The sequence below is a fragment of the Notamacropus eugenii genome, chromosome 4, assembly GCF_028372415.1.
Source record: "Notamacropus eugenii isolate mMacEug1 chromosome 4, mMacEug1.pri_v2, whole genome shotgun sequence".
In the NCBI taxonomy this organism is placed as follows: domain Eukaryota; kingdom Metazoa; phylum Chordata; class Mammalia; order Diprotodontia; family Macropodidae; genus Notamacropus; species Notamacropus eugenii.
In genome coordinates this window covers 318,218,127-318,290,215 of record NC_092875.1, presented here as the reverse complement: position 1 = coordinate 318,290,215, position 72,089 = coordinate 318,218,127, and the positions used below count along the sequence as shown (strand labels likewise).

At 38.3% G+C, this 72,089-nt stretch overlaps 1 long non-coding RNA gene across 2 annotated transcripts; it reads right to left on the bottom strand.

Moving 5' to 3' along the window:
* Positions 1-25,518: 25,518 nt before the first annotated feature.
* LOC140501439 (uncharacterized) lies at positions 25,519-50,927 on the bottom strand. 2 transcript variants are annotated; one of them, XR_011966180.1, is made up of 2 exons: positions 50,300-50,927; positions 25,519-25,572 (listed from the first exon to the last, which is right to left on the bottom strand). It is a non-coding gene; the product is annotated as an uncharacterized lncRNA (long non-coding RNA). The 2 variants fall into 2 exon arrangements; XR_011966179.1 differs by lacking the exon at positions 25,519-25,572 and adding an exon at positions 46,402-47,678.
* Positions 50,928-72,089: the final 21,162 nt, after the last annotated feature.

Here is a 72,089-nt window from a genome sequence, read left to right as displayed (position 1 = left end):
AGGAATTCTAATTTCCTCCTCTGTTAAGTATGCTTCATATATTTGGAGGGGACTTTCTTGTCCCATACCCATCCAAATCTTTCAGAGCTAAGTATGCTTAGTTCCTTCAACTGCTCCTCAAATTCCATAAACTAAGGGCCCTTAGTTTAACAATCCTGTTGGTCTTCCTCTGGATTCTATACCTCACCAATGTCTTTGAACTGCGGTACTTGGTGTTGAACATGACTTCTGGGTCTTCTAACCAGGTCACTTTGTTTTGCTAAAAGAAATAACGCTAATGCATGGGGGGGTGACAAGAGGAAAAACAATAAAGATGATATGATGAGTCAGGTCTTCCAAGCTTACTTTCCTTCTGTGTTGCCATTATTTATGGCATCTTAAAGAATTAGAAAGATGCTAACTTTGGAATGCAACAGGAGAAGGTGCATTGGTATAACTACCAAATGGTTGGGCAACCTCTGGGGTGCAGCTCTAGCTTCACTAGGGTACTTGATATGGAGAACCTGGGTGTGTTTCTCCCACTCCTAAGAGATCTGACTGCTCCTTGATTTATGAGGGCATCTTGTGAGAGTCTGCCATTACCAGGAGAAGAAAGCAACTTATTTGTCTTTCAAATATGAATGCAGAATAATTATAATTTATCCCACACAAATTTTTTTGAGGAGAATCTTTTGGTTTTGATTCCTGTGGAGTTGAAAGTCTTTTTTATAATTATTTTTCAGTTTACAATTTTTTTTTTCTCCTTTTCACCTCCATATCCATAGCCCCAATTAGGCAGGGAAAAATGAAGATAGCTTTGTAATAGATGCATAGTCAAGCAAAACCAATTTAATGTCTTGTTCTGTCCCCTGAGTACGTAACTTCAGTCTGAAGGGAGGGTAGCTTGAAATTTTGGGGGTTTTTGGTAATTTTCCAGTCACAGTGTTCTCGACTCTAGAGTTGTAAAAACAACTTAGTTAAGGAATATTGCTCAAAAAACCTCACTGAGTTGCCCCCAAGGTTACATTAATATCTGTACTTGCAGGTAAGGCTTATATGAAACCATAAAGAGGTTAAGAATTTGATCATTGGAGCTACTATTTTCTAATCCCTTCTGTTTTATAGATGAGTTCATCCCATTAGTTAGTTAATTGTATATTTCCTCCATTCTAATCTTATACTTCTCATTCACTTTTGTTCCCTTTAAGACTTTTTCTTTAGTATTCCTCTCAATCTGCCTTCCCTCTAACTTCCCTCCTTTCCCAACTCCTCTTTTTCCCTTTAGTTTCTCTGAGTGAAATGTATGTCTGTATCCAATTGTATGTGTATTTGTATATGTAGTCTTCTTTCTTTTTACCAGTCCAGAGTAGAGGTCTGAGTATTGCCCACTTCCCCTTTCCTGCTAGCTCATATAGACTTCTACTTTTTCTCTTCCATCATGTAAGTTTTCTCTATTTTTTCCCCCTTGGTATTTACCCCTCCTTCTCTTTTATAACAAAAACACTTCTGTGTTGTGAATCTATTTGGCTCCCTGTATGACTCTTGATAGATAGGTTTAACAGGGATCATATATCCTCTCCCCATATTAGAATATAGGCAATCTATCTTTAAGATTGCTTACTCATGTTTACCTTTTGTATGTTTCTTTAGCTTCATGGGGTTATGTTTCAAGATTTCTATTTAGTTCTAGTCTTTTCATCAAGCATATGAATACTTTGAAACCCTCAATTTCATTAGAGGTCAATTCATGGTATTCCAAACTCTCAGTTCAATCATAGTTGGGGGCTGTTTTTTTGTGAACCTGATTGGCTCCTGAGTACTAATTTTATTTTTCTGTTTGCAGCATTTTTCTTTGACCTAGAAGTCCGGGGTTTTGATAATGATTTTTGGACTTTCATTTTGCAATTTTTTAGGAAGAAAATTGTGGATTCTTTGTATTTCTACTTTATCTTCCAATTTTAAAAGATTTGGACAATTGTCTATTCCTAAAACATGATGTCTAGGCCCCTCAACCCCTTTTTTATCTGATCATGAGTTTTAGGTAGAACAATGATTGTTTTTTCCTTTTCTATTTTCTTTCCATGTCATTTGGTTTTGATTTGATACCTTAACTTTTAAGTCTTTAAAAAAAAAAAAAATTAAGTTAATTCATTTGCTTTCTATAATCACCTCCATAAGTCTAAAATTTTCTCCCCCTCCTTTCCCACTCCATCCCTGAGGCAGCATGCAAACTTATGTGGGTTCTACACATACATTCTTAACTACATTTTCATAATAGTCATGTTGCATAGAAGAATTAAAGTGAATGGGAGAAACCATGAGAAAAATCAAAACAGAACATAATACAAGGGAAAATAGTCCGCTTCATTCTACATTTCGATTCCATAATTCTTTCTCTGAATGTGGGTAGTATTTTTGTCTCAACAGTCCATTGGGAATGTTTTAGGTCTTTATGTTACTGTGAAGGGCTTAAGTCTTATCAGAAAGAGTCCTCACACACTGTGACTGTTACTGTGTACAATGTTCTCCTGGTTCTGCTCATTTCACTCAGAGTGAGTTCATATAAATCTTTCCAGTCCCTCTCTGAAGCCTTCCTGTTCATTTCTTATATCATGATAGTGTTCTATTATGTTCATATACCACACCTTGTTCAGCCATTCCCCAACTGACAGGAATCCCCTTGATTTCCAATTCTTGGGCACCACAAAGAGCTGCTATAAATATTTTTGTACATGTGGGACCTTTTGTTTCCCCCATTTTTATGATGTCTTTGGAAATATAGTCCTAGAATTGATATTGCTGGGTCAAAGGGTGTAGTGTTTATTTTTGTAGCCCTTTGGCCATAGTTCCAAATTGCTCTCCAGAATGATTGAATCAGCACAAAGCTCCACCAGCAATGAATTAATGTTCCAACTCTGCCACATCTTTTCTAACATTTATCATCTTCTGTTTTGTCATTGGCCATTCTCAAAGGTGGGATGTGGTACTTCAGATTTATTTTGATTTGCATTTCTTTAATAGTGATTTAGAGCATTTTTTATATGATGATAGCTTTAATTTCTTCCTCTAAAAACTGCCTGTTCATAACCTTTGACCATTTTTCAATTGGGAAATGACTTGTATTTCTGTAAATTTGATTCAGTTCTCTACGTATTTTGGAAATGAGGCCTTTATCAAAGGCAGTAGTTGAAGTTCTTTTCCAGTTTTCTGCTTCCCTCCTAACCTTGGTTGCATTGGGTTTGTTTATGCAAAAAGTTTTCAATTTAATTTAATCAAAATTATCCATATTGTAATTCATAATATTCTCTATCTCTTGTTTGGTCATAAATTCCTCCATTCTTCATAAATCTGAGAAATATACTATTTCTTGCACCCCTAATTTGTTTATAGTATCGGCCTTTATACCTAGATTGTGTATCCATTTGGACTTTAGTCCACGCCCAGTTTCCACCAAACTGTTATCCAGTTTTCCCCAGCAGTTTTTGGCACACAATGAGATCTTATCTCAGAAGCTGGGGTCCTTTGGTTTATCGAACAGCAAACTGCTATATTCATTGACTACTGTGTCTTGGGTACTTAGCCTATTAACTGATCTATCCCCTCTATTTCTTTAGCCAGTACCAAGTGGTTTTGATGATTGTTGCTTTATAATACAATTTGAGATCTGGTAGGGGTAGCTCACCTTCCCTAGCATTCCTTTTCATTAATTCCCTTAATATTCTGGACAATTTTTTTCTTCTGGATGAGTTTTGATATTTTTTTCTAGCTCTAGAAAATAATTTTCTGGTACTTTGGTATGGCAATGAATAAATTTAGATTGAATTGCCATTTTTATTATATTAGCTTGTTCTATCCATGAGCAACTGATGTTTTTCCACTTAATTAGATATGTTTTAATTTGTGTGAAAAGTGTTTTGCAATTGTGTTCATATAGTCTCTGGATTTGTTTTTGCAGGTAGACTCCCAGATATTTTATACTGTCTACGATAGCTTTAAATGGGATTTCTCTATCTCTTGCTGTTGGGCTTTGTTAGTAATATACAGAAATGTACATGATTTATGTGGGTTTATTCTGTAACCTGTCACTTTGGCAAAGTTATTATTTCAAGCAGTTTTTTTACTTGATTTTTTAGGATTCTCTAAGTATATTGTCATCATCTGCAAAGAGTGATAACCTAGTTTTATTCTTTGCCTATTTTAATTCCTTCAATTTCTTTTCTCTTATTGCTAAAGCTTAAGATTTCTAGTACCATATTGAATAATAGTGGTGATGATGGTCCTCCTTATTTCACCCCTGATCTTACTGAAAATGTATCTAGCTTGTCCCCATTGCATATAATGCTTGCTGCCGGTTTTGGGCAGATGCTACTTACTATTTTAAGGAAGGCTTCATTTATTCCTATGGTCTCCAGTGTTTTCAATAGTAATGGGTGTTGTATTTTGTCAAAAGTCTTTTCTGTGTCTACTAAGATAATCATATAGTTACTGTTAGTTTTATTGTTGATGTGATCAATAATGATGATAGTTTTCATAATATTGAACCAGCCCTGCATTCCTGGTATGAATGCTACCTGATAATAATGCCCCAGTGGACATCCTTGTTTCTCAGTCACTGAGTGTTACTCATGTGCCATGTTCCTGGCCAGATCCTGTACCCCATTTTCTATGTACCTCTCTCACCCTAAGCCAACCTGAGCTAGAAAACAATATGCATTGTGATTTTTTTTTTTCTTGGATTTCCTCATCTGGACTCGGTTTGGTGTTCTTTCTAGATCTTTGTAGATGAGGTGTTAGAAGAGTCAGGCTATATATACTGTGCTGTGTGATGCTACTTTGCCATTTGTTACCAACATAGACAGCCAAAGATGTGAAACCTACACACAGCCTACAACTCTGAGTAGAGGAGAAATACAAATACAGGAGTCTTTCAGTGCCTTTCCCAAGAGCCTACATTTTGGCACAGATATTATGGGTGTACCTCTACCCATGAGAATAAGACATCTGAGACTTCTGAGAAGAGTTCTAGTTTTCCTCATTTCTCAGAGGCTCATCTTGGTTGGAGTCTTTTTTCCAGGAACAATCTTTTTTTTTTTTTTTTTTTTTTTTTATTGTAACAGAAATAATAAAAGTCACTGTGTAAATAAATAGTGAAAAATTAATCGTCATGCTGCCTATAGTTTACTTTTTCTAAATGAACATTGGGGTAACTATCTTCTGTGCTTCTTCTGAAGGACTGAGGAAAGTTGATGTTGCCTTTTATTGACACTGACACAAACCAGCTCTTTTCTTCTTATGCCATAATAGAGGCTTCCAAAAACTAGCCTCCTCTATTTTTGGGGGATTTTCACCATCTTTGTCTTCCCCAAATAGGTCTCTCTTTGTCTAAAGTTCCTGAATGTGTCCCCATTGTTTGAATCCTGTTTTTTAAATACCAATTCAGACCCTCATGAGTCTTGCCTCTACCAGCAACTGAAGAGAGGCTTTTTCCTGGAGTCTCAGCCTCCATTTCTGAGGACAGGGCTGGTTACAGAATTCTGGAGTGAAGCTGGTAGAATCTAGAATGAAGATATGATTTCAAGGAGCCAACGTAATTTTCAAGGGCTTAGGAGGTGTAGGGGAGGGGGCTGTATGTGTTAGGCTTGTTCTACTGGGGACACCTGGCTATCCCTTAGCATAGGCCACTTGAACCAGCCCCATGGTATTACACAGATCACCATGTTTCTGTGATGCCTTATAGAGATGAAAATGGTCTGTGGTTAGACCTCCATTTAGTTTCCTCATAATACTTCCCTCATAACTCCTTTTTGCACCCCTAAAGAAGGTATGTTAACCACTTGGGTGTTTTCATTTTAACTGCTAACCTGGAAGAAGACACGAGCAACTTTTCTAACCTCTTAGGTAATGAATTCATTTTTAGATGAATATGAACAAAAGGGTGAAAAATTCTCTTAACCCCAACCACTGGGTTTCATTAGATTATGATAAATTTTCAAGACCTTTGATCATGTAGTTGCTACAAAGATTTTGTACACTGGCAGTTGGGGGTTTAGTATAGAAACTCAGTTTTGTCTTCCTGTTCTATCTCTTTAAGCCACCAACAGTGTCTGCTGATGGCCTAATAAATTGCCTTATAATTTTTTACACTCTTGAGGAAGTCTAGTATGTGTTGTGTTTTATGCCCACCTGGATAGATACATAGGTAGAATCTTTAAAATGTTTGCATTGTGATCTCCAGAAAGCAGAATGTTCCAGATGATTATGATTTTAAGAAATTGCAGTGGATGGACACAGTAATGATTCTGCTGTAATTATATTGTGGCATCAAAATTTTATAGATGGCTTGACTGACCTTTTCCATCTGCCATTAGTCTACAGTAGGTGGTGAGTAGTCATGTCATTCCCAATTTTCCCCCACTAAAATCCAACCAAAACCTTGCCAGTGATCCAAAACTAGTTTCATGTGAAGGCCATAAAGGTCGACGACCTTTTTGTGCTTGTTTATTAATACACACATGACTAGGGAGAAAGTAACTTAGGATATGGAGACCATGGACCATACTTCATAGCAGGTCTACAGCTCTAGGGATCTGGGTTTTGTTTCCTAAGAACAAGTAAAATGTTTAAGAATTTAAGGAATTAGTCATGTTGAGAGCCAGCAAAAAGTAGGTCTTGATGCTTACTCCGGATCTATTTGAGCAATCAATTTGAAGTTGTGAATAGTAATATTCTTGGTACTCTACCAGGCATTGTGTAATTGAGTGTCAGTAGGGAATTATCCATTCTTTACTCCAGGATCACTTTCACAGAATTTTGCAGTTGGAAAGGATTCAAACAGCCCTCTATTCCATACCATATACAAAAGAAAATCCCACACTGTAACGTCTGTCATGTCTCCCTTTGAATAAAATCCTCCAGTAAGGATAAATTGTACTTCTGAGCAGCTCTGGTATGATGTTTGGAAAACTGTCTTAAAATGGTCTCTTGGAAGTTTACATGATAGGCTTCTTTAGTCTGTGTAGGTTCCCTTCATCGTGATCTTTCAAATATTGGAAGATGTCTATTATGTTCTTTTTGAGTCTTCTCTTCTACCGATTATAAACAGTCCATCTACTCATGTGATATGAAGTCAAGGCAAGGAAATAAGGGATCATCTTCTTTTGCACACTCTCTAGTTTATCAGTGTTGCTCCTAGACCCAAGCATGATACTCTAGATGAGGTCTGACAAAAGTAAAGTATTGTGGAACTATTGCTTCCATATTCTTGTAAGCTATGATTTTCAAATTCCTCCCCTGAAGATGCATTATTTGCTATAAGTGTAGCAAGGTTATACAAGTAGATGGAGTTGGATTTGGAATCAAGAAGACCTGAGTTCATGTCATGAATCATTTACTAGCTGTAAATGTTCAGATCATTTAGCCTCTTCTTCAGTTTCCCCATCTTAAAAATGAAGATATTAGTACCTACTTCACAGGGTTTTTTGTGAAGATCAAATGAGATGTATAGCAAGTGTTTGCAAATCTTAAAGACCTATATAAAGGCTAGGCAGTTGATAGTAATACTAGCTGTTATATCACATTATTGATTCATATCTATAGATAAAAGTATAGATATGAGAGAGAAAATGAGAGAATGGAAAATGCAGCCTATTCCAAGTGCCACATCTTCAGATCCTATACTGGCAAAGCTAGTTTGTTTTCTTTTTTTTTCCTACCCAAGGTCAAAACCTGAAATCTATCCCATCTTAATCTATTTTAAAAAAAATTTATAACCTGTGAAGATCTCCTGAATCTTGATTTTGTCCATTGTGATAGATAGAGATAGTAACACTCAGATGACCAGACCAAATACTCATTTTCCTAGTTGTTTGGGATATGGAATGTGACTATACATTCAGATTGAAAACAGCAAGATTCCGTATACTTCCAGTGTAGTGATATCTTTTGTTGACAATTTGTTCTGATCATAGACATTTTCTGTAAAAGGAAAAAAAGCAGTGAAATGATTATAACAGCCTCAGATTGTTCCTTGGGGCCTATGTCGGAGGGTACAGAATGACCCAACATACATATAGCAGAATAAAGCAGTCTTAGTTCTGTTTAATTTCAGGTGAGAGTCACTGTTTGGCAACAACCAGGCGTTGATAATTCTACCTCATGGACAGACTCAGCAATAGTCAGGTGAGAATCATTCCTATTCAAAAGGACCACAATGGGGAAAACTGAGTCAGGAGGATCCCACATTAGGATAACACCCAAGGATGTCCTGTCATTTTTTCCCCCAGGTGTAATGCTCCACCTGTGATAGATTAGGATCACATTCCCTCTGAAATGGCACATTGCTGGCTTGTGATCCATCAGTCCCAAGAGATTTTTACCTCAAATTGCAAGTTTTGCTAATCACAACTTAGGGCTTGCTATGGTTATTTTTACTCTCATGAAGTTGTAATAAGCAATAAAAGTTTGCCAAGATTTACACACATAAGACATTTCACTTAACGTCTTTCGCTTGTATTTGGCTTAGAGGCCGAGAGCTACCTGAGTCTTCTTACCCTTTTTCACTGGTCTTCGGTGGCCATTCGGATAAACGTATTGAGAGAAGAGACTTTCCAGAGTTGAACAAGGGTTAGGCTTTATTCAGGGTCTTAGTTACATATCCATATGCAGGGTGAGTTCTTTCCCAGGAGAAAGGAATCCTCCTCCTCCTTCCAAGGGGCAAAAATCATACAGCAAGAGGATGGGAGTGGAAGAGGGGAGGGGACCCTCTTCCCTCTAAGGGCCCCGGAGCAAGAAGAACACCTTCAGGCTTTCCTGTCCCTACTTAAGCTCTCCTGCTGCATAGTTTGCCCGTGAATACCGTGTGTGCTCTCAGCCCCTAGCTAATTAACAACAGGTGTGCTCAGACCACGGACCAATCTCAAGGATGGGATACTCTCCCCAGCAAGTTTCCCACTGAGAAGAGGTAGAAATACACAAGATATCTCGTGTTTCACACCTCAATCCCCAGCTGTTCCCTGGGGAACCTCATGAGAACGCTGAGGTTTAGAAGTCCTCACTTTTACCTGCCCGAGACTGTCCACGTGAAAACTGAGCTTACACACCCAACACACTTGTTTTTCTTTAAATTTATTTTTGGTGTAAGAACAACCATTAGAAATCATTTCTGTGTTATACGTAAGCTTGCAATCCTCAGCAAGCCAAGTTCATTGTTTTGAAATTCCATAATCCAAGCAAACTCTTTCCCTAGAGCTATTGACCTTGCCCACACAGATGGTTTCAAGTAGGCAGAGGACGCCAGAGAAGGGCAGGCCCCTGACTGCCCATCTTATCTATATTTTTCCTCTTAACTGATATAAACCACATGCCCTCTGGGTTTCCAGTTTTTCAGTCTTAATTTAGTTTGTTTTGCCCTGGCTGAATTTCACCCATATCCTTCTATGGCTACCCGCTTGCCAGGATGCTTTAGAGATCCTCATATAGCATCATGCATTCTGCACCAGTATTCACCAGAATGAATATGGAACATTATTTTTAGGAACCTGGTATATGGTAACTGACACATGAGACCTCTAGTCACCCACTATAGCACTACATTGGGGGCAACCCAGGCTGCCTTCCTAAGAGAAGGGAATTGGGGGTGGGGGGTGGGGGGGTCGTGAGTAATCCTCCCCATCTATCTTTAGGGCTGGAGTAGATTTTGCTCTTTGAGACTTCCCCCATCCCCCAAGGTAGATTCTTCTGAATTGACAGAACCAATGTGGAATAAGGCTTTTGCCTCCTTCCCTCCTTTTCAACTGCCAGTTTTAGGTTTTAACATTATAAAAACCCCATGTAACTTAGTAAACAACTTTAGAACTTTCATAAGTGATAGCCAAATTGCTGTAGATGTCATCATTCACATATCACTGATTAAAAGTTAACAATCATCTACCAGTTTTTACAATCCAAAGCTAAAGTTGACCTTGACCAGAGTGCCTGAATTCATCAAGGGTTAACTGGGTTCTCTTGTCTTCTTACATACTATGTTTTGTAGCATCCAGAGTTTAACAAAAAGCAGACTGAGGGAATTCTCCAAGTGAGAATCTCCTTTATTAGCAGTGGCATGTGGCCTGGTAACAAAAGGGGTCATGTTTAGCCTGCATTTGTGCTGAAGAGCTAGAGGAGGAGGATGACCACATCTTTTCTCCCTAGGTGTGGTCTAGATCCTATAAAGATATGTAGCTTAAGAAAAGAAACCAATTAATTATGAACATCTGAACCTGTAGCAGAAGCTGTATCTTCCATCTAAATTGTATATATTATGCTCCGGTCTCCTTTTTTTTTCCTCCTGACACTTCCAAGCTTAAGTATCTTTAATAACTTCAATCTCATTAGGGTATGAACCTTAGTCCCTTTCTGAATATTTGAATTGTTTCTTTCTGCTTGCTTTGCAGTATATTCTCCTTGACTTGATAATTCTGAAATTTGGCAACAATATTCTTTGGTGTTTTCAATTTTGGGTCTCTTTTAGGAGGTGATTGGTGGACTCTTTCTATGACTACTTTTGTCTGTTGAATCAAGGACCTCAGGGCAGTATTCCTGGATGATTTGTTGGAAGATACAGTAGAGGCTCGTTTTTTCATCATGGCTTTCCAGTAGAAAAATCATTTTTAGATTTCTCTCCTGAATGGATTTTCCAGATCAGTTCTATTTCCAATTAAAATTTATATTTTCTTCTATTTTTTTTCATTCTTTAGATTTTGTTTAACTGATTCTTGGTGCCTCATAATAGTTATTAGTTTCTACTTGCCCAATTCTAATTTTTAGCAAATTATTTTCTTCAGTTAGCTCTTGTACCTCTTTTTTTTTAAAGAGTTATTTTCTCCAATTAGGTTTTATATCTCATTATCCACTTGTCCAATTTTACTTTTTAAGGAGCTAATTGTATTTTTAAAACCCTTTTTCAATTTTTCTTCTACCTGTTTAATTTGGCTTTTAAAATCCTTCTTGAGCTCTTCCAAGAATGCTCTTTGGGCTTGAAACCCAAACCCAGTTCATGTTCCCTTTTGAAGTTTCAGATGTGGGTGCAGTGTCAATGCCGTCCTCTCCTGAATTAATATTTTGTTTTTCCCTGTCCCAGTAATAAGATTCTATGGTCTTTTGCTTTTCTAATTTGCTTCTTGCTCAAGGTGATTGCCTTTTGCCTGGCTTTTATAGTGAATCTCTGCTTCTGAGATACAGGGGGCTCAATCTCATGTTTATTGTGCTGAAAGCCAGGGTCCTGGTTTACTGACTCTGTGTTCAGTGACCTCTGGTTGTTTGTTTGTTTGTTTGTTTGTTTGTTTTGAACTAGCAGTTATATAACTCTACAGCTTATCTGGTACTGAACTTGCTGCTGTGTGGCAGGGTTGAGGACAGGTGAAGCCAGTTTCCCCAGGGCAACATTGAAGCTCATGGCATATAAAGTGTGGGGAAGGGGTGGTCTGGCCACAGGAGGTCTCCTCCTCCCCTATGGGTGCAAAAACCCTGTCTGTACTGGTATCTGCCCAATTCCCTTGGTTGTGCTAAGGCATGTCTGGGGTTCTCATATTCGTGCTTACCAGGTACATACCCTGTCCTCTCCCCTCCTCAGGCTCAGGATCTCGTGCTGGTCCTCTCAGGTGTGTTTTGCTGGGATGCTTCTGGTCATGCACTGGTTCCCTTTAGCCACAGAAAGAGGGACCAGTGGTGTCCCCAGCCTTGTAAGCTAAAGACTGTTTACTCCTTTTGCTGTCTCCACTATTCCAGGACTTTTCCTGGGGCAATATTCTCTCCAATTTTCAAAGTTAATAAGGGAAGTTAAGAACACTTACAGTTTACTCCACCATCTTGACTCCTGAAAGTTCAAGTAGGTGAGTCTGAAACATTTAGTCTGTGGACTGATAGCCTCAGAAGTAGCTGCTGCTGCTGTGATGGGCCCTGTGCTTCTCTCTCACCCAGTTCTGCTGGACTGGTGTCCTATGCTGAGCATTTTGGGGATCCAAACTGTTGCTGGTGATGCAGCCTGCCCCAGCCGTTCTAGCTCCACGATGGCCATGTCTGTGCTAGTTCCTCACATGTTCTGTGCCTCCCCCAGCCCAGTGTAACAAATTCTTCTCATCGGTCACTCGGGCTGTCCTGGGCTGAATATCTGGCACACTATGACTCCCAGTGGATTTAGCCACTGGAAAATTTGTTCAGATTCACTTCTTTTAGAGGTATCTGAGGGAATTGTGGACGAGTAGAGATGAGTCCCTGCTTTCACTCTGCCCCCAAGAAAAGATATTCTTAAAGAGAAGAAGAAAGACCAGTGAATTGCTGGAGGCTAGGCAATGGAGAAGTTTTATCTCAAGCACTGAAAGTTTGTATCTTTCAAGGAGGGAAACTTTAAGAAAACTTATGAATATAATGTATAGGTGAGAGCATTCTGCATATGTGCACAGTTCACTCAATGTCATAGAATTCATACTGGAATGAAACTTCATGAATGTCTTGACAGAGGAAGGATTTCTTCCAGAACAAATATCTCTCCCAGTATCAATGTTCAAACTGGAAAGAAACCTGTGTGGCTGAGGAGTTGATATCACATGCAAAAGAACTTCATTTTTCTCCAATAATTCATTTAGGAGAAAAGCTTCACAAGAAGACATGAACACAAGAAGCAATTCGTTGCAAGCTGTGATCCTTGATGGCAATTTCAAACTCAAGAAAAACCTGGATTAAGTTCTTAATCTTTCTCCCCCCCTCCATTTCTCATAGAATCCTTTTGCCTATGAACATTCTCAGAATATTGCATAACATTAAAATTAAAGCCCATAATACACAGGATTACAAAGGGTACCAATTATATAGAAATATAATTATCAAAATATTGCAAAAAATAAAGTTCATGAGTCCCAGGTTAAGAATACTTGCTATATTTGAAGCATACCTTTGTCCACTTTGTTTGAGGCAGCTGTGGAAACACGTGCTTGTTGTGACCTCAGACACCTACTTCCCAGAATCTTAGATGAGTTACAGAAGAATTAAAATTGATGAGTCTAGAGAAAATGTTACCTATCCAATGCCACACAGTATTCTTTACATTTTGTCTTTGTAATGCCTTGTTCCAGTACAAATTCTATTAGTTCTCCTATAGGACTAAAGGGCCTGCCTGTACCCATTGTTTGACTGAGATTTACTTCTGAAGGTTATGCTTACATGAAACTGAGGGTAATATATTCAAGCAGAAGTGTTACTGGCTTTGGAGCCAAAGCATCTGAATTAAAATCCTGCCTCTGTCATTTAGCATGTGACCCAGGTAAGTCACTTTGGTTTGATTCACTTAGATTTCCTTTGGTCTCAGTTTCCCTCTCTGTAAAATTCAGTACTATAGTCTGAGTTTGCATAATCTCATTTTGAGTTTTCCTGTCCACATGTAAGGCTCAGGGATGGGAACCCTAGTTGACAGTCTTGAGAAGAAAGTGCACAAATTCCTGAAGGGAAAGATACTTTGTGTTATCATGTTAGGTTCAAACCCTGAAAGTTTTAACTTCTTGAGATGCACTACATTTACATAGAAACCATGTGAATGTAAAGGGATGCATAATGAGACCTTTTGGAAGATGACTATCTCTAATTGCTCAGTTTTAGGCGAGCTTTGCAGCTAGGAAAAGTGAGGCTATGATGACAGTTGGCTTGTGATAGTTGAAGGCCTTGTCTTGGAAGACATCTCACAGAATCCCAGGAATTGATGCCTCTTTCCTGGTCCTGAGTTTTAAACATATTCACCTAAGACCAGTAGAGCATCCTTAATTGTGAAAATGATGTCTTGAATATGCTCTTCTGTCTAAGAGTCTAACACTGAAAGCTTTCCTTTAATGCTTATGGGGGGCAGGGAAACGAAATTCCAGATAGTCTTTACCAAGTCTCTCCCTTCAGTAGTGTGGGAAGTAAGAAAGTACTGTTGTCCACATTCTTAGGTGATAGGGGTCGTGATGTAGCATGGACAGGTTAGGGGTCAGAAATCAATGCGCAGGCCCAAGGAGCTGTATGAGAAAGGACCTATCAGAGAGGAGAACATGAAGTCACATGGCCAGGGGACGGTATCTAGGGAAATCCAAAGTTCAGAATTCTATAAGGGCCCTCTCTCATCCTGACCTGTTGGTAGTCCTTCCAGTGGCCATGCTGGAAGCTACCTGTTCCTTCAGGGGAAGGAACATAGGCCTTCCCTACTCTGAACTCCATTTTAAATCAGTTTTTCTTGATACCTTTTTGTGTGTCAAGTTCGTCTCTAACAAACCTGGCGCCCAACATGGGGCTTCCCCGAATGAGGGGCATTTGACTTGCTACCATGGAGGGAGTGAGAGTAAATTTACGGAATGAGGCCTCCTGTAAAAAGGTGTTTTGTTTTGTTTTGTTTTGTTTTTAACAATCCTTGTAAGTTATATCTCCTTCAGTCCAAGCCCGTGACCTTGGACCACAGGCAGGAGTTCAGAGGAAGGAAGGAAGAGAGGAAACTTTGCTGGTGGACCATGTATGTCAGTATATGCTGGGCAAAGATCAGGTCATCCCAGGAGCTTCCACTCTGGATCAGTCTTTTACTGAGGAAGGGGAGTTCAGAGTGGCAAACACTTTGTTGGTCCCTTTTTCCTGTCCAGAAGTTTTTTATTGGCACTAAGCAAGCGGAGAAAACTTGGACAGAATCCCAGGAATTTGAGCCACGGCAGGAAGGAGAGCCCCTGGGGATATTGGGAGGATTTCATCGGCTCCCAGGTCAAAAGAACTATGGTGGTTGCTTAGGGCCCAGCAACCGACCTGGACCTCTAGGTGTTTGTGCCAGAAGCAGGGAGGAATTTAATCCTTAGAATTGGCTTGGAGTCAGAGGAAATTGAGATGAATAGTGAAATTTTGACCGCTCTAATCTGAAATTAATTTATTTCCTAAAGAGAAAGAGGGTCTGTATTGCTCTATTCCGTGTTTGTCTGTGCGTCTGGATGTGTTTTGTTAAATTGCAAATGCAGCCAGTCAGAGTGGCTGTGGCTATGGCTGTGATCTCCCTCTCTCCCTGATTACGGTGGCCTCAGGAATGAGTGGGCTAAAGAGAGGGAAAAAAAGTGCTTTACTGTTTGGTTTGATAATAGTGTTAATAGAAAGTTTGAAAACTTTGAAGAAGTTGCTTAAAAATTCTTTCTTCCTGCATTCTAGAACCCTGGCCAGGTTGTGAATGTGAAAAGAAAGATTTTGGCTCTTTGCAGAGTATTCAACTTAAAAAAAAAAAAATGTGGCTCTATTGGTTAAATTGTTAGGCTCTTAACATCTAAGTTTCTTTTTAATGAATAAAAAGCTGGAAGAGGTGGTGAGTATTTGGTTCCTTTGAAATATAAAAGGAGGGGAGGGATATGGGTGGGATGTACTTGAACCTTGTACTACCTATTCCCCCATCCCAGTTCAGAAAATATTTAGCATGATTGGGAAACCAGTAGACAAAGTTATGAAAGGTTATTGCATTTAAAAATTTTAAAGTTGTTTACTGTCACTTGTAATTATTACTATTAGTTATTAAGCTCTCAAGCCTCATACTTGGAAGTCACACTTTTTCAGTATTAAATTATTTAGGCCTTTTTGCTTGGGCAAGGAGGGAGGCTCTTTAATTTGATTAAAAACTCTTTTTTTTTTTTTTTTTTTTTTTTTTTTTAAATCTAAGAAAATCTTTCCTTCTCAGATATGGGAATGGCAGGCCATTCTTTACCCTTACCTAAAGGAGGATCTCTTTTGTAATGGAAATTAGCAGAGTAAGATACTGGCAGTCTGGAGTTAAAAGTTGAGTTTTCATTTAATGAGATCTCAAAGCTAAAATCTGTACTTTAGGTTTGAATTGGGTGTAAAATCGCAAATTCACTTCAGAATTTCAGTGATTTCTTTTTAGAAGCATCAACTCTGTACACGTGCTTTAGACCACGTGCACAAAGGGAAGGTTACCCTCCCCCATATAACTTAAAGGCTGAGATGAGACTGGGAGATCTGATCTGCTGGGCCTGGGGCGGGGGGAGGGGAGCCAGAGGATGGCATTTCTGCCCTTTTAAGGAAGTGTAGAGTAAAAGGGGAAAAAGGCTATTCAGCACTGAAAATGTCCAGCCACGTGGTCCTTTTAGGGGAGTTTTCTTTTACTTAAGGAAAGAAAAAAAAAGAATACAAAGCAGCATCTGAGAATGTTCTTCCTATCAGGATTAAGCAGAAAAGATATTGTTATTTGGCATTTATGATCGTAAAGGGCTTGACACAAGGATGGACATATTGTTGGGGTTCAGGGGTGCTGGGGACCCCGAAATACCGACATGCCAGGTTCTGCTCGAGTGAATTTAATTCAAGACTTCTTTAAACCCAAGAAAAACAAAATTTATTAAAGATTAGCCAGCTTGGTCTGACTTAAGGGGCCTAAGCATTTGTAATGCTTGTATGGTCATCTGAAACCCTTTGCAACCCTCGAGTAGCAGCTACCATGATGGGCACTGCCTCTACCTATAATTTGGAGTTCTTGGGTTGGAAGAGAATAAGATTTCTTTAGTACCCACATGACTGCCCTCATGGGCCTTATAGGAAAGTGAGTTTACTAAAACAGGAAATCCCAGGTGAGAAAATTTATCCTGCCTAATACAAGCTGTCACCTTCTTTGTGACTTAATCTTAGTTGCTTAGAGCACTAAGACCCTTTGGTCTTCTCAGAGTTGCAGAACCAGTATCTATATCTGTGTATTTAGAAGTGGGATTTCCTGGCCTTGAGACGTGCTTCCTATTTATTATGCCCAATTTTTTCTTACATTCTTGTGGAAAGAGTTTCTACATAATCTTGATTATTCTAAATAACCTAAAGAGTATATGAATGATATGACATAAACTTAACACATGGTCATATGTCTTAAATATGATTTGATGTCAAAAACTGTGTACAGGCTATCTGCTAGCACAGAAGGGCAGGATGTCTGACCTCAGGTGAGCATCACAGCATGAAAATGGTAGTTAGACAGATGGAAATCATTGCCCTTCCCTAAACAGTGTTCAAGCTCTCTGAGACCAGCCTACTGGGATACCAAGTTTGATCATTTGAAAAGACAGATATATGAACTATCATTTAGGTTACCCATAGAATTTACTACTGAGGAAAGGTGGGTACCATATACTTTCCTCAGATTCTTCCTAGTAATATCTTGGCTCAAAGAATGGTGATTGAATGGGTAAGGAGAATAACAGGAGATATTTCAAAATTTATTAAAAGTTCACCATATTAGGTTGACTCTTAAGGAGACTCTTCATTTGTGATGCTTGTATTGACAAGCAGGTTAGACAGAATCTGAGCTGGATTGAATCTAAGTACCTTCATGGAGGCGGATGGAACTTATATACAGAAAGTCCTTGGGAAAGATCTAGAGGTGGTCTGATAGTCTGGGAGGAAGTTCTAAGGGGAAGATCTTGATAAGACTGGGGTACATTAGATGTAATCAAGGGTGGGAAACAGCTGGAGGCAATTCAGAGGTATCAGACAATACAGAGTTTGAGTGGGAAGCAAGTGGGATAATCAAGAGGTAATAAGACAGTGGGAAGAACAGGCTAGGCCAAAAGCAAGAGCTTTGAGTGGGAAGATTCAAGGGGAGTTCGAGGAAGTTCCCAGAGTCTGAAACCCATCACTTTGACCACTTGTCAACTGAAGAACGGCTCTTGACTGAAAGTGCTCCTCTCCATCCAGCTTTTAACCACAACTCAGAAATGGACATAGCCAGTGAAGATGCAAAATAGTGTCTATTCTTGTGTCTAGGGTACCAAGGGCTTCACAAAGTCAATCAATATTATTTTAACTCTTCAGACACTGTTTCTATCCACATCATTTCCCCATTCAATCACTCACTATGTTGGAGAATTCTTGTGGGGAAAAGGGGTGTGAAGGTCATTGTCTTCAGTATCTGCTTCCTGCTGGATAGGGGTGGAGTCCACTTCAGGGGCCAGGATAGGTTGGGGGGGGGGGGGGGGGTGATCAGCATGGAGTGCAGAATGCAGTGCCATCTGAGTCCAGGGTGGAGAGAGAGAAGGTAAGTCACTCGGTGACATAAAGGGCAGGGGTTGGTATCCTAAAAGTTGCTCTTATCCCAGCGGCTAGGAGAAGATCATTGGAGTCCAATTAATATTTGGCCTCCTAGGTTTTGGCACCATAATGTTGAAGAGAGAGAGGGAAGAGCTGATTCAAAATGTGAAGGAATTCACTTAGACCTTCTCTGTAGCCATTGGGAGCTTTATTGATGCGAAAGCAGTAGGCCTGAGGTTTAGCAAGGAGACTAAACAAAGGCCCGGGAGATTTCTTGTCATCTGATTTCATTTTTGATGCCCTCACTATAGTATCAAGAATGGAGATTGCTCCTTTGTCCTTTTATACTTTTTCTAACATACTGTTAAAATATCCGCACAGATTTGTCCCTTCACGTTTTTGCTGAAGTTTGGCAGAAGCTGCCTGAAACTTTGGCTTAAGTCTGAGTCCTTGATCATGGATTAGATCCCAAACTTCATTCCCTGGGATCTATCCCAGTAATACCCCTTTGCCTCACTGATAAGAGTACCTAAAAAAATGGCATGGAGAAGTCAGACAGCAACCCTAAAATGCTCTCTGCATCTTTGTGACTGTGTCAGAAATAAATCCAGAGCCTCCCGAAGTTGGGGGACATACATTCAAAACATTCTGGCTGGCTCCCTTTTGAAGGGCCCTCCTACTTCTGTGAAGGGCACAAGCTTCTTGCAGTTACCAGGTGATGGTTGGTATGCCTATGTATCTCTTCCTGCTGTGCTTTGGGGCAATAAAGCATTGCTCATGTATGATATAGCCTGCATTTCATGGCTTGTTTGTCCTATGTCTTATCATTGCCTCTTAGAAGGGGAGTGAAACTCTTTCACGTTGAGCATATAGAATTTATAATTTGTCCCTCTAGTTTTTATTTCTTTATGCTTTAGCTCCCACAAATACTCAGAATATCTCCTTGAAGTCATTTTCCTAATTTTCTTTCTTTAAAATTGTTTTTGCTATATATTTAGTTATAGAATCTTGAATCCTTCTATTCATACTTTTTTATAAAAAAGCAAGAAACAACTTCCCCAGATAGCAGTGGACATGGAGATGCTCCAGTGTGTGAGTGGCAGATCTGAAATGAAATTCACGTGGATTTGGCCAGGAAACATCCTTCAGTGATCTTTCTGGAACAGAAGTAGGACTACTTTTTCCCTGTGGAGCACTGAACTTTTTTGTATCATTCCTTCTCTTTTTCGTAAGCCATAAATCTCTTAAAGCCTTCATCTCCTAGAGAACTGAAGCAATGAATGAAATATTTGATGATGAATTCTTATGCTACAATGGGATTTTTCTCTTAAGTTTTTCATCTATAAGACATCCATGACCTGTACTGGTGAATAATTCCATTGGTTCAGTTTTTGTCTTTCATCTTCCTCTGCTCTCTGGCCTCAGGGCAACTAGGTGGTAAAATGGATAGAGTATTGGATTTGAATTTGAGAAGACCTAAATTAAAATACAGCTTCAGAAATTTAGTAGTTGGATGACACTGAGTAAGTTGCTTATCTTCCCTCAGCCTCAGTTTCTTTATCTGTAAAATGGGAATAACAATAACATCAACCACTTTAGGTTTTTGTGAGAATAAAATCAATCTGCAAAAGTACATGGCAAACCTTAATGTTCTATGTAAATACTAAATACTATTAATAATAATTTCTGGAGTTCATATCTTGACATAGTTGCCTTCTTGTTCGTTTTCTGTGAGGACCAATGATATAAGGGGCAATGTCTTGACTTGCTTGTGACTTGAATTTAAGTGAAGCAGAGTTGTGGGAATTCTGCAGCCTCATTCTCCTAAGTCACTGAAGTCTAGTGCCAGTAGCCCTGACATAGTTACTTTGGTCTGCTTTCACCCCTTTCTTAGGTTTCAAAATATATCTTTCCTTCAGTCTTTGATATTATCTAAAGCATCTTCAATAGCCTGTCTGTTTCAGAGATGGTTTCTTAGTCTTTGTAAATTCAGAGGTTAGCAATCATTTAGCATAAGCTAAGCATTTTAATGCCTCCAGCAGGAAGGATAATATAGCAAACAATTATTTTAGACAAGCTAGATCTATGTTTTCTGGATTTCACATGAAACTCATAGCCTTTGTTTATCTCTAGAGTGAACTATTCTAGACAAATTTCTCCTTTTCTTCCATGTTGCAAAATTCTAAGAAATGATTATCTCAAGGAAAAGGCAGGCAAAAGAGGTACTGAATATTGCAGTAATCCTCAGGAGGAGAGGTTGGTGTTCACTGAGATATCCTCTCCTGTGTCTGTGGTTCAGGAGGTGGCCTTTGACTGCATAACTGCCCCAGTCATTGAGGGCTTCAGCCCTACCCCACACAGTTTGTGAGATGAGAGTGCTGGACAAATTTCAATGCAAGATACAGGAGAACCCATTGGTGCCCACAAGTTGTCTCTCCACAGTTGGGGACTACTGCTTTCGCCAAGGAAACAGCCAGAGATCCCAGGTGATGATACAGACCAGGATCTTGTCTCAGGGCTCCAGTGATGGCCATTCTTGGGGGCTTGGTAGTCTCAGTCATGAAATCACCCAGGCCTCACTGAGACCAATGGCTCATTACTTGAAAGAGTCAGTGATCACTTGCAGGGGATCCAAGCAACTTTCCAGAGAGGAATTGGAAGAATTTCTTGACCTCATGCTGAAGTCACACTTAATGGTAATGAATGAGTCCTGTGTTTTGCTCAGGAAGAACTTATAGATAATGTAATGAATATTTTTCCCCAAAGGATGAAATGAGTTTGGATTAAAAAAAAAAAATTCATCTCCTTGAATTGAGATGTGGCCATAGAGTAGGACAGATAAATAGAAGACATGAATTTCAATCCCAACGTATTACAAATACTAACCATATTTGACATGCAAGAAGAGTGATTAGGAGTTGTGTTGGTCTTGAACTATTTTCCTTTGTAACCTTGGAGATAAGAATTAATTTACATTAGTATAAGTTATGCTACATTTAAGGAGACATGTCTTCTTACTAAAAGCATTTATAATTGCAATCACTAATTTTGTTGAACCACACAAGCAGTTGCCTAGTCTTTACCTTTTTACATCAGTCTTGAATATCTCAATTATGGGAGTACTTTCAGGGAGTTATGAAATGAGAAAGGATACTAATGAGAAACATAATGGGCTAACTGGTCATCATTACCAATTGTGATTTTGTCTAATAGTTCATAGTCTACAAGGAAATTAAAGCTGTAGGGACCCAACATCATCTAGGCTGTGAAGGATTTGTTGTAATTATTTAGGTAAAAATGAATACCTTATTCTACAACTCAAAGGAAGTCTTTAGCCTTCCTCTATGTGGAGATACAGTTGTGAGTGGCTGTTCACTCTATTGTTCCTCTATCTTAGAAAGACATTGGATTAAAACTCTTTCTATTACACACTAGATCTTTGCAGATTTAGGGTAAAGTGTGCTGTTTTTATTTTTTGAACGTGGAATCAGGGGGAACAAAATATACATTCTTTGTTTCATGCAGAAAGGAAGTCCTGTCCTAGACTGAGAAGGGAGCAGTTAGATTACTTGTGGTCAGCTTAGCTTCCTTCCCACTAGACACTACAGGTGCAGTGGATAGAGCACCAGTGCAGGAGTCAGGAAGGACCTGAGTTCAAATCTCACCTCAGACACTTGATACTCACTAGCTGTGTGACCTTGGGCAAGTCACTTAACTCCAATTTGCCTCATCCTGGGTCATCTCCAGTCATTCCGATGAATTCAAATGGTCACTGGATTCAGACGGTTCTGGAGGAGAAGTGAGGCTGGTGACCTGCACAGCCCTCCCTCACTCAAAACAAAGTCAAGTGCAAGTCATGTCATCATTTTTCTGATGGCATGGTCTTCTTTGGCAACAAAGGATAAACACAACAACAACAACACAACAGAAAAACATGGAGAACGAGTGAATATTTATGAAAGCACATAACACTGGAAGTTATACAGAATATACAGAATAAATTAGATGATAGAGTACACAAGATTTTGGGAGCTCTGCAAATTGGGTTAAATATGAATACAATCCATCTAGGAGAGAACACTGAATTGAGAAGTCAACTCTTAATCTTTGAAGGTACAAATGTTTTCCTTACATGACTGTCTCTGGGGAGGTCTCTTGCTCCCCAAGTTTCCTCTCCAATCTCAAGTCTTACACGTAAACTGTATGTAGAGTCAAAAAATTATGTCTTTCTAGAACCACCTCAAACTGACCTAGGGGTGGGGGTAGGCTTACATGTGCTAATGTAACTCAGTCTACAGATTTGAAAATCTCTCTTGACTGGTATTTTCAGAAGGAGTGTGATCTCAGCTGGGGGGGGGGGGAATTCGGTGAGGTGCTAAAGCAGTACAGATTTTTTCCTGTAGGTTAGACTCAATGCAGTTAAACATTTTTATGGTGGCAGTGGATGGACTGATGGACTGCTGTTTGCTACTATCCTACCATATTTTCTCAGGTTTCTATGAGTGATGTCTTGGATGCTCAGTTCACTGACTTGGAGTTAACATGAGTTTGTCTACTTTGGATCATATCAGGAACAAAACTCTTAGCCAGCCTTGGTTGCCTGGAAGGCACAGATTGTGATGCTGCTGATAATGGCTGAGGTACAGCTTTCATTGAAAATTCCTGGTAGCTTGTGTGTACCTACTTATGAGCTCCTGTTTCAATAAGATATATCTCTAATGCTAGTGACAGAGGTCTAATGGAAGAGTGAGAGGCTTGTCATTCAGATAGTTCGCTTGGGGTCCACTCTCTCCTACGTATTACATGAAACAATGGAACTTGGTAGTGAATACTACAAATTCAAAATAATGTACTAGGTATTTGCTCTTCCTGCGTGGTGCATTGTTCCTATAGTCTTTTATTTGCATAGATCAAGGAGATTACTGTGAAAGTAACTGTTGATTTCACCTCATTTATATTCAATGAAACCATGCTATTATGTATCAGCAATTACATAAACTGGGAAATCAAAATTGGAGGTCCCAGGAATGATTTCTCCACAGCTTTAAGACAAATAAGGCTGTGGCAAGAACTCAGATATAACTTCAGTAATGTTGAAAGTCTGAATATCATTTGCTCCAGTTTGTTTGACATTCCTCTAAATGACTGGAAAGCTTTATTTCTTGGTAATGAAGTAAAATCTTAGTAAGAAACAAGCTACTGTGGAAAAAGTCTATAGTTTAATGGAGAATATCACTAGTTTCCTTTGCTTATTCTAATGTGGCATCCTCCCCCCCATTTTATGTTAACAAAATTCTCCCAAGATTAAGTTCCTGAACTATTTGAGTGTGAGGTCTCTGAAGACACTTCCCTTAAGCCCACAGCTTGCTCAAGGCAAGGCATTCTACCTTTCTCCTCCCCTCCGACTAGTATACTAATCATTTCACTCTGTCTCCCAAAGATTCCCTCTGAAACTTCACTATCAGCAAGGAGGCCAAAGGGAATTCCAGGGCATGCCTAAGGAGTAAGTAGTTAAAGTATCATTGCTTCATAGACTCCAAACAGGACTAAGGACAGTTCTAGTGTCTTCTATGTTGTTTCATTTCTTTAACCCCTAGCCTTTCTCCCAATCCAAGTCTCTGTCTCTGTCATGAATTAAAAGATAATTTCATCACCTTCCTATACTTTTAAAGTAAAAAGATGCACATTAGATACTTTTTTAGTAAATTTAACTATCAAATTGTAGGTAAATACTAGAGGTACCTATCACTTGATGAACAAAACACTGAGTTGGGTGTAGCTTAGTTTGCCTCAATTTAAATAACTAAGGGAGGGATAAACTCCTCTTCCATTCACAGGGAAATTCAACGGTTAAGAAAGTTTCTCATTTGTGTCCTCTTCTTCATTCTTTAGGATAAGGGAAAACATGTGGAGAAGGGGGCAGGATGAGCAACAGACATTTTACCTGTCACTACTCTGAAGGATGAGGGAGTTCATCCTAAAACCTGAATGCACATGCTTTGTTGAAGAGATATGAACTTACCAGTTGTGCCCCACAATGAAATTCTAGGCAGAGAACCCATATGTTCTCCACATTAATCAATGCTTTACATCCTAGCAGTCACTGCAAAGCTCTGAGAGAGTTTGAAGAGATCACATCTCACTGATGAGCAAGGAGGCAATAGTCCCCCAAAGTTTCACCTTATTGGGTCCGCTTATTGAAACCTGCCTTCACAGAAGTGGTTTGCCTCATCCTTACAGCTAGGAGAGGCAGGGTATTGATGGTGGCTGGTGAGAAGTGACAACTTTATCACCATTCTTGATTTAGGATTAGGGGAGAACTCAGAACCACATAGTTCTGTGAGATGTGCTATGGTTACTTTTCATATTAGCTAGCACATCTTCCATATTTGTATTAGGATAGAACAAGGACAGATTAGAAAGGAAAGAATGGACTGTTTGGAATGGGCATGTGAATACTGCACAATCTTCTTGTACAATCTAAGTCAGCCAGATGGTGTAGATCTTTCCTATTTTTATCCCTTTAGTGGTAGAATTTCTCTTTAATTCTGTAGGTAGTTGTCATCAGTTCTTTGAATTTGGAGATGCAAATAATGCTTTAAAAATTAAAACCTTGCCACCCACCTCCCCAAAGAAACTTGCTAAGGGTAAAAATTCAATATGTCAGAGACTGACTGTAAGAATCCCTGAAAATGCTTTCTGGTTTAGTGTCTAGGGAAATTCCCTTCTTTTTCTTCCTCTTCTAGACGCTTTTTCTAATTGGCCTGAAGCAGATCGATGGCTATCTTCTCTCTTCTATAATATTAGTTCTGAGCTTTGCACTGACCCCAAGAATACCAAAGACAAGAGTTCATGTCTTGATGCACAAAGGCTGGTAGCTTCCATTTTCTCCTTTTTCTTGTCATTCAGAGGTAATAAAAGAGGAGATGTATAATATTTAATTCTGCTTTTGTTAATAGTGAGTTACCTTTTTTTTTCCTGTAATTCACTAACACGCCAATGCTTTGCCAAAGGTTTACTCAAGTTATGTTTGGAGATGTCAGCCTTTCAAACTATGTCTGAGTCCCTCCTTGACTTCTTACCCTTTCTATTATTTTTATCTTTTTTTTTTGTCTTTATGATAGAGTTCATATTGTCTAGGTTACATTAAGGGGAAATACCATTTGCTACATAGGTTGCTTGAAATAGGTTCACTGTGAGCTCACTAGTCCACCTCTCTGACGCATATGTGTATAAATGTAAACGTTGGTACCTCACTGATAGAAGGATATTCTAATATGTTGTAATGGCAACCTCTGTTTCATTAATGAGGTATGAGCCACTGATGTGGATATACATTTTTTAAAATATCAAATAGCATAGTATAATGAGCACTCCTTAACATTTATTCTACACACAAGGACAACATAAAGCAATATAAAAGAAATATAGAAAGATAATGCTTGAAAGAGTAATAGAAATGTTTACATACATCACCAGAGTGAGAGAGTACCAACATCTGGGTTTGGGTCAGCTTGGGGGCCCTTTGATGACATACCCAGAGTCCTGGAAATAAAAAAAAAAAAAAAAAAAAAAAGGTCTCAGGAAAAGCATCCTTTCCATGAGTGAACCCTACGGGAAAATATCAGTTTCTCAGAATATGCACAGTTTCTCAGAGCCAGAGGGCACCCAAACCTCTGCGACACAGCACCTCATTGGCTCAGAGTCAGGGCTCTGTGTGACTCAGCACAGGATGCGTTACAGTTGTGAACTGAGCTAGAGTTCAAAGGAGGAAGACATCCATGATAAGGCAAAATATTTGTGTTCTAAAGGACGCAGGTTTGATTGCGTATATACCTAGAAGGGTGGCCAACACTTCAGTGAAGGGGAATCAGTTATGTATGCTCTTACCTTTGGACCAGGAAACGTGTCCTCTGTTTTAAGGAGAAAAGGGAACATATGTAGGCCTATAAATGTACAGGGAAGATCTTTATATTCCATTATCCTTTCAACCCTCAAAATATTTGATCCGTTTTCACCCTGTTTGTTCTCTTCTGAAGCTACTAAAACCTTGAAAGACATTTTCCATTAACGGTTTCTTAGATACCTATGCATTACTCTGAATGTCTTTATTTTTTTTTTCCTGGTAGGATGAATATTTGATACCTGTATAGTGCCTGGGAACATTCTGGGAACTTCACTGAAGTTCAGGCCCTGAACTCTATCATACCTCTATTATTTCCCTAAGTAACTTTTTCTACTGACTTCAAGAGTGCTAGTCAGTGCACCCCTTGACACAGCATCTGGTCTAAATTCCTTGTCCTTTTCTTTTTTATTCCCTAGACACAATTTAAAGCTTAGGTAGCCCTTTATTTTACTTTTACTTAAGGTTGAAGACTGTAGCTGGGTCTCTTAAAAGGACCAAATTGATTTCTAGAAAGTTGGCCAGGTAAACATAATGTAGAAATCTAGATCAGTCCCATGCTTCTGGCCAGCACTAATCACAGGACGTAAACAGTTAAGGATTGTCATGAGGGATGCTATTCCTGATATTGCAATGAAGATGGCATTTTGAGGCTTTGTATTTACCTTTTCTATGTGTTTTGTGCCCAGAATAACCCCAAAAATTGATTCTAAATTTTGTCACCTTATCACCTGCTTTAGTTTGATGGTTTCTATTCAACCCTCCATGTTTCAACACAAAAGCAGATCAGTCACCTCAGGTCCTACTTTGGAGAGATCATAACAATGTTTTGGACTGAAAATGCTTAAATGTCCTGTTGACTTTTTTTATCTTTTTGGCTCCAGAAAATTCAGCTACCTTTTTTTAATTTTTTTCATTTTTATAGAAACGAAATGTTGGCATACATTTCATTTCACACTCTAGCAAAACCCTGATAAGCATCTGCATCTACTTATATGAGGATCACATCTGGGCCACTTCTCACCAAGTGAATGAAAGGCTTGATCGTTTTGCATAGTCCATATTATGTGACAGAGAAGTAACTACTACTAATTTTTCTCCTGCATCTTTCAATTCTGAGTCAAAGTTTTCCTTGCTTTCAATCTTTCACTATTTTTCCAAAGGCTTGGGGGCCCAGGAGGCACTGGGGCTGAGGCTGAGGCAGCAGAGAGGCACTTGTCTGGGTGGCCGTGGGTAGGGAGATATCAGGATTTGGTTGATTTTAAAGAGTCCAAGAAGTTTGGATCCAAGTGACTTGGGACCCGGAGCTTTCCAGTCAGTGCTTTTTTTTCTGCAGGAGATGTGAGAAGGTAAATTCATAGTTCTTTCTTTTTAGGACATAGAATCTTCATCTTTGAGTGTCTACATAATCCCAACAAGCTCTGAGGTCAGATGTCATTCAACACGGTCATTAAACACTGTGCCACCCACCATCTTTAAAAAAGAAAAACAATTCAATTCCTTTCCATTTGTTAGGTTATCCTCATCTCCAGGAAGCAACGTGGCATGATAGAAGGTCAGTCTTCACATCTTATAACACGTTGTGGCTGTGTTATTCTGAGTATATTTTTTTACCTTTCCAATATTTTAGTCAACTCTGTAGTACTACAAATTTCAGAGAAATTGCTGCTAGACATGTGCAGAAGGATTTTCCTCACTCGGGCCTTCATTCTCTATGCCAATGTAATTGTAGACCCCATTCTTATTCCTCGTCATCTTTAAGGATATCATCACTGTCCCTACGTCTGGTCCTATTTGTCAGAAGGATACCATTCTCATTTCAAAGGCATGGATTCTTCTTCCTCATGCCTGTGTTTTACTATGGCATGGTTTGTTTTTGGGGGGGAGCGGGGTGGGGGGGCACGGGGAGACTGGAGTGATCCTCTGGCTATGGGAAGAAAACTAATTTTTCAGACAAAGCATAGGCAGTGAGACTGCGAATTTAAGTCTTACTCTCCTCAAATCTGTGTTGTGCCAATGTCAGAATTATTTTCTATTGTTTGCTCATTTTTCAGCTATTTCTTGACTTTCAGTTCTGTTTTCTGGGTGGAAGGTGCCTTGTTTCAAGGTTTTTCTGCAGATGTTCTCAGAATTCTAGGGACCTGTAAGTTTTCAGTTCTCCCAAAGTGTGATCTAAGGAGAAATTGTGTTTACTACTCTCCTGGTTTGGCACTGTGTAAAGACCCAGCAGTGTCTCTGCATGTGACAACAGGGTCACACCAGCAGTCTAATAAAGATCATAGCAAAATCCATCTCTTAGGTGCCCAGGATCTATGATCACTTGTTTGAGGACAGGTTGAACTCCAAGAGAGATCCTGGGATCCCAGCTACCTGAGTGCCGAGCTCTGAACTGATGTTTCCTGAATTGCCATTCTATCTGGATGCTCTGATAAGTGTATGTATTCTCTACACATTGTACCTATACAACCAGAGTTCATAACAATCCCAGAAGGTAATGTGCAATGACACCATCCTTCATTCTTTAGAAACTCCATAGATTTCCTAGAAACTCCAGGCACATTGCCCCCTAAACAGGATGAACTAAAATTTGTACTCCCCCCTCCCCCCCAAAAGAGATTGTGTGAATGCCACACTTGTAGCCCCAAACACTATGGTGACTGCTACTTCTCTCCGGAAAGTGCTATCAGGTCTGTAGCAAATTACCAAAAATAAGTCCCTGAAGGACTCTGGGCAGACAGGATTCCCTATGTGGAAGAGATCTTTAGGTGAAGCTTTTGGCAATATTTACTTTATTTCCAGAAGTTTATGACTGACTGTTACAGTGTCCTTGAAACTGTTGATACTGACCACTGAGAACAGAATTCCTGCACCTTAGAAAATGATGAGAGCTATTACACTGGAGGATCTCTTAATAGCAGTAGACTGATGGATTGAGTCACTAGTTGAGGATCTCTCTGAGCAGAAGCTATTGGCAAAAGGTCACCATTACCAAGTCTTTCTCTAACCATGGGAAATTCCCTTCCAAGTCTTTGAATTTTCTAGGACATTCCTGATTTGAGAAGGGGAGATCATATCTCCTCATTTTTGGTATATCCTATTCAAGCTTATTACATATACTTTTTTTTTTTTTTTTTTGGTAACAACTTCCTCTCACCTCTAATGAAAACAAAACAACCCTTGTCACTGCTAAATCCTATCCTGGCCTCTGAGGTCAAGTCAGCCTGAGGCAGGGATGAGCAAATACAAATATACACACAGAATTTGGAGCCATGGCTTTCTATAATGTCACAATTTGGGGCCATAGTACAATACCATCAGACAACGATAGAATGACTGTTTTTGAAGTTGGGATCAGCATGTCCCCAGATGGGAATGTCAAACCTGTCCTAGTACTTGTGCACCAAACTCTGCAGTGGTTGGGGGACATGGAGGCAGACCCATGACATTCATTTGCCTGAAGGAAAGTCATTTGTGATTCAGATTGACTTCCTGACCATCGATATGACAGGGTAATAGCTAGGAAGTGTTGTAGTTGACTTGTCAGTCAAGACATGTTTACTAAACACCTGTAATGTTCCAGACACTGAGTTGAAACATCCATGCAAGAGAAAGTGAATATTTGCCAGAGCCTGAGGTCCAGTAGGAGGTAGGGAATGACTGGGTAGGAGCTACATGTGATTGGTGATAATGAGTTGGTTTCCTTTAAAACGGCCCCAAGATTTTTGGGTAGGTGATTCCCTCCCCATCCCAGTGAGCAACAATGGATGTTTTGAACTTCTTTTCTTCTTTGTCTCAGCAAAATGATACTTTAATAAGTGAAATGGATTTGCCTCTTAACCTGAGATCAGTGGGCAAAGATTTGTAAGTGTCTGCTTTATTTACGAATGTTTAGTTTCCTGCCATAATGCTCTGAAACTGAGGGAGAGGGGTGTCCATTCTATGAGAACACAAATATTGCATCCCAGGCATTGGTGAGAGCTCCTGCCTAGTGGGCATCTCCATGAGTAGCAATCCTTGAAGAGTTCTGGGAAACACTGGAAGAAAAAAAAACCCTGTAAGATGCATTTGTAAATCTAGAATCTATTGCATTACTTTTATCATGAATTTCCCTCTGGGTATGTAGTGTTGATCAAAGGAAACCAGACAAGGACCAAGCAGATAGTTTTCTTTTATTCATTTAATGTTTTAAAATATATAAAATGTAGGTATTATAATCACATAATTGGCTCATTTCAAAGTTGTCCATCTGAATTCTTCCATACCTTGTGGTAAACAGCAGCATGAGTATAAAACCCATATATATGCACATGTAAATAATACATAAAATTGAAAACAAGAAAAATGAAATAATTTAAAAATTCCATATGGGGCAAGCTACTATTTGAATTAAGGGTAAAAATAGTTTATGCCTTGCTAAAATGAGACTATTGATATATTAATTAATATTAATATAGTATTAAACTACTAACTGCCTCACCTCAGATACAGTCAAGAAAAATTACATGTACATGTATTTAGATGTATATATCCATCTCATTCTGTTCTATAGCACCAATTTCCTCATGACATTGGCATACTTCAGACTGGTTTTCAATTTTGACAGTAGTTGTTGTTGTTGAGTTATGTCTCTCAGTGACCCCATCTGGGATTTTCTTGATAAAGATACTGGAGTGGTTTACCATTTCCTTCTCCAGTTCATTTTACAGAGTCAAATGCGATTAAGACCTTGCCCAGTGTCAATTAGGTAGTAAGTGTCTGAGGGCAGATTGAACTCAGATCTTCTGGACTCCGGTGTCAGCACTCTATCCAGTGTGCTCTAGCTGCCCAGCTAATTTTAATAGTATTGAGTCTTTAGTCAGATCTGAGTCCCCTCACCCCTATGCCTTCCTGAGCCATGTACTTGTATGTTATTTGATATTATTCCATTTTGCCCACTTTTTCCAATTGGAAAGCAAAATATCTCTTTTCAAAAGATATACTAACATTAGTTATAGTATGGCTCTTTTGTTTAGGAATTAAGTCCAATAGAAGTGCCTCTTCCAAACCTGGGACAGTCAAATTTACCTGACCCATTGTAGTTTCCAGCTTTCTAATGACCTTTAAGCTAGCATTGTCTCCTCAGATATATTCTTCTTCAGCTGAGGATTGCAGTGGTAGAAGATGTCTCTGAGTAACTGTTCAGGTAATATTAGGGAAAAGTCTTTGCCCTGGTTTGGGCTGTGGTCAGTGTATGTAAGGTAGATTTTTTTGTTAGTCTTACAATTTAGTTCTCAGGATCCATGATCCTAACAATCTCTAGTTCCCAGGTGTTAGATAATATCTCCCAGGTTCATGACTTGTAAACATCTCTACTGTGACTGCACAGTGAGATATGGGGGTGACATAATGTGATTTTTTTACTAAGTTTTTACTGAATGACAATATTGCTAAAGTTAACTTGTTAAAGCTACTGCTGGAAATATGCCTTCTTTGTCTGTTGTCCTCCAAATCAAATGGGCACTGGTCAGTAAGTGGGGAACCCAGAGGGATTTGGTATTTGGGTAATGCATAGAGGAAAGCATGTATCTGTTTCAACTGGCCCCCATTGAGGTTTGGAGGGGATTGAGTGCACAAGTGGGAATGCAGTGCCTGTCTCAACAGACACCATCAAGAAGAAGTAGGAGTTGTTGGGTTCCCCCTTCTTGCCCACCCTGGTGAGAAGGGTGATTAGTGGATCCTGTAGCATTTGGTGCTCCCATTATTAGGAACCCATTGAGAAGACTAGACTAGAATAAAATAAGCTTATTTAGCCCCTCATTATGACTGATCCTTTCTTTTTCTGTCATCTTGGTTCCCAGCAATATTACTTTCTTATAAAGTTTCATTTTTTCTATTAAAAATATGTAAAATGGATTATTAAAGTAAAAATAAATCCAAAAGATTGAAAATATTTTGCTCTATCCCTCAGCACCAATATACAGAACAATTATCTACAATAAAACAATGATAGTCTGGATGGAAAAATCTCCAAATAACCCCCAGACATGTAGTGATTTTTCTCCTCACACAAGCTTTCATAAATAAAAATCAGGAAAAATCCAGTAACAAAAAAGGCAGGAAAATTGGACAGATTTTTGAAAAGCATAATACATATCATGAGTAATTCACATCTTACAGAAAAGTTATGGAGAGGATTTCTTTTATAAAAAATGTTTTTCAATGTCAAAAAGGAAAATAAGACCCTTTGACTTCTAGCCTTTATAGACTGTTCACATGAAGGAAATATAAGAATATTTTGTGCTTTTGTGGTTTTAAGTTTATGTAGGTAAGGATTATGGCAGATTCTTAATTTGAAAAAAAATTTGTATACTTTACATAATTGTGCAGCTTCTCTTGGATGTTCTCATGTCTCCCTGATGGTAAGACATTCTCTTCCTCAAGTGCTTCAATAATTTGTGATGATTAAAAGGGTTTGAGAGACATAGTCTCTGGGTCATTTAATCATTTTATTAATAAGATCAGCACATTTATTAATAAAAGGATACTCATGTGGCCATCTCTCTTAGACCAAACATAATCATGGTTGCAGGCTCAAGACTTACATGCTCTTTTGGAAGAAGATTGGCAATCTACTCTGGTTGACAATGATACTCACAATGAGGGGCTGAGAGTGACATCATGTCTCCCAAGGGCAGAGAGGACGATCTCTATACATACCCCACCACCATCCACGGGCAATGTATTAAAAAAAAAAAAATTATGCCCCACCCAAGCAGAACACAATGCCTATTCCACATGATAGTCATGAACAAGAAATTAGTCCAGTCTCATAGTTAGCAACGTACTTCAAGAGACTGAACCTTTTTTTTAAATAAGAGTTTTTTTTTTTTTTAAAGGGGGAATCTCTGGATCTTCCAAAATCATTGGTTGTTAATCATTTTTCTCATCTTCTTTCTTTCCTTCTTCCCTTCCTCCTCCTCCTCCTTGGGTAAAGTTGCTTTGAAGACTACTTCTTTAAGCAACCTCCTTTCCCTGACAATTTTTTAATATAACCTTTACCAAGAGTTCTGGTTTATGCAGATGAAGTGAGTGAAAGGAAATGCAGTAACTCTAGCATTTGTAGCTCAAATTGTAGCAGTCTGGTCTGCTTTCAATATGCATCTTGAGGCATGTATTTATAGTTGACAGAGGTATATCTTATTTTTCTCATCATCTCCAGGCTCCCATTGGTTGATCCTATTGAAAAGTGTTTTTTAGGCACATAAATTTTCCATTAACATCTTGTTTTTTGAAGCAAACATTTCTCATGCCTGAAGATGAATGAAAGATGCTGCTGCTGCTTCTTACCTCCTGATTTTTTCACATGAGTTCTCTTCCTCTTTCTTTTAGTTATTACTTTCCTCATGCCAATTGCAGAAGTCTCTTTGTAACAACTTTATTCCAGTTCATGTCTAACGTATGTATGTATGTATATATATATATGTGTGTATGTGTGTGTGTATATATATGTGTTATATATATATACATATATAGACATGAATGAGAATCTGGGTTCAAATTCCTTCCTTATTGCTTACTAGTAATATGACCTGGAGCAAGTCACAACCTACTTGTTCCCCCAGTTTAGTCCTGTGTAAAACTAGGCAGTTGAACTAAAAATGGTCTGAAGTCCCTTTCCGATTTAAGTCTATTATTCAGGGATGCTATGACTAATCCCTTATCTCACTAATAAAGGAGCTCCCTCTAGCAATGCAGGTGGAAGCCCATCCATGCCTGCCCATCCTACATGATTCAGTCATGTCCCATGAAAATTTCACCGTATGGCCTCCACCCAATGTGCTTTGGAGTCTTTGTTCACTCTTTATCTCATCACTAGGTTACCTGTAGGGCATTCTGGTCATATATCTATCATCCTTAGATTTCACTCCCCTCCCTTCTTTCTTTTATATAATTCTTTGATGATTCTCATCACTCCTGTTTCCTCATTGGTCTAATGTAATCTCCTTACTCCCACCATGCTCTATTCATCACCTTTTGTGTAAGGCTCATCTTTCCTGCTTCCGCTTCCTCCGAACATATTTCTGGTCTTTGAGATGATGCATTTGATACTTGTTCTCTGAGTAACAAAGGGTAAAAGAATTACTTTCATTACAAACTGACAAATGCTAAAGGTAATGCATTTTGATGTCCCAAGGAAACAGGACTTGAAAGTAGGCATTTTAAACATAGCTAATTGAACAAAGTTCTACTTCTGATAGCATTTACCCTTTTGAGAAGTCTCCTAGTTTTCAAAAGATAAAAGCAGAGTAGAATCGGTATAACATGTACATAGTTGCTTGCTAGTGTGGCCTGAAACTATGAAGAGGGGCCATTCTGTGGCTGCCACTGAGACCACACATGCTACAAGCTGGGAGAGTGAGAACTGTCTCTCTGGGTGGCTGTTTCCCTGGTCAGAAGTGGTTACAATTTCCCATCACATTTTCCATGGAAAGTTTGTAGATGTGGACTATAATCATATAGACCACAATCCTCCATTTTGGAAACCTTATCAGAGATCTCCCCATGGTTGAGTACTGTCAAAACTGAGTTAGAATCAAATTGTCTGAATAATACACTGGAAATTTTGGGGGATATTCTGAATGCCCTAGGTTTTTAAAAAAAAATCAGACGAGTATACAAGTATTTGTGTCAGATGAATACTGAAGCACAAAATTGGATTACTCAAGAAAGAGACTGAATTGACCTTTATGGGATGGTTATAATTATTACCAGTATAACATTTTTAGAATGGTAACCTAGTAGTCTTAAGAGCAAGCTGTGTTCCTTGAACCACTTAAAGTTCTTTGTTGCTGGATTTGATTCTCTTCAAGAATCTGAAAACTAGAGAGGGATCTGTTCCGTGTCCTTGTGAACCTGTCTTGTCCAGTGGAGCACTGGGGAAGAGCTAAATGTGGTTTTATAGATCCAGTGGGTGCCTTTTTTTCTCCCTCTCTCCTATCTTGCATTTCTAATATACATATCCTGAGATATATGTATCTCTAGTCTAACTTTTTCTCTATATCAGTTCCAGAAGTTCCTTAATAAATATCCTATTCCTTACCCTCTCACATAGGGAATATTGAGTTGCTTTTTTAAATCAATCAATATACCAAACTTTAAAAACATTCCTGTTTTGTCATGTATTGCAATGGGACCAGGAAAAGAGTCCCCTTTAAAGATGTCCCGAGAATGAAGCCTATTCCATAATGTATAAGAGAAAATATCCAGGGACTAGATCACTACATGAGACATCTGGGACTCAAAATGTGCTGATTAGATGAACAGTGGGAGTAGTAGGTTACTAGGATGCAAGGAGATCTGATATTAGTTAATATTGATAATTATTGTACTGTATTGGTCTTTTGTTTCAGATGTTTACGTTTCTTTGGGGGGAGGTTTGGATCTTTGTTCTCTTGTTGAAGAGTTAAGGGAAAATAAATCATTCTTTTCTTTTAGGTAGGAAAGTATGTTTTTCCTGTAATATAAGTACTTAAAGAGCTGGCTAGGGGTTTCTGACTCTTTTTTCTTGTTTATGGTCTCTTTTCCTGCTTTTTTTTTTGACAAATGGTCTTCTTTAGGAGATATTGTGTGTATAGTGAAAAGATTCTGGCTTGGAATCAGAACTAGGGTACTAAATCTTTCTTCTGTTATCACATCACTCTATACATAATATACACTCTAAAATACTTTGGTCACAGTCCCGAAGTCCTACTATTTTTCTTGTATAAAATGAAGGTATTAGAACTAGAAATTTTTAAAGACATTCAGGTCCTGATCTTGCTACCAGTTAGACAGTTTCATCTCTCTAGTCTGTTTTTTTCTTATGTATAAAATAGGAATAATTAACACCATCTTATGTAATAGAGGAAAACATACCGTAAAAAAGTGCTACGTAAGCATGGCTTATGAGGGAAGTAACTTTTGTGGTAATTGATATTAAGTGTTTTGTGTTTCTTCTGTAGGATTTGTTATCTAGAGTGGAGATCATGTCTAGGCTTGAGTTGATGATCTTTCCAACTCCATAATTCCTCCTCAGTTGGTTCTCACACTAATCCCAGGAGACTAGATATTTAACTATTAGTGGTGTTCATCCACCTTTTACAGAGAAGGGTAATGAGACTTGGGGGCTAATTGACTGGGCCATGATCACATGACTAGTAAGCATGAGTGGTGAGATTAGGGCCCAGGTGTTCCCCATTCTAAATCCACTAAAACTGTGAAAACTTTCTTCTTGGGTTAATCTTGGCTCTAATTCCCTTTTGAAAAAGGTAAAAAAAACAGGTTTAGAAGGTGCCTAATTATATTGCCCCTACTTAACATCACAGGTTAAACATAGTTACTTCCATCCTCTTCATCTAAGGCTTTAAATGTGTCACATTCTCTGAATAGAAATTGTACTAGTTACTACCGAAACCCAAGGTACCCCCCGTGAGGGATTAGGGGAGTTCGATAATGATACTTCTTCTTTTAGAAACTATATTTCTGAATGTCCTTCTACCCCTTTTTACTGCTACTTGTAAAACTAATTTTGAGGAGATAAAGTTGAGGTTTAAGGGGTTCAGAGACCCCTCAGAGACTGAAGTATAGGAAAGGGTCATCTGGAATGAATTCTCACAGACTCAAATATTCTGTAAGTCAAGGTGTGGTGAAGATTTATAGTAATACCAATATGACAGGCAGAGCTCCTTCAGGAACTTGCAACCTAACAGGAATGATGCTAAAGCTTATATAGGAAAAGTAGTGGATTATGTGGCAGATGCTAATTAGGTGATAACATGCAATCTTGGTCATTGGTATCATTCACTACCTGGGGAAAGGGTTTGAAACGCTTGTGTTTTTGATCTCTGTTATATCTGTAGCAAGATAGCTTTGAGAGTTGATGTTTATAGCTTGACCTCTGGATTGTATATGATAACTGTAGGAATAAATACATGATAATTCTGTGCTTATAAGATAGTCCTGCTTTTAAAGAGAATTTTTCAGAGGTCAGTTTGTTCTTGTAATGGGGAAAGAGTTTGTTTTACTGGGGGTCCACTCATGAGTAATTATGTGGCAAAGTAGTTTGTCTCACTGAGGTCCACTCATATATTATTGCTAGGCATAAAGTCCTTGGACTGGTGAGAAATGCAACTATAGAAACACTAAGTATTCAAATACATTAATATCACTTGTCCAAATAAGCCTTCATTTTGACGCCTAGATGATAAGGGTAACTTGGCTTCTTGCCTGTTGATCAGGCAGGAGTTTTGATCCATTATACCTATCCAAAGTACTCACAGTTCTTCCTCTTATGACCTTTTTGTCTTAAAAGGAAGGCAGGATTCCTTATCAGGTGTTAGGCTAATTGCAAAACCGTCAAAGTTCACAAAACCTTTTCTTAGCTTGCATTTATATGCCGCTTAGTCATGTTGTAAATGAGAACTGGCATTAACAGCTTTCTAAATGTCCTTATTAGCTTCTTCTACCTGACTGCTTTTGCTGGGGTTTGGCAGAAGCCTCTTGAAACTTTGGCTTAAGTCTATGAGTCTTGACGGTAGATTAGATCCCAAACTTCATCCCCTAGGATCTATCCCAATACTCCTTTCCATCACTGATAGAATGCATAAATTTAATGTCATGCAGAAGTCAGACAGAAACCCTACAATGCTCTCTGTATCTTTGTGATTGTGTCAAATTCATATTCAGAACCTCCTTCAGTTGGGGGCATACTTTCAAAACTCCGGCCAGATTCACTAGAAGTTTGAAATAATCCTGGCTGGCACCCTTTTGAGGGCCCTCCTACTTCTGTGGAGGGCATAAGCTTCTTGAAGTTTCTAAGTGATGATTGGTGTGCCTACATATCTGTTCCTGCTGTGCTTTATGGCAGTAAAGTATTGCTCATGTATGATAGCCAGCATTTCATGGCTTGTTTGTCCTATATCTTATCACTGCCTCTTTAATGGGGGCGGGGGGAAGTGAATCTCTTTCACTCTGGGCTTATAAAATTTAAAATATGTTGCCCCAATTGTTATTCTTGTATGCTTTAGCCCCATTAAGCCTCAGAAACATCTTTTTGCAATAATCTTCCTATTTTTCATTCTTTAAAATTGTTTTTTCTGTATATTTAGTTATGGAATACTGAATCCTTCTATTCAATCTCCTTATTAAAATAATACTTTTCCAGATAGCAGTGGATATGGAGATACTCCAGTATTTGAGTGGTGAATTTGAAATATGGAATTCTTGTGGATTTGGCTAGGATACATCCTTCAGTGATCTCTCTGGAAGAGAAGTAGGACTACTTTTTTCCTATGGAGCACTGAGCTTTTTTGTATCATTGCATCTCTTTTTGTAAGTCAAATCTTAAAGCCTTCATCTCCTAGATAACTTGAGCAATGAAGGAAATATTTAATGATGAATTCTTCATAGGCTATAATGAGGTTTTTCTCTTAAGTTTTTCATCTATAATTCATACAAGACTTGGGTAATGCTCTTGGCAAAATATTTGACTTATGAACTGGGTAGCTGTTAAATCCTGATACCCACTCATTGAGTCCCGAATTCTCTTAAAAGTCCATATCAATTCTTTCTTTTTTTTCTACTCATGAAAAAAAAAAGAATTAGAGGTAGCCCACGTATCTACCCTCTTCTTTCTGAAACTCTTCTGGATTTTGCCAGTTGTTTGATTTCCTTTTAACAAAGTGGCAGGGATAAGTCTGCAGAGTCTCGGGTGTAATCATTCTCTCCATTCACAGTAGTGTGGTGTGGCTATGAAAACACAGTCTAATTTGTCAAGATAGAGAATAGAGTTTTGCTAGGTGAACCAAGTGTGACCTTTTCCTTGCCAGGGATGGGATTTCCAAGTCTAGCTAGAAGAAAGATGTTGTCTGCCTCCCTCAGTTGCTAGGTAGTAACTCTTAGGCTAGAAACTGGTTTTTGAAAAATCTTTGTGTTCATCCATGCTTTTGATGTATCTCTTGCATATAATTCACAAAATGTAACTTTTAATGTCTTTCATGTGTCCTTCATGACAGATTCTACTTTATAATATCTTCCTTCTCCCTTACTCTCATATTTATTGAAACAGGTCAAGGCATCTTTGGTCTTGGGTTCCCAACCAATTTTTGGGATTTTGGGATCATTTCTATCAATGGAAAAACCACCTTCTAACTCTTCCTATCTTATGATATTCTTTTCATGAAGAAATAAATTTTGAACTAACCGTGAACTTAGTTTCTTAGGTTTAGATCAATGAAAATAGGCTTTTTTTTTTTCTATAACAAGGAGCCTGGTTGCCTAGTGGCACAGTAGATAAGAGTATGTTGGACCTGGGTTCAGGAAGAACTAAATTCAAATCCTGCCCTTAGGCACTAGATGTGTGACCCTGGGCAAATCTCTTAAACTCACTGTGTTTTCAAGTTTCTAATTTGTAAAATGAGAATAATAGCATCAGACTTAAAGGGTTATTGTGATATCTGAGTTTTATCTTTAATTTTGTCTTCCTTTTATATATTAGACAAATTTTTCTTCCCTACAACCAAAAGAAATGCAATAAGACTCAAAAGATTCATATACTTTGACAGGATAAATAAAATAGGATTTAGTATTTAGAGCTATAATTTTACTCTTGCCAGGGGTTTGTTATTTAAACATGAATAGAACATAAAACATAAATCATATCAGACTTCTGATTAGGCATTTTAAATTTCATTTTGGTTCACCACTGTTCAAACACTGTTTGATTTTTAAAAATTAAATGAGTGAAGTACTAGCATATACTTTCAGTGGTAGTCATCTTGTCCATGAATAATAATGGCATTTGAATAGCTCTTTACTTTACAAATACTATCCAAATTCTTCTTTTACCCACAAAACTCTAGACTTCTGGACATCTGGTACTCCTATAATTATATTCAATTCTGAATCTATCTTGTAATAGATTTTGGTTGACTCTACAAACTTATTCAAAGGAAAATGTGCAACAGTGAAAGTCTTTTTTTTTTTTTTTTTTTAAAGCAGCAAAAGGAACTTAGCCATTAAACTAAAAAAGATAATCATCTAGAATATAGCACTGTTTGAAGGTCCTCTTTGGAAAGGTCTTCTATATATAGTATAGTGCTTCTTAGATAGAAGTAGGCGGTTGGATACAACTCTCCTTAGGTCAATTAAGTCCCTTTTTTTTTTTTATTCAATTTCATTTTCGCTTCTGCATCCTATCATTCTCACTTTCCTCTCATAGACATTGAGAAAGCAAGGGGAAATAAGCTATTATAATTATGAATACTCAAGACAAATTCTCATATTAGCAGGAAAAAAAGTCACATTCTAGATCATATTACTGCTCTTTGTTGAGGTGTTTAGAGATAGTTTCATGAGTCATTAAGTACAGTAATTAGTTGCATTATGTTAATCAGACTTTCAAAGCTGTTTGTCTTTAAAATGTTGTTATATAAGTTTATTTTCTCCTGGTTCTTCTCATTTCACCTAGCATTAGTTCATGCACAGCTTTCCATATTTTTCTTTTTTGTTGTTTAAAAAAAATATTCTGAACTTAAGAAGTGGGATACAGGATTACACCTGAAATTGAAGATTAATTATGTACAACTTGCTATTCCTTTCAAATATACAACAGTTATTTAACTTTCTTCCTTCCCTCTTCAAACTTTGAGATGGCAATCATTAGGGGTGTGTGTGTGTGTGTGTGTGTGTGTGTGTGTGTGTGTGTGTGTGTGTGTGTGTGTGTGTGTTGCGTTGCAAACAGAATCTTCCTTCATAGGATCTTTGGAGTTAACTTGGGTATTTATGACATAATATCTTGGTTCCTCAAAATTCTTGAAATAATACTGATGTTTACTGTATACAGTGTTTTCTTGATTCTGTTCATGTCACTCTTTATTATTTCATTGCAGTTCAATCCATACTTTCCTAAAATTGAGCTCATCAGTTCTTATATCAGAGTAATATTTGGTCATGAACATATACCACAATTTTTTAACCATTCCCCAATTGATGGGGATCCCCACAATTTCCTGTCACCACAGAGAGAACTGTTTATGCACGTGCGTGTGCACGCACACACACACACACACACATGCACACACACACACGGAATACATCTATGGAAACAAATCCAGCATCTATATGCACAGGACCAGAGTTCTGTGAGGGGAACAGGTTGTACCATCTGCAGGGTCCTATTGGTGATATATAGGAATGCTAATGATTTATGTGGGTTTACTTTGTATATCCTACTTTGCTGAAATTAATAATTATTTCAATTAACTTTTTAGTTGAGTCTTTAGGATTTTTCAAGTACATGATCATATTATCTGCAAAAAGAGAGAATTTTGTTACCTCATTCCCTATTCTCATTCCTTCTATTTCTTTTTCTTCTCTTATTGCTGTTGCTAGGATTTCCAATACAATATTGAATAGAGGTGTAAATTTTGAATACTTGCTTATGGAAATGTTGTAGCTCTAAATTTTATGTAAATATTTTGCACTGCTTCTCAAAAGAAAAAAAATGGAAGATTCCAAATGTCTGGTCAGATAGAAGACATGTTAACAATGAAGTTGTTGGGAGTGGGTTCATCCACAACTTTCCCAAAGGTTTTCTGTGGAGCAACATCACAAATCTCTGCTCATGAGGTTGGTAAAATTCTTCCAAATCTGCTGGGCTATTCTCAGAGTTCAACAAGGATATCAGGAAACCTTCAGTAAGAACAGGGCTTAAAGGTCAAAGTTGGGGCAGTGAGGGATCAGAATCGAACCTGACTGGAGAGCAAAGGTGTTAGAAGATCAGGAGCAAACATGATATAACACGGACAAGAATTATTTGTGACTGCCAGAAGAACTATTTTCCATCTACACCAGTCACTAGGTTTTTATACCTGAGCTCACCACTTGTGAGTTCTGCTCCACATTGTTGTTACATTTTACTGAGGTCCATCATCTAGAGAAAGAGTTAGCTCTAAAAATACTTTCTACATTCCCCACATAGGTATATGGAACAAGTACTTCAGTCCATTTCATGAAGTGAATTAGGGTAGGAATTAATTCCCTTTGAGATTATCTCCAATTTATCCCGCATATATCTGAGAATTTGATTTTAGTTGTTATGTTGTTGCCAGACTTATTCATGTATGTATTGAGGACTTCATTTTTTTAAAAAAATTACTCAAGAAGGGAGAGAATGGGAAGGACATTTTTTTTTTGTTTGTTTGTTTTTTTTAGATTTTCAAATGGAGATAATTGTGGGACACTCTGTATCTCCAGAGGAAAGACTACATTAGAAGAGGGAAAGTAGAGTATTTGGGCTATTCCTATAGATATCTTCATGCAAATTTGAACAAAAACTGGGACTGTTTACATCCAATCAGATAAAAACTCTCTCACTCCTTTAAGTTGAGTAATTCTATATTCAGTGGTTACTGCAAATTATAGTATATGACCCAAATCAGCAATTGTCTGGTGTCTAAGGCCCTAGATATAGGGGGCATAAAATAGTCTCTTAACAGTCTCAGATGAATGTGAACATCCAAGTTTACAAATTAAAAGTAATGCTGAAAGATGACTGGAACAGTGGGAAAGACTGAAGAACCAGTGGTGCTCACTACTCGAGTGACTCCCTACACAACACCCCTGGAATTGGTCACAGAGTTCACTTCCCATATATAAAACCTAGTAAAGGAAATGATTCCTTTAAGACACCATCTTATTGGTTCCTCATTTGGAACACTGAACTTATGTTGTTACAAAAGATTCCAGCAATTGCAACTGTGGTTGCAAGGCTGTAGTAAACTTTAGAATTTTAATATCTTCTCAGATTGACATAAAGGGCACATCCATTTAGCCTTGTGGAAAGTGAAGAATTGGGTTCATATCTCTTAGAATAACTTTCATCAGTTGATTTACTCTTGAAGACTGTACAAGGAGCATTTTATCACTGAAGGTGAAAAGATGGTGATGCGTATTCAGTAAGTTCCTACAATGGATTGTCTATTTCCACAAAGAGAAGAAGGTGTGGGAATATAAATGTGAAGCAGTCATTACATATTATCAGTCAATAAATTACTGACTGCTTGTGATGTGCCAGACACTGTACTAAATACTAGGACAAAAAAGAAAGAACAAAAGATAATCACTGTCCTCAAGAATCTCACAGTGTAATGTAGGAAATAACATAGAATTATATACAAGGTAAATTATATATAGGAAAAACAGGAAATAGTTATCATAAGGGACTGAGAATTAAGAAAGTTTGGGAAAGGCTTCCTGTAAAACATGAGATTTTAGTTGGGGCTTGAAAGAAACCAGGGAAATTAGTAGGCAGAATTGAGGAGGGAATGAGGAGGAGCATTCTGGGAATGGAAGATAGCCAAAGAAAGTGTTGAGTGTTTTGAGTGTTTTGCTCATGGAATGAGCAGGAGGCCAGTGCTACTTGATGGGGGAAGTAAGATGTAAGAAGACTGGAAAAGTATAGGGTGCTGGGTTAAGAGGGGCTTTGAATGCCAGAGAAAACATTTTGTATTTGATCCTGGAAGCAATTGGGAGTCACTGGAGTTTGAATAGGAAGAATGACATGATTGGACCTGTAATTTAGGAAATATCAATTAATTGACTGAATGGAGAATGGAGAGAGAGACTTGAGGCAGGTAGATTTGACAGGAGATTACAATAGTCCAGGAAGGGAAGTCAAGGGCCTGCGCTAGATTGGTGGCAGGGTCAGAGACAAGATGAGGGCATGTTCAAGCAATATTGCAAAGGCAAAGTCGATAAGCCTTGGTAATAAATTTTATATTGGGGGGTAGGCAGTGAGAAAAATAGTCAAAGATGACTTGTTATGAATCTGAGGGACTAGGAGAATGGTGTTGCCCTCTATGATTATAAGGAAGTTGGGAAGAGGGGGGGAGAGTTTAGGAGGAAAGAGAAGTTCCATTTTGAACATAATGAGTTTAGATGTCTTCTGGACTCCCAGTTTTGAGAGTCTGAAATGCAGTTAGAGATAAAAGATTGGGTGATCAGCAAAGAGTTGGCAGTGGGATAGGTAGCTTTGAGAATCATCAGCATTGAGATGGTAGTTAAATCCACAGGAGCTGATGAAATCACCAAGTGAAATACTATAGAGAAAGAAGCAGGTCCAGGACTGAACTCTGAGGACAACTATGGGGTTAGATCTGGATGAGGATTCAGAAAATGAGACAGAAGCAGTCGGAATGAGAATTAGGAGAGGGTACTGTCATGAAAACCTAGAGAGAACAGAGTATCAAAGAGGAGAGAAGAGTGTTCAACAGTGTTAAAGGATGGATGCAGAGAGGTCAAGGAGAGTGAAAATTGACAAGTCCACTGAGTAGCTTCAGTGGAGTAAGAATGGAAGCCAAATTCAAAGAGCTAAAGAAGAGTGAGAGGAGAGAAAGTGAAGGTACCAGTTGTAGAGGGAAGAGGCAGAAGAGCTGTAGAAAAAAAGAGATAAGATTGTAAGTTTTTTGCTTTTTGTTTTTTTTTTTTTTTTTCCACGATGGAGGAGACATGGGCATGTATATAGGAAGTAAGACATGAGTCAGTAGCAAATAGGATCTACAATCATTTCAAACCAGCCAGAAGTTCTAGGCTATCTTCTTTCCTATCTTTATCCCTCTAGTGGTAGGATTCCTCTTTAATTCTCCAAGTGGTTGTCATCAGTTCTCTGAATTTGTTGATGCAAGTGATGGCTCAAAAATAAAAACCTATGAAAACTTCACCACCAACATCCCTTGCTAAGATAAATATTCCTTATGTCAAGGACTGACTATCTGGATCCCTGAATGCTTTCTGGTTCATTGGCTGGTGAAATTCCCATCTTTTTCTTCTAGGGCCTTTTTCTAATTGGAAGGTGTCTCTGAAGCAGGCCAATGACTATTTTCTCTCTTCTATAATATAATTCTAAGCTTTGCACTGACCCCAAGAAAATCGAAGACAAGAGTTCATGTCTTAATGCACGAAGGTTGGTAGCTTCCATTTTTCTCCTTTTTAACCTGTCAACCAAAGGTAGGAAAGGAGGAAATATGCAATACTTAATTCCTTTTGTGTCTGTAGTGAGTTTCCCCCCTTTTTTTTCTGTGATTCACCAACACTCCAATGTTTTGCCAAAGCTTTGACCAAGATAACTTTGGAGATTTCAGCATTTCAAACCATGACTGAGTCCCTCCTTGACTTTCTTACCCTTTCTATATTTTTTATCTTTTTTTTCTCCTGATAGTAGAGCTGATACTGTCTAGCTTACATTAATTAAGGGGAAAGTGTTCTTTGCCACATAGGTTGCTTGAATGGGTTCAGTGTGAACTCGGATCACTAATCCACCTCTTTGGTATATGAGTATAAATGTAAACATAGGTTTCCATTACAGCCCATCAGAACGTCCTTCCACCAATGAGGCACCTATGTATCATTAATGAGGTATGAGTGGCTGCTGTATACATACGTACATACATATATACATGTGTGTGTATTTAAGGATCAAATCACATAGCATAATAAGCATTCTTCAAACCAAATTAATATTAGTATCAACATAACATTCTACACACAAGAACAATATGAAGCAGTATTAAAGAGATATAGAAAGATGAAGCTTAACAGAGTAATAGAAATATTTACACACGTGACCAGGCAGAGCGCCAACATCTGCACTTTGGTCAGCTGGGGGGCCGGTTCATGACAGCTACCCAGAGTCCCAACTCAAGAAATTTTTTTCAAGAAAAAGGTCTTAGGAAAAGCATCCTTCCCATGAGCAAGCAAGCCCAAGGCAAAATACCAATTTCCCAGATCATATACAGTTTCTCAGATCCAGAAGGTACTACTACCCATGTGACTCAGAACCAGGGCTCTATGTGACTCAACACAGGATGTGTACAGCTGTGAACTGGGCCCAGAGTTCAAAGGAGAAAGACATCTGTGATAAAGCAAAATATCTGTGCTTTAAGGGACACAGGATTGATTCTGTATATTCCTAGAAGGGTGACCAATGCTTCAAGGAAGAGGAACCAGCCATGTATGCTCTGACCTTTAGAACTAGGAACATGGCCCCTGTTCCAAGGAGAAAGGGGGAGCCTATGTAGTCACTTAGGCCTGTAAATGTACAGGGAAGATTTTTATATTCTGTTAACCCTTCAACCTCTAAAAAATACTTCATCCCTTTTCTCTCTGTTTGTTCTCCACTGAAGCCACTAAAAACCTTGAAAGATATTTTCCATTAACATTTTTTTAGGTACCTATGAATTCCTCTGAATGTCTTTTTTTTTTTTTTTTCTGGTTGGATGAATACTTGATATCTGTTTAGTGCCTGAGAACATTCTGGGAACTTTATTGAAGTTCAGGCCCTGAATTCTATCATACCCCTATTTATTTCTTTAGGCAATTTTTTCTGTTGATTTCAAGGAATGATGGTCAGTGTACCCCTTGACATAGCATCTAGTCTGAATTCTTAGTCTTTACTGTTGTTTTTTTTTTTTTTTCTCTAGGCATAGATTAAAGCTTCAGGACCCCTTTTTTTTTCTATTTTTACTTAAGCCTGAAGACTAGCTGCATCTCTTAAAAGCACCAAATTGATTCTAGAAAGTTGACCAGGTAAACATAATGTAGAAATCTAGATTAGTCCCATAATTCTGGCCAACTCTAATCACAGAACATAAATATTTAACCGTTGTCATGAAGGATGTTATTCCTGATACTGGCAATGGATGTGCCATTTTGAGGCTTTGTATTTACCTTTTCATTGGGTTGGTACCCAGAGTAACCCCAAAAATTGTTTCTAAATTTTGTCACCTTTCTTATCATCAGCTTTAGCTTGATGGTTTCTATTCAACTTTCCATGTTTGAAGACAGAAGCAGATCAGTCACCTCAGGTCATACTTTGAAGAGATTATCAGAATATCTTGGACTGAGAATGGTAAATTGTACTGGTAGCTGATTTATTTTTATTCAATTCTTCTCCTCCTTTGCCCTGATGCTATATCCAGAGAAGACTGATTTCAATTCTTTACTGTTTCTTACTACGTATTTACATTCTGACAGATTTCATAATTCTTTTTTTTTTTTTTTATCGAAAGAGTAGGATTTACATTTTATTGTCATTACATTCAAATGTTATTTGGATACATGCCCCTCTTACACTTGATCTTGTTTTGTTTTTTTTAAATAGAAAAATCACAAGCCATATAATTTATACACCTGACAGTTCACACTGTTCCCAGGATCCACTCTTACTCCATTAATGGTTGATTTGAGCTTTTTCTTATCAGTTCCAGAAAATTCATTCACTTCTTTTTTCCCCATTTTTATACAACCAAAATGTTGGCATGCATTTCACTTCGCACTCTGTAGCAACACCCTGACAGTTATCTATATCCACTTCTATGAGGATCATATTTGAGTACTTCCCATCAAGTAAATGAAAGAAAGGCTTGATCATTTTGCACAGTCCAAACCATGTGACCAAAAAGTAACTGCTACTAATTTTTCTCCAGCACCTTTCAATTCTGAGTCAAGTCAAGTTTTCCTTGCTCTCAAAATGTTTCACTATTTTTTCCAAAGGTTTGGGAGATACAGGCCCTGCTTTGAGGCCTCAGACTGAGGCTAAGTCAGCAGAGAGGGGCGGTGCTGTCCAGGTGGTCAGGGGTAGGGAGAAATCTGGATTTTGGTTGATTTTAAAGAATCTGAGTAATTTGGGTCCAGGTGACTTTGGAGCCAGAGCCTTTCCAGTAGGTGCTTCTTTCTGTAGGAGATGCACAAAGGTAAATTCATAGCTCTTTCTGTCAGGAAATGGAATCTTTGTCTTTGAGTATCTCCATCATCCCAACAAACTATGAGGTCAGATTTCATTCAACACAATCATGTGCCACCAACCCCCTTTAAAAAACAAAAACAGTTCAATTCTTTTCCATTTGTTAGGTTATCCTCATCTCCAGGAAGCAGCATGACATGCTATAGACGGCCAGGCTTTGTATCTCATAACACACTGTAGCTGTGTTATTCTGGGCACATTCTTTACCTTTCTTACGTTCTAGTCAAATCTCTAGGACTACAAGTTTCAGAGAAGTTGCTGCTACACATGGACAGAAGGATTTTCCTCACTCGGGCCTTCATTCTGTGTGCCAGCGTAATCACAGGCCCAATCTCCTTGTCATCATCAATTCCTTGTCATCTTTAAGGACATCATCACTGTCATGAGGTCTGGTCTTATTTCTCAGGATACCTTTTTTCGTTTACAAGACACTGATCCTTCCTAAGGCCTGTGTTTTACTATTGTCTGATTTTTGGGGGGTTAGGGATGCTTTGTTGGGCAGCAGCTCATAAGCCCCATCTCATGACCAGAGGGAATTGGGTTTTGGCTGTTAAATGAAACAGTAAGTCAATCTGTCAGATAAAGGACAGGCAGTGAGACTACAAATTTAAGTCTTATTCTCCTTAAATCTGTGTTGTGCCAATGTCAGAATTCTTTTCTGTTGTTTGCTCATTTTTTAGCTTATTTCTTGACTTTTAACTCTTTGCAAAAGTGGGGCTCAGGGTGGAGGGGGGAGCACTGTCTCACTGTCTCAAGCTTCAGGGGTTCTCTGCAAGTTCTCCGAGATACTTCTAGGGACCTGTAAGTTTTCAGTTCTTCCAAGGTGGTATGACCTAAGGAGAAGGTGTGTTCACTACTGTCCTGGTCTGTGAGTGACCACAAGTACTCTCATTCCCTGGAACTGTGATGAGGGTCCACACTCCACTGTGGCATGTTCCTGCTGCTCTTCCTCCTCCTGGGGCTTCCACCCAGGAACGTGACCTGGATCTGAGTACGGGCAAAGCAACAGAATCCTTCCCTGGTGGCATAAGAAGGGACCCCTCTAATGTCTTAATGATCATTGTTTTACCCCTTATATGTGAGGCCTGTGAGCTCCAAAAGCAGGTGCTGCTGTTGATTCAGTCACTTCCAAGGCCAGCTCCTGGTTTGCTAGGGCCCAGCCTGCACTAGACTACATTCTACAAGATGAGACAAACTTTTCTTACTGACCTTTTAAGTTGTCTTGGGCTAGAAAATGTTTTCACCCTGTCTTTTAGGGAGTTCTGCACCTCTGTAATTTGTTTGGAGGAATTATTTAAAGGTGTTTGGAGCAGTTTGGGGGAAAGCTCAGGGAAATTTCTGCCTTTACTCTGCCATCTCGTTTCCCAGCAATATTACTTTCTTACAAAGTTTCATTTTTTCTGTGAAAAATGTGTATCCTTGATTGTTAAAAAAGACAAAAACCAAAATGTCAAATATCAAAAATACTTTTCCCCTCCCTCACGGCACCAATATACAGAATAGAGAATTATCCATAGTAGCACAATGAGAGTATAGGCAGAGAAATCTCCAATTAACTCTCAAACCCCCACTATGTAGTGGATTATTTCTCCTGACAAAAGCTTTCAAAAATAAAGACTTGGAAAAATCCAGTAACAAAAATGGCAGAAAAATTTGACAGATTTAAACAACAAAACACATCCTCACTAATTCACATCTTACAGAAAAATTATGAATAGGATTTCTTCTATAAAACATGTTTTTCAGTGTCAGAAAAGGAAATTAAGGCCCTTTGGCTTCTAGCTTTGATAGGCTATTCACATAAAGGAAACGTAAGAATATTTTGGGCTTCTGAGGTTTTGAGTTTATGTAGATAGGATTATGGCAGTTTCTTAATTTGAGAAAGATATTTGAATAGTTTACATAATTGTGCAGCTTCTCTTGGATGTTCTCATGTCTCCCTGATGGTGACACGTTCTCTTCCTCAAGTGCTTCACTAACTTGGGATGATTAAAAGGGTCTCTTTAAGACATATTTTGGGTAATTTAATCATCTTATGGACTGTGGGGGAAAAGCTAGTGTATGTGTGTCTTTCTACTCTGACATCTTTGCTCCACCCCCCAAGAGAGAGAATTAAAAAACAAAACAAAACAGGACTTCTTAAAAAAAAGGGGGTGGGTGGGAGAAGGGGGATTCCCAAGATCGATTGTTAATAATCCTTCTTCCGCCTCGGGTAAAATTGCTTTGAACACTACTTCTTTGACCAACCTCTCCGGTCCCTGAGAATTTTTTAAAATATAACCTTTACATCTTCACAAGTACCCCGAGTTCTCGTTTTTGCAGATGAGGTGAATGGGAGGAAATGCAGTAACTCCAGCTTTTGCAGCCAAAATTGTAATAGTCTGATCTGCCTTCAATCCATATCTTGCATTGTGTATTTGTAACTAACAGATACATCTCCTATTTTTCTGACGTTTTTTAGGCAGACAAATTTTTCCATCAACATCTTGCTTTTCAAAGCAAACATTTCTAATGACTGAGGCTGAATGAAAGATGCTGACGCTACTACTTACCTCTGATTTTTTCACATCAGCTTTCTTCTTTCCTTTCCTTATGCCAATCACAGAAGTCTCTTTCCTAATAACTTGATTCCAGTTCGTGTACATAATGCCCCAAATATTTTGAGTGAGGATCTGGTTTCAGAGACCAAGTCACAACTTCCCTGTACCACCCCCAGTTTGTTCCTGTGTGAAACTAGGTAGTTGGACTAGATGATCTATGAGGTCCCTTTCAGATTTATATCTATAATTCCGGGATCCTATGACTCATCCCTTATTTTGCTAATAAAGGAGCTCCCTCTAGCAGTGCAGATGGAAACCCATCCATGCCTGCCCAGCCTGCATGATTCAACCATGTCCCATGAAAATTTCATCATATGACCTCCACCAAATGCGCTGGAGGCCTTGCTCTCTTTTTATATCTCATCACTAGGGTACCTGTAGGGCATTCAATGAAGTTTGTCAATGTGTTTGTCTTTGGTGGTCTCAAAGGACCAATAGGTGAATTGTTACAAGATTTGACTTGATGGTTCAGGCAGCCATCCCCTCTCAAATTAGTCCCTTTAAAATAGAATAACTGGAATAATTTTCTTTTAGTTTCCATCAAGATCCTGTGACCTGTCAAAGGGCCTTCCTAGTTTCATTACCCTTTAGACTTTGTTAAATCTATTTCTTAGAAACTCATGCTAGTTGATGCTGATTCCAATTTTTATTTACATAATTCTTTGTTTTTTTTATTTATAACTTTAATCAGGCTAAGTGATTCATGGGAGGCATGGCCTCCCAATAATGGGGAAATTGGGAAATTGAAAACATTTTCAATTCTATTTTATTAATATTTAAGCTACATTTAATATGCTCCCTCACTCTCTCTTACCCTTGCAAACATGCTCTGGTAACTTCAGGTCACTTGGGTCACAATTCTATTCTTGCAACTCGTACTTCCCACCCTTACAATGTCACTCACTCACATTCTTGGAGAAACCTGCTGAACCTGATTCAATCTACTTAACTGATTCAATCAGTAAAGATGATTCAATCAAAACTGTCTTGACAACTCCCAAATTCCCTGAATTTAATGTCTGGTTTGTGATTAATGGGGTTTTGGAAGGGGAGGTCCAAATGTTGTAATATCAAACTGATATTGGAGAGTTTTTTGAACTTATGTTGCTTGAGATTTTTCCCTGTCATCGTGTTATTTATTAAAGACCTTGCTATCTCTCACTTTTGGGGTCTTTTGTCATTGAGAGGACATTGACCTCATTTATTGGCAGATTGCTAGCCTATAATAAATAGATTGTGCTTAGAACTTTGTCTCTCACAGTTTCTCAGCAACTCTGTGAGACATGGGGGAAAATTTATCATCAATCCAGCTATTACCCCTTCTTATGAGAATTCTATGAAGCTCTAGATGAGAAAAAAGCAAAGTGGAGACATCACTGAGTTGAAATATTTTCAATAATTTCATTTGAAATCATAACCCATGTTTCTGCTTCTGTAATTATTCTTTTACTAGTATAAAAATGTTGGACTTTAAATCCAAAGGGGGAATTATGGATTATCATGTTTAATATTCATAAAACTTCTTATACTGTTTAAATCTAACTATGAATAGAGATAATTTGAACCCAGAATGTCACCCTGACCTTGATAATTATCCATCTACCTACAACATTCTTGTTTTGAGGGTCTATCCAATCTTATGTTTTGAGTTTTCTTTTTTTTTTTTTTTTGGCTCGTCCCAATGTTATTGAATATTTATAACTGCTAATCTCAATCTATGTTGCTTTCAAGTTTCTCTCATGGCAAAATTGTTTGTGTGCAAAAACCTGTTCAGGTTCCCTTGTGTAGACTCTATGATATAAATATTCCAGAGTCTGGGCAAGAAGTAACCACACCTCTAAATTTTACTTCTGATTTTTGAGTTTTTCATGAACAATACAGTCTAGTAAGCAGCAGGTCCCTCAGACATAGGAGTTTCGCTATGCATGTTTCCCTGCTAGGTTTCTATAAACATGTACCTACTCTTCCTCATGGACATTGCATGTGTTAATGGGATAATGCAACCTAGGTTTATAAATGGACTTTTTCCTCCTCTTGCTTTCTAATGAATGAGAATTATAAGAAGGTGCTGCTTTTGCCTTATTTAGTAAATCTTTCTTATTAGAGTCAGTATTATTGTGACTGTATTCATGGAAATGGAAGTTAGAAGCCATAGTCTTGAATTGAAGGAGTATATTTTTCCTTATACAGGACCTTGAGAGAATTAGAGTAGCAACAACCAGATGGAGACCGTCCTCTTCTTTGTAGTTCATTCCATTCCCCCAACTGCAGGGGGTGGGGAATGGGGAGGGGGGGGATTTGCCCATGTAAGGGCAGTTTAGGGCTGAATGAATAAACTACCTTAGAGAGAGAAGGACCACTGGGGAGGTAGGTACCACATCTTCTTTATACTCTCTTCTACTTTCTCTTCCCTAGACATTTAGCCTTACTCTTTCTCCCTTAGAGAGAAGAATTTTCTTACCAAGAGTTCCTTATAGTGGTTAATAGTAAGCATTTATTAAGAACCCTACTATGTGTCAGACACTGGTAGATGCTCATGAAATCACACTATACCCATACACTAAGGAGATAACTTGTCACCTACAAAAGGAAAGAGTTTGGGGAGAGATTTGGCAAATTCTCCAATTGTTGAGAGAGCTAAGTATTAGCCCAGAAACGCTTGAGGAAAAGCATGTGACTATTAACACAAGCAGGGAACTGGCCAGGAGAGTAACCTGAAAGTTAGCCATAAATGCAAGCACTAATTGTGATAGGAGCTGAAGAAAAGACAAACGTAATCAAATTGGTCCTTAACTCACAAGAAATTTGCTTTACCTCTCAGATTCCCACAGAATTTTCTACCTCTCCTACATAACTTTACGTTGTATTATAGATGCTTGCATATTCTCCCTCCCAGTTTATAATAAAAAGTTTAGATTAAACAAAAAAAATAAGAAGAAGAAATTCAATCAACAGCCATTTACTTCATTTTGTTTTTGTGCCCTCAGTGCAAGACAATACCTGCCCAATTACCTTAGCTCTCCCCTTTTCTAAAGATTGCTCCATATGGGTTCACATTAATTCACAAATTTTAATGTACTTAATAAATGTGCAGTATTGGCAACAATGATCTATTGGATTAATGTACTATGCTTAAGAAATACAATGCTGCAATAAAAAAATATAAATTCAAACACTGAAAGCAATACTACTGACTTCATGTTGTTTGTCTTTCATTTTCAGAGAAGACCAGTGACATCATGTGGTGGAGTCTTGACTTGCCAGTGACTTGAATTTAACTGAGACAGTTTGACAAAGTCATCAGCCTCACTCTGTCTTCTAGAGTCAAAGATACTCAGTGGCAAGAACAAAGTCAAGATGACTGGCAATGGCCCCGGATGCAGAACATCCTTGGCAGCTTCCATGTCCACCAAGTTCTAAGCACTTCATAGCACCTACTTCAGCTGCCTTTGTGACTGATGGAACAAATTGTGCTCAACTGTCCATTCTGTTAGGGAAGTTTTCACATGCTTGGGGCAGAGATTCTCTTAACTTACTGCTGAGTTTTTTAGGTCGGTTGGTTACCTTCAACCTGGTTTAACTTATCTACCACGATGTTTTTTACCAGGGTGTGGATGCTAGGTATACTACAGCTTCTAGAATGCATGAGATATTCAGGGAGGACTGGCATCTCTGGTGTGAGGACTTGCTGAGTCCTTTTTTCAAGGTTGCCCATCCACTGTTGCTGTTCATCTTCCACCCAAATCTCACTCTCTTCTGTGGCTCCAAGAAAGGGATAAGTAAGAAAGAGATGCCCTCAAAATCAGTGTGAATGAAAAAAATACCCTTTCACCAAACTTGCTCAAACACACACACACACACACACACACACACACACACACACACACACACACTGTAAACTCAGGCTATTTGTGAGAAACAATTCCTATTTAATCTTATTCTCGGCCACTAAAGTACAAATAAGAATGAAACAATCAGGTGGTGGCTAGGTAGTGCAGTGGTCTGGAGTCAGGAAGACTCATCTTCCTGAGTTCAAATCTTTCTTCAGATACTTACTAGTTGTGTGACTCTAGGTCTGTTTGCCTCAGTTCCCTCATCTGTAAAATGAACTGGAGAAGGAAATGGCAAACTATTCCAATATCTTTGCCAGGAAAACCTCAAAATGTGGTCGTGAAGTCAGGTATAATGAACAACTGATCAACAAAAACAACCAGCCTTATCAGATTGTATGCTAGAGAATTCATTGGTCCTTCCATATATTTAAATGCCTAATGTGTACTAGAATAACCCCATTCAGAAAACAGGATGCTCTAAAGGACAGTAGAAAAAGTGTCCAAGACTTTTGGGAAAACAACAGCAAAATCTCCCATGATATTTTGTAAAAAAGTAAGGAATCAGAAGCTATAACTGTATTCCTCCAGACAAAGCCCCAACGTGTGAAAAGGGCTTTGTGTCAGTGCTGTTTTTATTCCTGTCATTTATACACATCCACCTGGGCCTGTCTAGATATGGCCAGCAAGGAGGCAGGAACAGTTGTAACAATGCTTCCTCCCACCTCTCTTCAAGGAAGATTTTCATTCTTCCCAGAAGAGAAAGCAAAAACTGCAGTCAGAGGTTGGTCATTCTCTTCTGCTCAAGGGAGAAGAGGTACCAAACTAAAATTAAACCTGCCCACGTAAATATTGTTAGTCCAGGGGAAGTAATTCTGATCACTATCCCTTAACAGGAATGGAGTGCATCAAACGGTAAATCCCAGGCTGGATTCCCTTCATACCAGATATCAGTTCTACAATGAACACATATAGTAAATGCTGCATAAACACATTTATCTATGTTGAAAGCAAAACAGAAATCAGAGACAGTATGTACCAGATAATACAGAATGAAGGAGTTCTCCCATTGGGAATGAGATGACTCAGTTCAACCAAGAAGGAGTCCCATATCTTACCCAAGGAGAAATACTCTTAAAGTCTCTAGTGTAGTAAGCTAGGGATAGGGACATGATGGAGATTGCCAGCTCTTCTACATATTAGCTTCTTCTCAGAGTCTTTGTCTCCTTTCAGAGACTTGAAGAGAGGTTGGAAGAATGTCTTTTTTTCTTACTATTTTGTCTCTTCACATTGGAAACCAGAAGAAATCAGATTTCTCTTCCCTCCAGCTCTCACCAACTCCTTCTGTCCCTGCAAAACCATAGGGTATTGAGTAATAACTCTCTACCAATGAGGAGAATGTCTCGTACAATTGACTCTTTGAACCAAAGGTTGCATATATATTTATCTACAATGTATATATATATATATTCATACTTCACAAATGTCATACATATATACTGTTATGTGTATGACATGTGTGTGTGTGTGTGTATATATATATATATGTATAAATATTTTTAGATGTAAATTTGGCTACTCTGCCCCCTACTTCCTGAAGGCTAGGTATGTTACATTTTAACCCTCCCCACACCCTGGTTTTCTAGTATTCTTTAAGGGATTGAAAGATTTTATGCAAATTGCTCTATGCCTACGTTCCCCTTGAATGTATAAGGGTGGGGTTCCTTATACCCCAATTTCATTTAACTAGTAACACATTAGCTTTTACAAAGAAATGTTTATTTCAAAGGTATAAGAAACAAATATACAAATAGATTAGCTCAGTTAGAGCAAAATAGTTCCCACTTCCAAGTCCATCACCACTCTACCCCAACAAGGCTTGATTCCCCGGTACTCTATCTTCTTATAGTTTCCCTAATGGATTGGGCTAGCATCCTGACTACAATCATGATTCCAAGGTACGCATGGCTCAAACTCGAGTTTGGGTGGCAATCACCACTGACCTCTAAACTCAAGACAAATGAAGCAGAAAAGAAATAAACACTCCCTGGTACCCAAGAGTGAAAGGGGAGGAGGACGAGAGAGGTGGTTCCTGAGTTCAAGGTTCCCAGGCTTTGACTGAATTGTGCTCTGGACTTAACAGTAAAGAGGACATAGAAAAGCATGAATGAATGACTGTCCTAGTGTGACACTTTTAAAGATGGGGCACTTTTAACTATGAACTCAGTCAAAGGAAGTTATTCCCATCTAAGTGGCAGGGGTAAGCAGAGTTCCTTCCATATTAGGTGATCAGGATAGAGTACAGAGAAAGTCTATGTAATATACATACCTAAGTATGTATAGACATATAGGTCTATAGACTTGTAGGTCTGACTTCATTATCTTTGTCTTTTTCTCAGATCCTATTACAATCAGTGCTTGCATTTATAACTTTAACTTTCAGGTTACTCTCCTGACCAGTTCCCCGCTTCTCTTAATAGCTACATGCTTTTCCTCACACTTAGTTCTCTCTACAGTTGGAGAATTTGCCAAATCTCTCCCTCTCTTTCCTCCGGTTTTCTTAAAAATTCCAACTCTGTTTCTGTCATCACTTTTATAGGGCTCTTCAGTGCTTCTAGTTATTTTCATTACCATTTGGCTGTGGCTAAATGATCAAGGAGAAACTTAGGCAAAACAACCAAAATTAACTGGAAATCTTCATGACTGGCTGAGAATGAGCCAGGAATTGTAGAATAAACAAATGACCATGATCCAGTGTACCCCAGTAGGTGGATAATGAATTGGCTTGGTGGTGGTGTGTGACCACCTTCTTCTGCAGATGAAGGAGAACATGATGTTTTGGTGTGGCACACCTAGCTCAGAGAGGGTCAGGAGCCAAGCTAGACTTTTGTGGAACTTATTTAGGCATGTATCAAGATAGAGAAATTATCTTAGAAAATCTTAGAAAATTAAATATCACTAGTCTGTGAGTAGACAGATTTATTTTCTATCTACTCCTAGTTTCTTTTATATTCTGTCCTGTGGTAAGTAAACCCTAAAAAGAGCATTCTTGTGATTCTGAGTAGAAGCTGAGTTAAGAGAAAAAGTGAAAATAGTCCCTAGTGGGCTAGAAGGTAAGTATGGTGGTAGCAGGAGCAGCAGCAGAAAAGGTAATTAGGAACAAGACAGAACAGAACTGAATCCAGGGAAGCAAGCCACTTTAGGAACTCAAGAAAGTTCAGGAAGCTTCTAAATCAGTGAAGATATATAAGGTAAGAAAAAAAAGCAACCAAAAAACAAAAATTGGAGTCAAAAGCAAAGGTCCCCTGCATCAGTGCTAAGAGAAAGAGCTGGTACTCAAGGAAACTGGCCAAATTAGAGTAAAGTGTGGAATGTAAGCAGAGAACAAGGAGAGGCAAATTTAACTCTCTTTGCAAAATCAACTAATGAAATCACCATGTCTACAGTGTGAGTGGTTCTGCCTTGTCCTACGCTGCCCTTCCTAAGGTCTAATGTAACTTCTTTCTAATTCCTTGGTATGGGGTTGAAGGTGTAGGAGGTGATTGTTAGCTTTATTTTAGCTGACTTTGTCAAAAAGTCCATTTCTCCAACAGGGATGTTTTTGGATTTAATGTATTATAGCTTCTCAGAACTCCATTTTCCAATTGTCCACATTTTCACTGGTTGTCTCACATGACAGGAATCCTCTCCATTTTCATCTCCTGTCTTTCCTGGCTTCCTTTAAGTTTCAATTAAAACACTATCTTCTATAGGAAGTCTTTCCCAATCCCCCTTAACTTCCAGTGCTTTCCCTGGACAATATATCTTGTCTATACCTATTTGTATATAACTATTTGCATGCTCTCCCTACCATTAGATTGTAATCTTCTTGAGACCAAGTCTTTTGTCTTTCTTTGTCTCCCCAGATTTAGTAGGTTGTCTGGCACCTTTATTGATTGTCTTTAAGTATTGTTCCAAATAATGTTCCAAACTGTCTTTTTCATCCTTGATTTCCCCTAATTTTTCATCCTTATTCCTAATAAACTACTGTATGAGATTTCAGGATCATTTATTCTGGTATTTGGTGACCCAGAGTCTGATTCTTAGGAATCATGGTCTAAATCTGGAGTTGTATGTACTAGCATTTGAGATCAAGTTGGTTGCAATAATGATTCTTTGACACTAGATGGTGACACATGTCAACATTTTGGTCATCTATAATTCCAAAAGATTCAATATCACCTGAAAGACCAAGATTTAGGATGTTAATTTTGCAGAAGACAGTGTTTTCCCCAAGTCTTCTCCTTTCTCATACATTCATATTTCCAGAAAAACTTTAAATGATTTGAGAAATTTATAGCTTCTGGAATAGTAAGATAGAAGTAGGATACAATCTCCTTGTATTAAAATTTTTTCTAATTTGTTTCCCAGTTTTAAGTTTTCACTTCTAATCAAAAGCTTCCTTAGGTTCTCACTAATTATTCTTATATGCAATGGAATATCATGAGGTTGAGAGGTTCAAAGTTACAAAATCAGGTTAGGTAGTATATCACTAGTCCTACAGGTCTTCTAGCTAAGTTTTTCCAGATGTTATATGGCAGTTCTGGTTCGGATTTGACTTGATGACCTTTTAGATTCTCTGTTTATTGATATACTTTGTTGTCAAAAAAAAGTTTGCTACTAAAACAAGAAACAAGAAGAGGCCAAGAAATGTATTTCATTATGGCAAAAAAGAGACACTACAGCTTGAAAATGTCATTGAAATGCAAATAAAAATATCTGAAACAAGAAATATCTTAATATGAATTTTAAATTGAACCCTTAAAATATTCTGTTGAGTGAAAAACACTAATATATGAGGACAAGTTAGAGATAAATGGTTTGACTGCCTCTAGCTTCTTGCCCCAGGAAAAATTATCTATTTCACCTTGCCCTTAGCCTACAAGAAAGTGTGATACTTTTATCTCTTTTGTGGATGATTCTGGGACAAGAAATAAAGAAGGAAAGGAGGGTATGCCTGATTATGTCCATTTTCCCCTTCCTTCCAGGTGAGATGGTCTTCAGTTACCTGTCTTTTCTGGCCTGTTCAGAGATGATTTATATCTTTACACAGGTCCCTTGATTAAGGGCATGGTGTTATTTCCTAATGGTCCTGGCAGACAAGAGGGGGTACATTCTTAGGACCAAAGGGGTGGAGGGGCTTTAGAAGTTAGAAACTACACATGGCTCCAATCTTTTGTACTTCAACATGTCCCCAAAACAACCCACACCCCTTTTCTGAGCTTCGCTCTTTCTATACCAACATCTTTTTTTAGTCACCAAAGTTCCCGACGTCCTTAACACTACTCCTTAAAGTGTTCTCTTTAACATTCTCACCTCACTCTCACCATACATATGCAATCTATTGCCACATCGCATCATTTCTACATTCGCAAGCCTTCTCAAACATCCCCTTCTTTGTCTCATTTACAACCATAAACCTCTTACCTGAACTATTGCAACAGCCTTCTAAATAATCCCTCTGCTTCATACCTTTCCCTGCTTCAAGTAGACCTCCAAAGAACTGTCAACGGAACTTTGCTAAAGCACAGATCTAGCCATATTAGCTCTTTTGATTCCTTGTTTTCCACTAGGACCAAATGCAATTGATTGATTTATTTACCTTTAAAGATTTTTATGTCCTGGTTGCTGTTTCCCTCCCAGCCTGGTGTCTTTTTTTTCTTTGCCTCATTAAAGGGACCATGTCCTGGCTACTTCTTCAGCAGGTCTATTCAATGAATGGGTGCTACCTCACTCAAAGTGAGTAACTGCATAGACCTTGGCCTAAAGGGGCCAAGGTCTCCCAGTGCATCCTGGGTCATCTCCAGTCATCCTGATGAATATCTGGTCACTGGATTCACATGACTCTGGAGGAGAAGTGAGGCTGGTTACCTTGCACAGCCCTCCCTCACTCAAAACAAAGTCAAATGCAAGTCATGACATCATTTCACTGATGCCATGGTCTTCTTTGGCAGCGAAGGATGAACACAATGGAGATCTGATGACTGCACAGAAACCCTGGAATAGTGTCTTTCCCAGTGGGGAGCTAGGGAAGCTGGATTCCAGGAATGTAAGAAAAGTACCTTTGAGAGCCATTGAAGCTCATGCCATGACTGACTCTAGTCACATAACTGCTTTTTGGCAGTGGAATTTGTAAGCCTTTTAAATTCCAGCCTATGAGTATGTAAACCTATTTACCAGTCACACATATAAATATACACACATACACACCTATATACCCATCACCCCCACCCTATAAATAATTTTCAGGTTATTTTCCCTCTTAATGAATTGAAATCTACCTTTCTGAGACTTCCAGGGTCCAAGGTGGTGGAGTAAGAATTAAGTCACTCTCATTTTTCCTTATTGACCTCTGAAAGTTCAGAAAATATCATCCCAGGAAAAACCCTGGAACAGATGAGTCAGCAGAAAGATGGGGTACAGCAATCTTGTAGCCTGGGAAATTTGGGGGTTTAATAGAAAAAGGCTCCTCTTGCTCTGAGGAGAAGCAGGATGGGGAGGTGCCCCAGCAAACCAGTGGCAAGCACCACTTAAGCAAATCCAGTGGAGATCCTGAGCCCCAGCCTGGTGAAGCAGATAAGCACCAACACCAGGACCCTTCCTCCCTGCAGTGCCTTGGCACAGGAAGGGCAACTGGTAGACAGCAGCTCAGAAAACCACCATGTATACCAGTGGGCAGGTGTCCTCCAGCAGGGAAATCTTTCCAGTTCCTGAAACTCCAGGAGGCATAGCTCCAGACTGGCAGGCATCCTTCAGTAGCCAAACCTTCCACTGCTTTAAAGGAGTCTGAATGAGCTATTGTCCTCCAAGGTCTGGACTCCCCATCCCCACTTCAAGGGCATCAATGTTGCTGACCACAGCTCAGCACCAGGTAAGCTGCCAGCCCCCTATAGCCTCCATCTGCCAGTATCTGAGGTCCCAGCACACAAAGCCAGTATCTAGGATCCCAGCACAGGATACTTGGGTCAGTGCCCACTGTGCTCCAACAGGAGCAAAAATCAGAAACAGACAACATTGTCAATATATACCCACATCCAAAACCTCAAAACAGAATGTGAACTGATCTCATGCCCAAAAAGCTTTCTTGGAAAAGCACAAGAAGAATTTTTAAAGTCAAATAAGAGAGGTAGAAGAGAAATTGGAAAAAGAAATAAGGTCTGCAAGAGTCAACAGCTTGGAAAAGAAAGGACCAAAATTGACCTTAGTAAAACAAGTCTTTAGAAAAGTACAATTGGCCAAATGGAGAAAAAGTACATTGAAGAAAGGAAGTCCCTCAAGAGTAAAATTAGCCAAATGGAAAAGGAGATACAAAATCTAACAGAGCAAAACAATTGATTAAATATTAGAACTGGCAATTGGAAGCTAATGACTTCATGAGATATCATGAATCAGTCAAACAAAAACAAAAGAATGAAAAATAGAAGAAAATGTAAAATACTTCATTGGTAAAATAACTGATCTGGAAAATAGATCCAGGAGAGGCAATTAAAAAATTATTGGTCTACCTGAAAGCCATGATAAAAAAAAATAACATGGACAACATCTTTCAAGAAATCATCAAGGAAACAACCCTGATGTCCTAGAACCAGAGGGTAAAATGGTCATCAAAAGAATCCACTGATCACCTCCTGAAAGAGATTCCAAATTGAAAATGCCAAAGAATATTGTAGCCAAATTTCAAAATTACCAGGTGGAAGAGAAAATCCTGTGAAAAAGCAGACAGAAGAAAAAAAACAATTTTAAATATCATGGAATCACAGTAAGTATTACTCAGGACCCTGCAGCTTCTACATTAAAAGATCAGAGGGCATGCAATACAACACTGAATAAGGCAAAGGAGCTTAGATTACAACCAAGTATCAACTGCCCAGCAAAACTGAGCATAATCTTTCAGGGGAGGTGGACATTCATTGAAATAGGGGATTTCTAAACCTCCTTGATGAAAAGACCAGATCTCAACAGAAAATTTGATCTTCAAATACAACTCAAAAAAGAGAGACAAAAAGGTAAACAGGAAAGAAAAAAATGCATTATTAAATAAGAGCAAACTATTTACATCCCTACAAGGGAAGATAACACTTGTAACTCTTGAGAACTATATTGTTATTATAGCCTTTAAAAAGGCTATACCTGGACAGAGGGTGGGGTTGTGGTAGTATAAGTCGATTTTGTTGTGATGATAAAAAATTTAAGTGGTGAAAAGGAATTGTCCTGGAAGAAGAGGAAAGGAGGTGGCAGACCAAGGGTAAATTACATCACATGAAAAGGCACAAAGACCTATTACAGTAGAGGGAAGAAAAGGAGTGAGAAACAAACATTGTTTGAACTGTACTCTCATCAGATTTGGCTCAGAGAAAGGAATAACATAATCAGCATAGAATTACCCTACAGAAAGTATGAGGGGAAAGGGGAAAGAAAAGAGAGGGAAGAAGTAGTAAGGGAAAATGAGAAGACTGATAGGGGAGGACAGATGGAGGGTGGTATAAAGCAAAATTAGTGAGGAGGGAAAGAGAAAAGGCGAGAGAAAAACATAAATGGGGTGGGGAATAGTATGAAGAGAAAGACAGTAATCATAATTGTGAATGGGATGAACTCTTTCATAACACAGAAACAGATAGCAGAATGGATTAAAAATCGTAATCATACAATATGTTATTTACAAGAAACACATCTGAAACAGAAGGATACACACAGAGTAAAGGTAAAAGGCTGGAGGAGAATATATTGTACTTCATCTGAAGTAAAAAAAAAAAAAGGCAGGAGTAGCAATCCTAATCTCAGATAAAGAAAAAACAGAAATAGATTTAATTTAAAGAGATAAGGAAGGAAAAAATACATTCTGATAAGTTACCACAGACAATGAAGTAATATCATTAATAAACATATACACCAAGTGGTATATCATTCAAATTCTTAGAGGAAAAGTTAAGGGAGTTACAGAAAGAAATAGACAATAAAACTATACTAATGGAGGGACCTCAAACTCCCCCTCTAAGAACTAGATAAAACTCACTACAAAATAAACAAGAAAGAAGTTAAAGAGATGAATAGAATTTTGGAAAAATTAGATGTAGTTGACACTGGAGAAAACTGAATGGAGATAGAGAGGAAAATTTACCTTTTTCTCAGTGGTACCTGGCACATGAAAAATGATCATAAAATGTCACAATCCAAAGTAGAAAGGCAGAAATATTAAATGCATCCTTTTCAGATCATGATACATTAAAAACTACATGTAATAAAAGTCCATGGAAAAATAGACTAAAATTAATTAGAATTTAATCTAACCCTAAAGAACGAGTGGGTCAAATAACAAATCATAGAAACAATCAATAACTTTCTACAGAGAATGGTGATGATATGACAATATACCAAAACTTATGGGATGTAAGAAAAGTGGTTCTCAGGGGGGAAGTTTTATATCTCACAATGCTTGCATGAATAAAATAGAGAAAGAGGAGATCAATGAATTGGGAATGAGGCTAAAGAAAGAAAACCAAATTACCAGCATCAAAAATGAAAAGGTTGAATCCACCACCAATGATGAAGAAATCAACACAATAATCAGGAGCTATTTTGCCCAACTGTATGCTAATAAATGTGACAATCTTAGTGAAATGGATGGATATTTACAAAAATGTAAATTGCTCAGATTAACAGAAGAAATAAAATACTTAACCCATTTCAGAAAAAGAAATTGAACAAAATAGGGTAACTATCTCTTTCATTATGACATTCAGTCTGAGTAGGTCCATGTTCTTCTTCTGAACATATAAAGGAAATTAACTAACATAGAATCAGAACTTGAAATAGGAGTTTTTATTTCAGGCATAGGCATAGGAGAGACCTCAGAGGTTTTCCAATAAGACCTCTTTCTTATCTTCCCTTTCAAGTCTCACATTGTCATTTTACAAATGAGGAAACTGAGGCCTAGTGAGGTTAAGTGAATTGCCTGAGGTCATGCCTCACATCACTTTCTCAATCTAGCAGACCATGTTCTTTGTGCTATTTTTTTCTACTAAGGACTGCATGATGTGACACTTGAACTAAGATTTAAAAGATAACAGATCACTCATCCACTATAATATATTAGAGATCTTTGTTCAGGGATAAGCTGGAATAATTTTTGTTTGTCCTTCATTCTTGAAGAGTACCATGACATCAGGAAGGTGATGCAATGACTTGCAAGTCAACTGGATTTGAGTGAGGGAAGGCTGTGCAAAGTCACTTTCTCCTCTGGAGACATATAGGTCCAGCAGCAAAATATAGATCAGGATGACTGGAGATGGCCCCCATAAGCTGGAATAGATGATTGCTGAGAAGCTTTTCAGTTCCTAAATTATAAAAATGCATTTCAGTCTTAGGCTTTAGAATGAAATGTGATAAGTCTTTGGAACTAGAGCGAGAATCATGTTGTCTTGGATAGACACAGGAAACTTTTCTTACCCTAGGAGTCATCTATAAATTAACAAACTAGTATAGCACTGAAGTCATTTGAATGGCTTGAATAAATGTACTGTTCCAGTAAAACTCCTTTGGATAGAGAAAAATCTGTAAGCTTCAAAGAATTTTTGAAGAGCATTGGATTTCTTGTCTTTCCACTTGTATCTTCAGTTCATTCCTGCATCTGCTCATGTCTATGTCATGCCATATTTTGAATCAAGTCCAGACCAAACCTAGATTAATGGGTCTAAGAGGAACCCAGCAATGGGCCTAAAAGGAACTACTGTAATACCCAGGAATTGGAGACAATGATTTCCAGCAACCAAGAACTCTTAGTTGCCCCTTAGCCACATATCATTGAGCACACCTTCCCCTAGATTCTCTGCGCCCTTGCAGGAGATATATGCTAAAGTCATGGGGAAGGAGGGGAGAGGATATTTTTTACACCAGCTGTTTTTTATTAATATTAGTATCCCTTTCTAAAAGCTACATATGGCTAGCTGAATAATGATTCTCAACTGATAATCTTGAATGGTAGAAGATATTGGGGTGGGGATGGGGATTGAGCATTAAAGAATCAGTTTCACCTCCTCAGGGGCACCTCCTAGAACCTTGAGGGAAGAGATGTAGCCTTCTTTATGGGGGCCTGAGAATTGTCTGTGAGAAAGAGAGTTGGTAAAAAGAACCTTCAGAGAGTTACATGGGTTATAGAAATAATTCTGTGATCACATTTATATTTGCTTAGCATAAGCACTTCTCTTAAAGAATAGTAGGTGACTTTTCTGACAAGTGAAATGCTCAAAGAAATACATACAGATTCTCTTATAAAAGAAAACATTTGTGCAAAAATGACAATCTCCAACTCTCTAAGGGGTCCTGGATAAAATTCATTAGAAGCCAAACATTTTGCTGTATGCTTGTTAGCAAAACTCCAAGAACCATACTATCTCATTTTATAGTAGTCAGCTTTCGTATTCGATCACAGAATCTCCTTGACATTCCAAATTCTGTTAATTCTCTTTCAAACCATTTTTATTCTTTGGCATTTTTTCTGATAGCAAAAGTATCATTATTTCTGTTAAATCATCAGTCTCTGTCTGACACATAATTATCAGCTGTCACTTTTTGTCTCACTGTGGAAGCATTCAGAGTCCATGAGTTGTTACTGTTCTCAGCCTTTGCTGAGCTCATTAACTTTTTAAATATTTTGTTGATGCTTTTTATTTTTTAAAGAATTATTACTTCTTAATAGTTCCTTCTTCCAGAGTTCATTCCCTTGTGACAAACAGAGGTTGTTATGAATGACAAACTAATGCATTGGTCAGGCCTGATGGTATTTGTAACTTTCCACAGCTATAGAATCCATCACCTTTCTATGGAGAAGAATGTGTATCATCATCCCTCCCTCAGAATCAAGATTGGTGATTAGATTAATAAGAAATCTTATGTTTTTAAGTATTATTTTTCTTTACATTGTTCTGGTTATTAGGTATAATATTCTCTTGGTTCACTTTTCTTTATGTCTGCATCATTTTATAAGTGCATTAGTTTTCCTGGGTTTCTTTGAATCCTCCATATTTGTTATTTCTTACAGCACAATGATATTCAATTGCATCTCTATGCTACAATTTATTCGGTCATTCTTCAGCTGGTGGTCACCCATTTTATTTCTAATTGTTTGCTACCACAAAAAAATTCTGCTATGTATATTTTCTTCTGGTATAAACGGAATCTTTCCCTCGACCTCCTTGAGCTATAAGCATAGGAATGGTCTGAGGAGCTTTATTTTTAAATGTTTTATTAAGGCCTTAATGTTATATGTCATTTCCAGCTATACTCCCCCTCCCCACCATTGAGTTCTGTTTTATAAACAAGAACAACCTGTTAAGCAAAACCAAACTACAGAGTTTACTTAGTGGAGAAATCAAACACCAAACATTTGTTAAGCACCTGCATTGTGGCAGGTGCTGGGGACACAAAATAGTAAAACAATTCTGGCTCTCAAGGAGCTTACACTTTATTGTGTTTTTGTAGCATTCTGCACAGTCCCCCAAACTATCTACTGAAAGGAGGGGGGCGAGGTGATTCTTCTGTTTTCTAGTTCTATGATTGTTTTCTAGTACTGGAAATGTATAGGCAAAAGTAGAACAAGTTTATATGAATTTAGAAGCAAGGTGGTCCCCATGCTAAATACCTTATGGAAGATTTGTTTGATGATATTCTATATGGATAATGTCATCTACTATCAGTGAATATCCTTTAAGCTACCATGAACCCCGATTTACAGCAACAATAATGAAAATAATGACAGATGTAAATAGCTGCAATGTGTATTTGCACACCAAATATCATGAATACAAAGGGAAAATAATTCTCTCTAGGTCCTGAGAGCGATTTGCACCACAGCAATCATTGAGCCAGAAGTAGCACTTGAGACTGAGAGTTGAGAATTTTGAAAAAAATCACTGACAGATGATGAGAAAACAAGCTGAGAGGAAGGAGTGGGAAGAAGGCATCCTCAGGTCTGCCAAGGATTTAATGAGCCAAACTGGATAGAACATATTATCAAAACTTGGGCGTCAATGAGAAGAAAAAAACTGAAAGGAGAAACTTGAAGAAGAGTAGGCGGTAACAGAGAAGGTAGAATTCATTGGAAGAACATCAGACTTATCCGGTATTTCAGAACATGGGACTCAGAATGAGGCTACTGGTTATCTTCTCCTCTTCAGAGAATGAAGGAAGTCCTTCCTAGCCCAGCCCAAAGATTCTACTCTTCCAATAAACTCCCTTCCCCGTGCGTGTCCAACAGCAGGCACATGTACAGAGTACACTCCAATTTTTTTTATTTAAACTTTTCTTATTCTGATCTTGCCTCAAATATAGAAAGGCCTGAGTTGGAGAAAAAACATGAATATAGACAGCCAAATCTGCCTGAATAGTAGAAATTTTTCTAAAAAGGGTCTCTAAGACTTCGTGATTGTATTAATAACTTGTCTGATTTAAATTCTGTAGAACAGCAAAGAAGGAGAAAACACTGACCTGAAGTCATCATAATTTCGCTAGGCTAAAAAGCAAGCTAATTATTATAATAGAGTGTGACTAATTAAGTTCCCAGCCCCTCTATGAGAAAGGAAGTAGAGCATGGGACAACTAGTCAAGGTCTGGCTGTGGCCTACTTGAGACTGAGCTCTACCCCTTGTAGAAGGGAGAAGAAAATTAGAAGGACAGGATATCTACCTCAGTGCACCCACCAGTGTTGCATAATGCTTTAAGGTTCAAAAAGTATTTTCTTTACAATAATTTTCTGAAATAAGGATCTACCAAAAATTAATATGTACACAAAGGTTTAAAAATATTATACCTGGAATTTCATTGTCGTATCACTGATAACTTGATTTCATATTTTGTAGGAAGCCAATCAACTAGGTGACAGTGCTGGGCTGAGGAAGATCCGGTTCTTAGTTCAAATCCATTCTCAGACACTTCTTGAATGTGACGATCAAATGAAATAATATTTGCAAAGTACTTAGCACTATGCCTAGTACATTTGCCACTTAATAAACGCTTAATAAATCCCCCAACCAACAAAACTTTATTAACTACTAAATATGTGCTAGGTACAAAATAAGGCAAAAACAGCCCTTGCTCTCAAGGACTGTGTATTCTAATGAAGAAGACAATGTGCTAATAATATGGAATAATATGGAAGACATCTATGGGGCAGCTAGGTAACTCAGTGTATAGAGCCCAAGGCCTGGAAGCAGGAAGACTCATCTTTCTGAATTCAAATCAGGCCTAGGACATTTAGCTATATAACGTGGAGCAAGTCACTTAACTCTGCTTGCCTCAGTTTACTCATCTGTAAAGTGAGTTGGAGAAGGAAATGGCAAAACTCTCCAGCATCTTTACCAAGAAAACCCAAAATGGGGTCACAAAGAGTCAGACACAACTGAAAAATAATTGAATAACAAAGGCAGCTGGGGGAGGAGAGAAGTCTAAAGAGGGTCTCCTGTAGAAGGTGGGTTTTTATTTGCGTTTTGAAGGAAACAAGGCAACCTATGAGGCAGGTCCTCATCTGCATTCCAGTCATGGGGAATGGAAAACGAAAAGACAAAGATCAGAGATGGAGTTATTGTGTTCAAGGAACTCCAAGTAAGCCATTGTGGTTGGATCAAAAAGCGCAAAGAAAAGAGTAAAGTATAAGAAAGTTGACATGTGAAGGTCTCTCTACCCTGGGCCCTTTCTATCTATCTAAATGGAGGACTTTACATTTGGTCTGGGATGCAACAGGGAGCCACTGGAACTCATTGATAAGGGAGGTGACAAGTTCAAACCATGCTAAAGCATTACCTTGGCTAGGTGAATAGAGGATGGATTAGCATGGGGAACCTATGAGATGAGAAGACCTTTTAGAAGTTTGCTGCAGTAGTCTAGGTGAGAGGTGATGATGACCTTTAAATCTGTGGCTGTATGAATGGCAATGAGGGGAATGTATATGAGAAATGTTGTGAAGGTAGAAGTAACAAGATTTGGCAATGGATTGGATATGTGGGGTGAATGAGGGTATGAGGAATCAAGGATGTTACTGAGGTTGGGTGACTAGGAAGACAGTGGAGTCTTAGGTAATAATAGGGTAGTATAAAGGGGAAATAAATTTTTAAGGAAAGAATGAGAAAAAGATCGTGAAAAAGGAATTGACCTAGGAGGATCTGTGAAGGACAATAGTAGGGATGCTATATGATAGAATAAAACGTCATGGCACTGGAGTCAGAGGACCTGAGTTCACAACTGAACTCTGATTCTTACATAATATCTTGTCATAGTAATTATCTTGTTTTGAGAAAAGTTGGTAATATCATCACTCCTCACATCCAAATGGTTCCTTTCTCTTAAGCTTTAGGGAGTTTATTTTAGACAAAAAATTATAAATTCAATCAAAAGTTTCTCCAATTCCCCAGATAGATATAATTACAAAGGTAGACAGTGAATATAATCTTTGCCCAAATATTAAGAACTTTTTCTTTTGTTATTTAACTCCTAGCCTCTTTGTAGCTGAAGCACAAGTGAGATTACTGGAAATGAAACAGCAGAATATATCTGTTGATAAAGAAAGCAATGAGAGAAAAATTTAGAAAAAGTGCCAACTTTTTTGGGGGGATTTCCCTCAGGCTGTCTTTTGTGCTGAAATGCCTACAGACTTGATAACCTATTTCAATATCTTTCTTCTCTCAGTCCTAACTTTGTTCCTCAGGAGACTGCTGGAATAGTCAGTCAGTTAACTGTTCCTCTGTGCCTACAATGTGCCAGACATTTGTAGTAAGTGGTTGAGGATACAATGAAAAGCTATCGAGTCCCCGCTTTCCAGGAATTCCCAGTCTAAAGGGAACTTTGCAAACAACTATGTATGAACAAGCCACATTCAGGTTAAATTGGAAATAATCAACAGAGGAAAGGCACTAGAATTATGAGGGATCAGGAAGGGCTTTTTGTAGAAAGAGAGATTTTATCTGGGACTGGAAGGAAGTCAAGAAGTGGAGATGAGGAGAGGGAACAGTCAGTGAAAAGGCCCAGAATTGAGAGATGGAGTGTCTTGTATAAGGAATAGAAAAGGAGACCAGTGTCATGAGATTGAGAACTATGGCAGCAAGGAGGGGTGGTGTGTGTGTGTGTGTGTGTGTGTGTGTGTGTGTGTGTGTGTGTGTAACAGGTACAAGAAGACTGGAAAAATAGAGGAGGGCTGGATTATTAAGAGCCTTGAATATCAAACAATGGATTTTATCTTTGATACTGAAGGTTATGTAGAACCACTGGAATTTATTGGGTATGGAGGGTAACATAGTCAGAACTTTGCTTTTGAAAGATCACTTTGACAGAATAGACAAAGAGAGACTTCTAAGTGACTGGAATAGTCAATAGACACCAAATTTTATACTTGCTGTGCATCCAGACATTTAACCTCTTTTCTTTTTCTTCTGTAAAATGGAGTTGGATTAAATTAACTCTCTGAGGTCCCTTCCAAATCTGTATTGATGAACCTGTGATAGATATTTCCAAGGCTTCTATGGAGTTCAGTGAAAATCCCAACAGTAATTTTGCATGGTGTTTTATAAATGCTGACTATTTATTTGTCTATTCCAAATGTTTGTTCCAGTCAAAAAGAAGGCAAAGAGTAATGGGAAAAGTTTGGACCATTTGAAAACTGTGAATATCAATCAGCTCTTGAATAATCTGCAAATTTGGTAACGTCTTCACTTCCCATGGCGCTCTTGCTCAACATGAATGCTTTACTAAAAAAAAAAAAAAATGAAGACAATGTAAAATTTCAACAATTTTTATTAATGCAAATGATGAGGTATAAGAAAGACATGATGTTTCTGGTTAGGAGCAGAATATGTAAGCAATGGTGCAGTATAAAACAGAGGTTAGAGAATCGAACCTGGAATTACTAACACTTGGGTCAAAATTCCACCTCATTTAGTTACTTTGTGAGCATGGGCAAGATGCTATGTAAGTATCAAGAATTTTCTTTCTTTTTAAAAGGAAAATTGCCTTTAAAAGGTATGCTATTTACTGAATTTGGCAGAACTGCCATTCAACAAGAGCACTAGAATTTGAATCAGTAAACCTGGGTTGAAATCCCTTCTCTGACACTAAATACTGTGTGCCATTGACCAAGTCTTATGTCCTTTATATCTTTCAGTTCAGTCTTCTTTTTGAACAATACATTTTCATGATTGTATCCCTTACACCATATTCTTCTTTGCAATGTGTTACATCCTACTCATTGCCACCAGGCACTTTTGGCACCTTTAGGTAACTGATATTAGTGTTGTTCGGTTGTTTCAGTGGTGTCCAACTCTTCTTGACACCATCAGGGTTTCTTTTGGCAAAAGGACTGAAGTGGTTGGCCATTTCCTTTTCCAGATCACTTTACAGAAGAGGAAACTGAAGCAAGCAGAGGTTATGGGACTTGCTGTAAGAGCAAACAAAGTAGGATCTTTTGCTTTTTGAGTTTTGCCAATCAAGTGCCTTTGAATGAGTCTTGTCTTTGATTAGAAACAGTATAGATATTGTAGAGAGAGCAGTCGGGGGGGTGGGACTCCTTGTTTGTAAGGAGGCGTAACAGAAAGAATGAGTTGTCAGGAAGCCCTGTGTGTTGATTTGTGTTAATTCCTCAGCCAGAAGGTCTAGGAGGAGTCCACGGAGGAGGAGCAGTGGGGTTTGGAAGTCAGCCTCAAGTCAAGATGGAGGAGGACTTTACTTGGACACTTGGTATTGATTAAAATTGATTGTTCTTACTGTGCCTGGGGGTGGATAGCAGCTAGTTTTGAAAAAGGACTTTACTTGGACACTTGGTATTGATTAAAGATGTTGCTATTGTTATTTTAGATGATATGTTTTGCTTAAGGATGTTGAAGAAATGTTTTACT